The sequence below is a fragment of the Schistocerca nitens genome, chromosome 11, assembly GCF_023898315.1.
Source record: "Schistocerca nitens isolate TAMUIC-IGC-003100 chromosome 11, iqSchNite1.1, whole genome shotgun sequence".
Classification (NCBI taxonomy): Eukaryota; Metazoa; Arthropoda; class Insecta; order Orthoptera; family Acrididae; genus Schistocerca; species Schistocerca nitens.
Window position 1 is genome coordinate 111,776,498 of NC_064624.1, and position 72,089 is coordinate 111,848,586.

The 72,089-nt window shown below is 43.2% G+C and overlaps 1 protein-coding gene across 1 annotated transcript; it reads left to right on the forward strand.

Annotated features, from left to right (window-relative positions):
- Positions 1 to 26,229: 26,229 nt before the first annotated feature.
- Positions 26,230 to 56,701, forward strand: LOC126212679 (poly [ADP-ribose] polymerase tankyrase-1-like). Its single transcript, XM_049940098.1, has 5 exons — positions 26,230 to 26,251; positions 32,479 to 33,063; positions 38,228 to 38,389; positions 44,447 to 44,668; positions 56,217 to 56,701. Exons 2-5 carry the CDS (start codon positions 32,498 to 32,500, stop codon positions 56,599 to 56,601), a joined length of 1,335 nt encoding a protein of 444 aa, XP_049796055.1. The 5' UTR covers positions 26,230 to 26,251; positions 32,479 to 32,497; the 3' UTR covers positions 56,602 to 56,701.
- Positions 56,702 to 72,089: the final 15,388 nt, after the last annotated feature.

Below are 72,089 nucleotides of genomic sequence, written 5' to 3' on the forward strand. Positions count from 1 at the left end.
CTGATGTATATAAAGTGTAGTAGTTTATGTGGTGTTTTTCGTTGTTACATACTGCTTATAGACTTAAAACAGCTCACGGAAATTTTTATGCTGAGCGAGTGTTTTGTAAGCCACCTTTCTCGTGGGTGAATTATCTTTTCTCCTTATTTTTATCCCACTCAGCCTGGTAACTGTTTTCGCCGCAGACTCTTTTATGTCGTCATTCCATCTGAGATTTATCCGGACGGCGACTCCAGACTACAGATAAGACTTGGGACAGCGTGCTGGACAGCGGTGAGTGCGAGGGGCGCCGTCTGCGTCAGTGTCGTTACTGCCGGCGGGCAACACGTCGCCTCTGCCGCCGACACGTGTCGCTCACAGTCGCGTGAGACTGACTGCTCTGGCCAGTTCACTTAATAGCTGTGCGACAGTTTCAAATAAATTGTGTGTACGATTTTGTTATTTATTCCCCACTCGCAATTCATGTCCTTTGTGCCAGTTGTTAATTCCGTTCATTGGTGTTTGTACGACGTTGAGAAGAAAATTCAGGTGAAAGGGGGAGGGTGTGACTGGTTTGGACGCCAGCAAGTAGCGTAGCGTTGTCCCACTGGGACGTCGTACCTCGGTGACGATGCGGGAACACAATCTGAATGGGCATTGTTCGCGCACTCACTTCAAAATTTTCGCATCTTGCCCGGAACTAAGGGAAACTGGACAGCTCGAAGGCCAGTTCCCGTCAGCATTCTGGTAGCACAAGCTGAATCGGCGTTATTCGTGCAGTCCACTTCAGTTTCTCCTCAGCGCAAGCAGAGCTCTTCTTAGGCGACACTCCTCACAACACAGTGTCAGAGGGCGGTCACGGGTCAAGCCGGAGGGAAGCTGAGACACACAAGAAGTGGCCCACCTGGATAATAACATGAGTAAGGCACGGGGATTTGCCCAGTTGGAAGATAATGACCTAGTGACTTTCTATCAACGGAGTGTGAAGCCTCATCCATCGTGCTCACTTAAATATCTCATGAATAAGGCCAAATATTATTCTAGAGCACTACTCCTCAGATCTGGACGTCTAAAGACAGCTGGCAGACCAGTTCACACTAATGTTTTGCGAACGGAGTCTGAATGGGAATTACTCGAGCTACCCACTTCAGTACTCCCACAACACACCCGGAGGTCATCTTAGGCCATGTCGCGTGCAAGGTGATACCAGAAGGTGGCCTCGCATGTCACTACAGGGGACCTGCGAAAGATAAGGAATGGCTGAACTGAATAACTGCTTAAGGAACGGGCCCCTGTCCAGCTACAAGATTATGACCTAAAAATGTTGTGTACTGTGTGAACGAAACACAAACAAGACTTAATCATGCTACTCACATTAATGTTCCCTTAAAAACCCCGTATGTTATTTTACAGCACTTCCCTCTCAAAATAATACCACAAGGCCACCTTCTATGTGACTCTATGTAGCCTCTGAAAGCTAAGGAATGGCTCTGCTAAATGTGTCCGTAAGTTAGGGAAGTGATTTTGTCTACCTCTTATACTGCGTCTGATAACGTGCAGGAACGGAATCTGAATAAGCGTTATTCAGGCTGCTCACTTCAATGTTACCTCGCAATATCCAAGTAAACATTTTACACTACCATTACTTACAACATGATTCAGAAAGGAGATCCAGTATGTCACCCCTAGAGAACTGAAGAACACAGGGAAATGATCAGGTGGGTAACGTTGTAGGGGAGGAAGAATGTGTTCTGCAGCTGGAAAACCGATTCCCACTGATGTCGTAGGAGCGACATCACTCATGCTGTCCACATCAATATTCTCTCAACACATCCAGTTCATTCTTGGCCACTTTACTTACAACATGATCCCAGAAAGTGACCTTTCATTTTACTGCAGATAAGCAGAAGATAAGCGGAAGGGGATGCGGAATGAGTGAGCTCAATCAATTTTTCTCGACTCCTTGTGTTGCCATTGTCCGGTATCTACGCGGGGTCGGCGCGGTTATTCTTGGGAAGCGGCCTTGTTGATCTGACTGGCCGGATGTCTTTGCTGTCGCCACCTCGTTCTCCCCCCAAAAGGGCATCTGCGTACCCAGCTGCCTGCACGAGGTGCTACCCACGTTAGAAAGTAAAGGAATGTTCCTTACATAGCGTTAACTTGGGTACCGTCCTGGCATTCACCCAGTCGGATGTGGAAAACCGCCTAAAAACTATATCCAGGCTGGCCAGAAAGCCGACCCCCTTCGTTAATCCTCCAGGCTGATTCGAACTGGGGCCAATGCGCACTTCATCCTGGAAGCGGTCACAGCTATTTGGGCAGGCAACGGTTGAGGTGAATAAAACTTACAAAACGCTTTGGGTAAAATCCGGCTGGAAGATCACGTCTCGATAATATTGTAGGAATGGAATCTCAATGGGCCATTCTCCACGCTGCAGTTTTCAACGTTCTCCCAACAACCCCAGAAGTTATTAGGTTGGCGCGTCGGTTCGTAGTGTTTTTGTTTTGCATGCTTGTATTCCACTTGCTATGGGCTTATTTCACGATTTGCAGCTTTTATTTGTAGTTCACTTTTGGTATTCGAATTTACATACTGTCATTTTTTGTAATTTGGAGATAGTGACTGGAGCTGTGGGCGCTACGGAATAGAAAGTCGAGTGGAGAAATCGGAACATATCCGACATATTCTTCAGAGTCCAACAGAAGGGTGAGGGCAGGGGAGGCGACCAGAAACATTTGCGCCGTGTCTGCGGATGACGATACTGGACAGAGCGCGGCAATAAAATGGTTGTCTCGCTCCAAGGAGGATCGTTTCGACATTAGTGACACTCCATATCCAGGAAGATCTTCGGGGTTTCATGAAAATAGTTTAAACGCATTAATCCAAATGATCAACGCCATTCCACTCGAGAACTGGTTGTTTTGACTTTCCTGACTGCTAAACCAGTCATTCCGACAACTGTATTGTTTTCGATTTCTTTGCACATTTTCATAGTCATTTAGTCTTGGTTTCTTTGCGCTTCCTATGTACTGCATTCCAAAACGACTTCTATTGCCGTATTCCTGTCCTTTCCTGAACAGTTTTGTAGTTTCTTCTTTCGTCGCTCATTAGAAATAATTCTTGTATTTCATGCCTTTATACATAAAGAGTCATGATTACGTCTGTCGCCTTTACTTTAGGCACAGAAACTCTCCAGAGACACCACCCATATATCAAGTAACACTTTAGTGTTCTATTTACTAGCATGGTTCTACTATCTGCTTTATTTGCAAATAGTATTTGTTTTTGGTTCAAGTTAGTATCGAAAACCTTGGATTACTGATTTGTTATGTCACCTTGATCTTTTTCCTGGTAATGCGCTATATGCTACTATCCCGTTTTTCTTTTTAGCTACAGAGTACTTTTTCGTTTAATAGTGTTCATTAACGTTTGTGGAGTAGAAATTTTCTCAAGTGTACAGTTAGTTTGGTTTCTGAAATACTCGACGTAAACCTGTGAAGGTGAATAGTTCATGTTTTGAAAAAGTGTAAATACATGGAAAAGAACTAACTACTTTGTTTAAATTTCAGCCTTGTTGGAAACTTAATTCAGTGTTAAAAGCAACTGAACAGAGCAGATATACTGACAAGTGATTTTTTCATTGCAGTCTAAGGGCCGAGTTTATGAACAGCTGCTGCATTGGTTTGTAAAAGTGTTTATATTATTGTACCTCTACTTCAAAGTGTTTTCATTTTATGACCAGGCAGAAGTGTTCAATTCTGACCTGTAATACTGTCTCAACTTTTAGCATAGCGCCGGCCGGGGTGGCTGAACGGTTCTGGGAGCTTCAGTCAGGAACCGCGCGACCGTTACGGTCGTAGGTTCGAATCCTGCCTCGGGCATGGATGTGAGCGATGTCCTTAGGTTAGTTAGGCTTAAGTAGTTCTAAGTTCTAGGGGACTGATGACCTCAGATGTTAAGTCCCATAGTGCTCAGAGCCATTTGAATCTTTTTAGCATAGCGGGCCGGAAACTGTTCAGTCATTATAACATTACATGTACTTATAAAGTGCAACAATCATTTTAATAGCATTTGTTTGTTGAGCGACTACAACTGTTCAAACTGTAACTGATTCAAGGACCTCTTCTTTTATTGTCCTCTATTTGATACAAAGAAATGCTGCCAAAGAAACCGTATAGCAACCATTTCAGTTAAGATAACAGTTAATAGATCTTTGCTACATCAGTGTTTCTAAATAGTTAATTAGTTAAAGCTCCTCATGTGCATATTTGTTGTGCTAATCCATTGGTAAATGATTTTGATCAGTGAACATTAGGTTTCTCACTTTAAACAGAGATGGTAAGAGATAGTGAGAGTCACTTGGCTGCCAAAATATTTTGAGATTCCATATCCGTTATCCAGGGCAAACCTCCGTTCGAAGGCTTGCTACATTGTGCTACTGTTTCGTGTCCTGTTTGCGATACAGGCGTTCGTACCAAGTAAAGTCACATACAGCAGTTAATGATCAGTGAATCACTTGGTTGCACTTTGCCTGGTTAGGCTGGAGACTTTCCTTTTCATTTACTTAGAGATTACTACAGTATTAACCTACCATAACACTGGTTCGATTCCTGCTATTTCAGCTACTGGGCTCTAACAAAATGTTATCTTTCGTTTAGCGACAAATAGCCTGATACGTTTTTAGTTGCGCTCGATCACGGTCAAAACTAAATTCATTCTATAGAAGTAACGGTAATGTGCTCTTATGGTGTGAGAGGGAAGTGCTGTACTTCTGTTTATGCATAAGAGGAGCGTCAGTGACCGACAGTGTTACGCACTTGGGCAGACATTCCTTTGCCACTGTGGAGCGTGACCCGCTGCAGACACAGCCGCCCCGTCCTGGCCTCCGGCTGCCAGCTGGGGGCGTGGGGGGCGTGGGGGGCCTGGGGGGCATGGGTGGCGTGGGGGGCGTGGTGGGCGTGGGGGGCGTGGGGGGCGTGGGGGGCGTGGAGGGCGCCGCCTCTGGGACCGACCCCCATTCTGATGCCTTCTCCCGGATTTTGAAATTAACGAGACTGGCTAAAGAGTCCAGAAACTTACCTGGGTGAGCCCATTCCTGTTCTGAACAAGAAATAAACTTTCTTTTAGGACCTTATAATTGAAAGGCCCCCAAAGAATTCCCACACAGCGTCTATCCTGTCTAGCTCCCTTCTCCATCCGTACTGAATTAACTTCATCTTTATTTTGAAGTAGCACCGTATTACTGCATACGTGCTATTTATTTCGTGTCGTTCGTACATCTTCGTGATATGCTTCTCAGTTTCTTGCCACTGTCCACGATGTTCCTCAGCTTTTATGGTTCTGACGTACAATACTAAGATATGTCTTTACCATGTTATGGTGAAAGTGAGAGCATGCATGATACACTCAAGCGATTTCGGTATTGTTCTGATGACATTATCAGAACATATGTTCCAGCAGGACAACGCTCTGTTACCGCGCCATTAGGCTCCTCTCCTCCTTTTCTTTTACAGTGGCGCACTGGAACAGCTTCAGTAATGGTATGGTGGCGAACTGAATTGTAAAATAAACAGTGTGTGCCGAGTGGGTAGTTATGGCAGACTCGTGGCTGCAGGGAACGCGTTCCCCGTTGTGCAGCCGACCTGTCGTAAGGGCGGGATTTCTTTGAAACGGACATCGCCTCACTCGTCACTACAGCACTGCTTCCTGTGGCGCTCGCGCAGAAACTTTGTGTCTGCTGGACAGGGTAACCGTGCTGAGCTGCCACAGCAGTGTCCAGGGGTCGTCCAACGTGGTCTGCCACCTCGTGTACAGCACGACAGGTGTTGGACCTCAGGGTGGAGGCAGAGTGTCGATACTCACCACGAGTGTTACACAGCGCCATCCCTCCATGAGGAGCCCGGCCTCGTTATCAGCAGCATACTGTACGTTACCCATTTTGTCGTTCATGTTTAGGGGAGTTTTCGTTTGTTGAGGATAAACTGAAATGTTGAGGAACCCAACCCAGTCTTCTATTGCCTCTGCAACTCTGTAATTACGTTACGTATCAGCAAGACCACGTGCATCACGCACTGTCCTATACAGCACCACTACCGCTGACGTACCTCACCTCACCTCACCTGGCCATGACACACAGGGGCACACTGCTATGTCGTCTCAAACTGCAGCCCAAGATACCCCCACCTGTTCCGTAATGGAGCAATAAAACTTGCTAGATAATTCACCTGGAAAGTGCCTGGCAGAGGGTTCATTGAACCACATTCACACTAATCCTCTATTACTCTCGCACAGAGAGCCGAAAGAACTATCACTTATATCTCTCCGTGCGATCTCTGATTTCCCTTATTTTATTGTGATGATCGTTTCTCCCTAAGTAGGTCGGCGTCAACAGAATATTTTCGTATTCGGCGTAGAAAGTTGGTGAATGAAATTAGGTGAGAAGGTCTCGCCGCAACGAGAAACGCCCTTTGCTTTAATGTCACCCACTCCAAATCCTGTATCACACGCACGACACTCTTTGCGCTTTCTCTCGGCAATACAAAACGTGCTTCTCTTCTTTGAACTTTCTCTACGTCCTCCGTTAATCCTACCTGGTAACGGTCCCACACTGTGCAGCAGTACTCCAAAAGAGGACGCACAACCGTAGTGTGGGCAGTCTCTTTAGTAGATCTGTTGCATCTTCCAAGTATTCTGCCAATAAAATACACTCTTTGGTGTGCCTTCCCCGCAACGTTTTTTGTGTGTTCGTAATTGTAAGTCTTACGTATTTAGTTGAATTTACGGGCTTCACATCTTACACTGAAGTCCGTGTTACATTTCGAGCTTCTGCAAAAGATCGCCAATCTTGCCAATTTTGCGTTCGTTTAAATTTGGCCTGGTTTTTTCGTTGTTTCTGCGACAGTATTCCGAAGTGTTTTGCGTACATTGGGCGATCCCAGTTCCATCTTTTCTTAATTTATTTGGTACAAATCTCTCAATTTCTGGCTACACTATTTCTCTGAATTCAAGCCATATCTGATCTACACTTGCAATATTAATTTGGAACAATGGAAATTGTCTCTCAGGAAGGCGTCAAGCAGAATAGATACGTTTTCCGTTTATTTTGGGGGATTTCGGAGCTACGATATTCAGTGTCGCTATGACAACCTTCTGTTACCTAATCCCTGTATCGGTTTTGATGCTCATTAATAGCTCGGGATTATTTGTTGCTAAGAGGCCAACTGTGTCTGCACAACTGTTTACCATTAGAATTGGCGTATGAACTAATTGTTCGAAATGATTTTAAGAGAACGCGTTTAGCACAATATCGGGTGATGCTCTGTGTTTACCTCCAGATTTAAACATGTACTTTCGTCAACATATAGGGGGTAAATTGAAGTCACCACCAACTATAGTCGTGTGAGTCGGGTACGTGTTTTCCGGTGGAACTCTGCTCCTTTATTCACTTTCCTCGTTAGGCATCATGAAGTGCCCAGACGTTCGTCAGCTTGCAGGGCAGTGACAGCACCGACGCACAGTTTTAACCTAAACGTTACTGCCCTCGGGGAACTGTACAGTGAGTAGAACACACCCACTTCTTCTGAGGCCGCCAGCACTTCATGAACTCGGCGTGTTCTCCCAGGTGGACAACGCCCACTCAGTCTCTGGCCGGGTTACACAGCGCCACACTCTTACGCACGCCCCAGTTCTCCTGTGCAGCGACAAGCATCACCAGTTGGATAGCATGTTTCGGCGAAACATAAGCTGTGGAAACATCTAGTGTTTGATGAGGCAACGGTGAACCGTGGAAAATTAATCCTGCTGTTTCTGCAGCACTTCTCAGAAGTTCAGTGGGACATTTTCTTCTGTTCTTCCAGCACGGCAATGCACCTTAATTCATTACTGTGTCACACAGATGCAGAAACCCAGACGCACTTCAGTGGCATAATCTGCCGACATAGGATATCACGTCGTGGGGAACCGTACACTCTGTTTTTCATTGTTAGGGCCCGCATCTCGTGGTCGTGCGGTAGCGTTCTCGCTTCCCACGCCCGGGTTCCCGGGTTCGATTCCCGGCGGGGTCAGGGATTTTCTCTGCCTCGTGATGGCTGGGTGTTGTGTGCTGTCCTTAGGTTAGTTAGGTTTAAGTAGTTCTAAGTTCTAGGGGACTGATGACCATAGATGTTAAGTCCCATAGTGCTCAGAGCCATTTCATTGTTAGCACCCCCTTGGCAGCCCCTCTCAGAGGTCCAAATGTAGAACCAATCCGGAAATATTTGCCGACACACATATCACCATGATGCTTTGTCAATTATTCGTTCCTTGTTCGGAGAGCGCCAGTGTCTTACTCATCTCTGCTGACAGTAAAACCGGTAACCGGTGCGACATTTGCAGTTTAAAGGCTCGCACTGTTTTCTTGCTCACCACTGGACCACCTCCACTGTTCTAGTGCCTCTCGCATGAGGAGTGTTGAGTCGTGTTTTGTACGCAGCATCTTCGTGTTTCAGAAGACTACCTCCGCAAGATCGCATCGGAAGTGGCCACACCCTGAGCTCCCGTCATCGTCCTGCAGTGTGTTTTGTGTTAAGATATCTGCCATATTTCTGCTGTACGTGAACAAGTAAACAAGAGATAAAATCGATCAGTATGAAGATCCATAGCGATTAACACTTTGATCTCTGGCCTGACATGTTATCGTTTAGTACTCGAGGTACAAGATTAAACTGAAACACAGTTGGGTAATCACTTAGGCGTGTCATACCTTACGGCGGAGCGGTGCAGTAGCGAGGGTGCTGTTGACGCAGCCACGTTACAATAGCAGCGTCGATTCATTTATTCTCATTTCGTGTAAAAATTCCCTCGACACCAGAGCGGCAGAGAGTCTTCGTCACTGAGACGTGCTGGATGCTTGTCTGGGCACAGCCACAGGGCAGAGGGGCGCAGCTTAGGTGGACACGTAGTGTGCGTACAGGGAGAAAGAACCACCTGGGACTGAACCACATACACTGTGTTCAGCTCCAACAAAAAGGCGTTCAATCCAGTTTTCTCCGATAACGTTCATCATTAAAATTCTGCAACTAGCATCACTCCATAAACTCCAAAACATGAGCGACTAATTGTTTTCATCTTACTTTAGAACTGAGTGTTGCCATGGGATACCATTTAAAACACAAAAAAATAGTGAAAATCATGTTAATGCTGGAAAATATGGAAAATACTCAGGCCAATGGTACGGTAAGGTCAGTAAGCCCCTGGACACAGTAGTTTGGTTTCTGCAGCTCTCAGAAGATGGTGTCAGCACTAAATGTGAAGGCCTTGTCATACAGAAGACAGTACACTCACGTCACGGGGTGGCAGTCTCACGTCAAGAGTGGCCTTCATGTTCTTCGTGGATGTCACGCTCTCGACAGCGAACTTCTAGAAGCGATTTAGGTCACTTCATGAAGCTGGCGGCGTGGCGACCAGAATGATTCCCGTCAAACCAGTAAGGAGACACTCCTCATTGCTGTATAGGCTGTGCTCTCCGAAACAACTTTATTTAATGCCGAATAGCATTATCATTTGTTAAGCCTCCTTCAAATGTCACAACAAGTGTCATGGCTAAAATCATTTGATGGATATAAACAGTCTTAGAAATAAACCTCGAAAACACAATTTATTCTTTGGGCTAATGAAATCTTCTGTTAGTAAGGATGGCGACGCTTTCGTCTCAAGTTTACATAAATGCTCATATTTCCAGACATATCCTACGACGATTTTTACTGGAGATTTTTGTAGACAAAATAGCAATTTGTATGGCGGTAGCATTTGGTACTGTTTCCTCCTGTTTTCCATTGTCAAAAATGTTTCAAATGGCTCTGAGCACTATGGAACTTAACATCTGAGGTAATCACTCCCCTAGAACTTAGAACTATTTAAACCTAACTAACCTAAGGACATCACACACATCCTTGTCCGAGGCAAGATTCGAACCTGCGACCGTAGCGGTCGCGCGGTTCCAGACTGGCAGCGTGCTCCGTTTGTCGATATCAGTATTTTTGGCTTGGATTAATCCTTGAACTGGGATACAAACAGAGTTGGAGGTCTGGAAACGTCATCAAAATTATCTAATTGGTTTCTTTAAACTGATCTCCAAACATTTGATAAGACCCGAAGCTTTACGATAGTCTACTGTTGCGGTTTGGGGATACTGGCTTACCGGGGTTGGTATGTCAAAAATTTTGTTGAATGTAAAGGTTGTCAGGATGGTTTCCGATTTCAAAAATGAATTCATCAATGCCTGCGCTTGCAACGAAATCTTTAACTCGAACTCCATTCTCGAAGGTGACACTTAAAACTTTTTTTACCAACGCGACGTGTCGAGTTTTCTCCTTAATAGTGGCCAAGGCTCTGTATTGAGCCGACACTCCCGTTTTCCGATGTTCTGTAATCGTCTCAGTTTTTGTTGACCAGTTGTTAATTCCAAAATTTTGTCCACCCATACAGATGTGCGCTTAAATAATTCGTACATAAATACACTGGTAGACTCCAAGGACCCAAACAAACTCTTTGGTTCAGCGCTGCTTGGAGTCACGCCTCCCAGCACTAAATTTAAAACATGCGCCCAACAAGGCGCGAAAATTAATTCTGGTACTTCTTCCTTCAGTGCCGCTGAAGACCAGCATACTTGCTGTCATCTTTCGAGCACCATCAAAAGATACGCTAATTAGACCCGGAAAATTTAAGCCTCACTGGGCTAATTCGTAAGTTACAAGAGGTCGGTAAGCTTCTGCTATCGATTTCCGAACAGGGAACATACTGATCACCCGTTCTTGTGGGATTCCTTTGGTAAGATAGCGCACGGAAATTACAGCCTGATCAACAACGCCAACATCTTGGCAGGAATCCGCATTGAAGCTGAAAGATTTCGCCGTCTGGATATATTTCACGATCTCTTCTTTAACTTGAAGTGCATATATATTTATTAATTTATTTATAATGAGTTTTGACCAAAAGGTAATACTTTTCTTTTTTTCTTTTTACTTTGTATAATTGCCTCGAATAACAGGCTTTCAGCAACTGGATCTTACTTCAATAATAGGACAACTACATTTAGAAACTCACGAATGAACTGCAAGTATTGTCTGCGAGTGGGCATTGATTTAAATCAATGTAGAATGTTCAAAATTTTTGCCGGGCAGATATTCGAACCAAAGTCTCCTGCTTGCCAGGACACGTTTTCCGAAAGAAGAGACACCACATATACGAGGTTAAGGCGAAACGGCCAGTGATGTCTTCAGTTCGAATACACACCAGGCTGGAATTCTTATGGGAACCTGCAATATGTGTAGTCCCTTTCGTTTTCCGTCAGTTGTAGGTGACATATTTTAATGTGCCTTTATTATTTTTTAGGTTCAATATTATTTAAACACAAAGTGATCTCTAAGAGTAGCAAGTAAAGGAATAAAAGAATGTTGTGCTGTAGATTATTTCGGTCTATGTAGTCTACTACACGACATTGTTACATCTCTTTTGCCGTTTGATTTCTGCCGTTTTCACTGAAACTGCAGTTAAAGTTTTATTTATTTGTGCTGTGTAAAGAAAGTATTAAAAATACAACAAAGTTTATTTTAAACAGTGTAAGTCTTTTAACCAGAGATATTCCTGGTCAAGTGGGCGATAATTACATCCTGCGAAATAACTGCTGCTGAAATAATTACTTCTCGAGGCTGAAACTGTTTCTGACCAGCGCTGCCCTGCACAGTCTAACACTGCCCTTCAGCAAGACGGCTGTCGCCCTTTTATAGTCCCGCTTGGTTCCTCCGTGAAAAGTTCAACTTGTACATCACGTAACGAGTTTCGCAGTCTCGCCAGCCTAATTTACATCTTTTGATACTTAAATAACACTGCAGTTCTGACTACATCATTCTCATCCTCTTCGTGCCGTCAAATATTACAACAATTGCAGATACATACGCCTGTGCAGTTAGGAAGAGCGAATGTTCCTTCGAAGATGCAGGTACGTGCAAAAGAACGTTGCACCGTTCTTCTCGAAAACACAGCCGCTGCAGGATCGCATTCACACGCCAACACCAGGCAGCGACTTTCGATTATAACGTGCCGGTCCCCCGCTGTTTGGGAAACTTACGCAATGTGTCTACCAGCACAGGTTGTGGCGCAGGAACGACGACGTATGATACGGAAGTTCGGGTGTGGCCGTGCGCAGCGCACGTGCGGCCAAGGCGGCGGCGCTGGTGTAAAGCTGGGGACCCGGGTTCGAGTCCCGGCGCTGCAGATATCCTCACTGTCGTCAGTCTATTACACAGCTGACGAGTGTTCCGTACCGGCAGCTGCGAGTACACTCCGTGTATCTCATTACGCCTCCGCAGTTGCCGTTCGTCTGGAGTGGCGCGCATCTCCGAAGGAATGTTGCGTCATACGTCTCAACACCACTGTGGTGTCGAACCTTGTGTTTCAGGAAGTGAACGAGGTAATCGAAGCAGCACCGCGAATTAAAACAGATTAACGAATACAGCCACATAGTAATCAGCAAAATATAACAAAATCAAAAGTGTAACATTCTGTGCGCTGGCAGAGTCAGTATATGCGGTGCGTATTTGGCATCCTAAACTAAACGTGCAAAAATATGTCAGAGCAATATCTTAAAACTACGTCGAACAACATATTTACGAATTAAAGACATAGTAAATAGACTAAATTTCGCGTCTCAGATTGAAGTAGACTTTTGCAGTACTCCACAATTCGTACTCGTTCATCGATTCAGTTTAATTCGACGCACATTTCCACAACACACCATGATATCAAGTGCCACCCCCATCTACGGTGAAATAATCCATAGGATTGATTTCAGTAAAATTTCACATAATAAGCACACGTACGAATAAAACCTTCAACAACTTCTGTCCATATACGAACTGGCTACCAGCTTCTCGCCAGTAAGTGAATCTTTCAAACGAATGTGCTTCTTATTTGCGCCAGCATTCAATACCTGTAACGGTCGTTACCCTAATCTTCGTCCTTCCACAAAGGTAGCAGCGGGCCTTGACTTTTCGTGGTGTTTCTTCAACGGACATAACATTGCTTTTGTATCTGAAAAACCTTAAGGATTCCGTTACACTCCTACGTAGGCATCTGATTTAGGCTCTTGAGGGTAGATCGAGCTCCAGTAATGGCAAACTCAGAGGTTTTCAGAATTTTTAGTGACACCTGGACGTGGAATATTGTATGTTATCTGACCACTGATTCCTGCTGTGTTCAATATCTGGAAAAAAAATGAGGGCCATCTTCTGGTTCTTCTGGAAATGGAATAATTACTGGCTTACTGGATAACTGTGTCCACGGCACCTTTGGCGGTATTAAAAAAGTTTATTAAGTCCGACATCTGCGTGTTTCTCGATCCAAAATACATCACTCTACATTGTTGATAGCAGCAAAACCCACTTCCCATTCTTTGGTAAATAGGATGCAACAACAATAACATTTCGAAATCCAAAAGCAGAGAACGGGACATCTTTGCTTGTTCTTATTCATAGATCCTTCGAATGTCAGTTTCTGCTTCAGCAAACAACCAGCACTAGAGTAAAAGTTTTCACAAGCGGAATATCTGTTTTTCGTATTACATTTTCCAACCATGCATGTACAGTTTATGTCGGTGTACCTGGCTTAATGTACTGTCCTGACTGCATACGCTATAACTTCCCACGTTACCTGTGTAAAAGGATTTTGCGTCACAGAAAGCAAACACCTTCAGGGCACACTTGGCAGGCGAGTTCGGCCGGTACTGAATGAACCCACAGTTTCCTCTGAACTTCACTTAGACGATACGATTCTTTGCAGTTCTTCACAAATTGGTGGACAACAAATAGAAGTGCTGCAAGTTCGCCAAAACATTTTCTGCCATTTCTCGTTCCATTGTCATCAAATCTTGTGCTGGTCACAACAAACAGAAAAATCGTGTAACTCATACAAGCTCGAAATATTTCTATTCCAGTGTCATCAGTGGCCCGTAGCTCGACCAAGTGTTGCGTTTTTGCCTGTGTTCAACACTTGGCTCGTTTAAAGTACAAAAAATACGACGCTCTTCCCAGGACTTGCCACGCATTTACCTAGTACACGTCACATCTCTGGAGTGTTTGTACGTGACTTGTGTCAGCTCTCTGTGGGAATCAAAACAAGTCCTCGCTAACTTTATCGAGCCATCGATCAAGTACGTCGAGTACCAGGAAGGTGGAATTTTATCTTAAGGGAGCTTTGCTCGCGCCACAAGGACAGCAGTACGTGGAAAAGTTTGCCGAAGTTTCTGTGCGCTGTAAACTCTTTAGCTGTGTAAGCGTGTTTGATTGTAAATTTATTTGTGTAGCAAATGACGTTGAATGAGAATGAGGCGCGATTTTAAACAAATCAAAATCAAACGAAAAACTAAAATTTTTAAAGTCGTGAATTAAGTCGTTGAAGTGTCAGTACTAGCTCTTTGAAGTTAATATGCCTCCTACGTGTAACTGGAAGAAACGGAAAAAAGAATAACGAGGTAACAAGTGGCCACAGTGGGATTCAAACCGGGGATCGCTCCCTGGCCGTTTGGCGCTTCTGTAACCAGCAGCCGGCAGGTCACTGGCGCAGGTGGTTTTATCGGAACCAAAGGCGGGGTCGGAGGTTGCTTAATAATTCTGATGGAAAGTAGTTTACGTAATTATCGCTTATGATTAACGAAGCCCAGTATATGAAATACTCTGGTTATTTATTTAAATAAAAATTTGGTTTTATTCTAAGCTATTTATGTAACTGATGACTGTAAGGTATAATGCAAAAAAAAAAAAAAAAAACGAATGGCATACTGCAAAGTGATAGCATGGCGTCTTTAATTCTATTAAGCGTTACAAGCCGACATCTTTCGCAAAATTAATGGCAGTCAGTTCAGCAATAAGGTAGTCAATATCTTTTGATTTACGTTCGTCGTATACTGCTGTTCGTTTCTTGCCGAAAAATGTAATCAAATTACCAGTTCTTTCGTTTCCCGTAGCGTAGCTAAGTTGGAGGACGGGGAAGCTTGACTTCATGCTTGAGCTGTCTGGTTCTTCATATCGAGGAGCGTCTACAGATTTTACGTGGCGTGTCAAAGTGGTAGTTGTACTTCCTGTAGCTGGATACATTTTTTGGAGAATTTTACCCTTTTTCAGTATTGCCGTTGTGGTGTCACCGCCAGACACCACACTTGCTAGGTGGTAGTCTTTAAATCGGCCGCGGTCCATTAGTATACGTCGGACCCGCGTGTCGCCACTGTCAGTGATCGCAGACCGAGCGCCACCACACGGCAGGTCTAGAGAGACGTCCTGGCACTCGCCCCAGTTGTACAGCCGACTTTGCCAGAAGGGGATCATTGACAATTACGCTCTCATTTGCCGAGACGATAGTTAGCATAGCCTTCAGCTACATTGGCTACGACCTAGCAAGGCGCCATTACCAGTATATAAAAATGGAGATTATATCTGTAGAAGAGCGATGTACACCGATTATGGATTAAAGTTAAGTATTACAAGATTTTCGTACTTTATTGCAATTCTCAAGACATTGTCCTGTTCCAGACCTCACGCCAATCTGCGTGAGCTTAACGCGTGCCTTTCGGCTACCTCCGAGTGGCGTGGCTGTCTTGCTACGCCACTACAACCGTGGCCTTCACTCAAGTGTCTCCAAATGGCACTCGCCGTATAATTGGTCACTGCGCTTACTTTGCAGACTGGGCAGCGGCTGCCGAGCCGCAGGCAGCCTGGCACAGCGTGCAGCTGAGCGACACTGGGGAGGGGGAGGGGCAGGCTGCCCCCTGCGCGCCCCACGGGGGGACTCTCCTGGCCCACAGCCGCCACCCGTCAGCTCTCAGCTGGGCCGGTCACAGTTCCCACTCGCCGAACGCTCTTCTCCGTTGCAGGCAGTACGCACACACTGTGACTGCTATATATATACAGGGTGTTACAAAAAGGTACGGCCAAACTTTCAGGAAACATTCCTCACACACAAAGAAAGAAAATATGTTATGTGGACATGTGTCCGGAAACGCTTACCTCTCTTCAAATCACATTTATCATGGAATGGAAACACACAGCAACAGAACGTACCAGCGTGACTTCAAACACTTTGTTGCAGGAAATGTTCAAAATGTCCTCCGTTAGCGAGGATATGTGCATCCACCCTCCGTCCCACGGAATCCCTGATGCGCTGATGCTGCCCTGGAGAATGGCGTATTGTATCACAGCCGTCCACAATACGAGCACGAAGAGTCTCTACATTTGGTACCGGGGTTGCGTAGACGAGAGCTTTCAAATGCCCCCAAAAATGAAAGTCTAGAGGGTTGAGGTCAGAAGAGCGTGGAGGTCACGGAATTGGTCCGCCTCTACCAATCCGTCGGTCACCGAATCTGTTGTTGAGAAGCGTACGAACACTTCGATTGAAATGTGCAGGAGCTCCGTCGTGCATGAACCACATGTTGTGTCGTACTTGTAAAGGCACATGTTCTAACAGCACAGGTAGAGTATCCCATATGAAATCATGATAACGTGCTCCATTCAGCGTAGGTCGAAGAAACTAAAATGAGCTCTATAAACATGGAAAGGAAGCGTTTCCGGACACATGTCCACATAACCCCTTTGTTTGTGTGTGAGGAATGTTCCCTGAAAGTTTGGTCGTACCTTTTTGTAACACCCTGTATGCGCAATTTCTGACTGTAATACTCGTCTTAATGTAAGATTATACCTCTTAATGAGCACATGGTAACAGCATTTTAAATTCGGTCGATGACTAGTCCATGTAAGAACATGGGGCCCAATCGAGACATCACCAACAATGCCTGCCCAAACGTTCACAGAAAATCTGTGTTGATGACTTGATTGCACAATTGCGTGCGGATTCTCGTCAGCCCACACATGTTGATTGTAAATTTTCACAATTTGACTACGTCTGAATGATGCCCCATCCGTAAAGAGAACATTTGCACTGAAATGAGGATTGACACATTGTTGGATGAACCATTCGCAAAGTGTACCCGTGGAGGCCAATCAGCTGCTCATAGTGCCTGCACATGCTGTACACGGTACGGAAACAACTGGTTCTCCCATAGCACTCTCCATACAGTGACGTGGTCAACGTTACCTTGTACAGCAGCAACTTCTCTGACGCTGACATTAGGGTTATCGTCAACTGCACGAAGAATTGCCTCGTCCATTGCAGGTGTCCTCGTCGTTCTAGGTCTTCCCCAGTCGCGAGTCATAGGCTGGAATGTTCCGTGCTCCCTAAGACGCCGATCAATTGCTTCGAACGTCTTCCTGTCGGGACACCTTCGTTCTGGAAATCTGTCTCGATACAAAGGTACCGCGCCACGGCTATTGCCCCGTGCTAATCCATACATCAAATGGGCATCTGCCAACTCCGCATTTGTAAACATTGCGCTGACTGCAAAACCACTTTCGTGATGAACACTAACCTGTTGATGCTACGTACTGATGTGCTTGATGCTAGTACTGTAGAGCAATGAGTCGCATGTCAAAACAAGCACCGAAGTCAACATTACCTTCGTTCAATTGGTCCAACTGGCGGTGAACCGAGGAAGTACAGTACATACTGACTAAACTAAAATGAGCTCTAACATGGAAATTAAGCATTTCCGGACACATGTCAACGTAACATCTTTTCTTTATTTGTGTGTGAGGAATGTTTCCTGAAAGTTTGGCCGTAACTTTTTGTAACAATATATATATATATATATATATATATATATATATATATATATATATATATATATATATATATATATAGAGAGAGAGAGAGAGAGAGAGAGAGAGAGAGAGAGAGAGAGAGTGGTTCATTGATAGTGAGTGGGCCAAATACCTCATGAAATAAGCATCAAACGAAAAAGGTACAAAGAACGAAACTCGTCTAGCTTGAATGGGGAAACCAGATGGCGCTATGGTTGGCGCTGCCATAGGTCAAACAGATATCAACTGCGTTTTTTTAAATAGGAACCCCCATTTTTATTACATAGTCGTGTAGTACCTAAAGAAATATGAATGTTTTAGTTGGGCCTCTTTTTTCGCTTTGTGATAGATGGCGCTGTAATAGTCGCAAACGTATAAGTACATGGTATCACGTAACATTCCGCCAGTGCGGACGGTATTTGCTTCGTGATACATTACCCGTGTTAAAATGGACCGTTTACCAATTGCGGAAAAGGTCGATATCGTGTTGATGTATGGCTATTGTGATCAAAATGCCCAACGGGTGTGAGTTGTGTATGCTGCTCGGTAACCTGGACGACATCATCCAAGTGTGGGAACCGTTCGCCGGATAGTTACATTATTTAAGGAAACAGGAAGTTTTCAGCCATATGTGAAACGTCAACCACGACCTACAACAAATGATCGTGACCAGGTAGGTGTTTTAGCTGCTGTCGCGGCTAATCCGGACATCGGTAGCAGACAAATTGCGCGAGAATCGGGAATCTCAAAAACTTCTGTGTTGAGAATGCTATATCAACATCGATTGCACCTGTACCATATTTCTATGCACCAGGAATTGCATGGAGACGACTTTGAACGTCGTGTACAGTTCTGCCACTGGGCACAAGAGAAATTACCGGACGATGACAGTTTTTTTGCACGCGTTCTATTTAGCGACGAAGCGTCATTCACCAACAGCGGTGACGTAAACCGGCATAATATGCACTATTGGGCAACGGAAAATCCACGATGGCTGCGACAAGTGGAACATCAGCGACCTTGGCGGGTTAATGTATGGTGCGGCATTATGGGAGGAAGGATAATTGGCCCCCATTTTATCGATGACAATCTAAGTGGTCCAATGTATGCTGATTTCCTACGTAATGTTCTACCGATGTTACTACAAGATGTTTCACTGCATGACAGAATGGCGATGTAATTCCAATATGATGGATGTCCGGCACATAGCTCGCGTGCAGTTGAAGCGGTTCTGAATAGCGTATTTCGTGACAGGTGGATTGGTCGTCGAAGCAGCATACCTTGGGCCGCACGTTCACCGGATCTGACGTCGCCGGATTTCTTTCGGTGGGGAAAGTCGAAGGATATTTGCTATCGTGATCCACCGACGACGCCTGACAACATGTGTCAGCGCATTGTCAATGCATGTGCGAACATTACGGAAGGCGAACTACTCGCTGTTGAGAGGAATGTCGTTACACGTATTACCAAATGCATTGAGGTTGACGGACATCATTTTGAGAATTTATTGCATTAATGTGGTATTTAAAAGTAATCAAGCTGTAACATCATGCGTTCTCAGAAATGATCACAAAGGTACATGTATCACATTGGAACAACCGAAATAAAATGTTCAAACGTACCTAGATTCTGTATTTTAATTTAAAAAACCAACCTCTTACCAACTGTTCGTCCGAAACTGTGAGCCATATGTTTGTGACTATTACAGCGCCATATGTCACAAAGCGAAAAAAGTGCTCCAACTAAAACATTCGTATTTCTTTACGTCCTACACGAATATGTAATAAAAAATGGAGGTTCCTATTTTTAAAAACGCAGTTGATATCCGTTTGACCTATGGCAGCGCCATCTAGCGGGCCAACCATAGCACCAACTGGTTTCCGCCTTCATGCTAGACGAGTTTCCTTCTTTGTAGTTTTTTCGTTTGATGCGTATTTCGTGAAATATTTGGCGCGGTCACTATCATTGGACCACCCTGTATACTTTCGCGAAATTTCTCGAAATGCTCTAATTTGTAATAAATGTACGGCCCGCTGAGGTACGTTTATATTTGACAGTTGTTGCATGATGTATACAAATGTGTCCTGCCGCGCACGGGTGTTTCATTCTGCGTGTCGTGTCGAAAGCATCGAAACCCAGACTCGCGGCCTGTGCAGTTACTGTGAAGACGTCAGAAAGGAAGACAAAAACCCTCTGTCTGGGTTTTCGAGACTGGATTTTGAGATATGTAAACTTCACTGCCTACAGTCAATGTCGCAAACAGGATGCTGGTGCGACCTTCACTTGAGTACTGTTGGAGGGTTTGGGATCCGTACCAGGTCGGACTGAAAGAAGACGACGAAGCAATTCAGAGGCTGGCTGCTAGGTTTGTTACCGCTAGGTTCGAACTACACGTATTACGGAGATGCTCCGGGGACACAAAAGGGAATCCCAGGAGGGAAAGCGACGTTATTTTCGAGAAATACTATTTGGAGAACCGGTATTTGAAGCTGACTGCCTACCGATTCTAGAGCCACCAGTACACTCTGTACGTAAGGACCACAAAGATAAATTACGAGAAGTGAGGGCTCACACGGAGGCATACAGGCAGTCGTGTTTCCCTCGCTCTCTGTGCGAGTGGAACTGGAAAGGAAACGACAAGTAGTGGTACATAGTACCCTCCGCCACGCACCGTATGTTGGCTTGCGGAGTATCTTTGTAGATGTAGGTGTATGCTGTGAGCTACATAGCGGATAGACACTGGAAACCATAGCACTTTCAAGCATTTTTCATTCCGAATTTTGCCTCTCGATCACTTCGAGGAGCGAATTTAAAGTTATTAGAGAAAATGGTTCAAATGGCTGTGAGCACCATGGGACTTAACTTCTGAGGTCACCAGTCCCCTAGAACTTAGAACTACTTAAACCTAACTAACCTAACGACATCACACACGTCCATGCCCGAGGCAGGATTCGAACCTGCAACCGTAGCGGTCTCGCGGTTCCAGACTGTAGCGCCTAGAACCGCTCGGCCAGTACGGCCGGCACGTGTTCAGTCTCGCACCTGCAACGTGGGAACGGCCAGTGAAAGCCTTCCGACATTTCACATTCCTAGAAACGAGAGGTGCTCTAGGGCTGTGATAGGTGGGTGGGATGACATGCGACAATAAATTGGTAAATACTTCAGATTTCGAACTTAGTGAGAAAACGTTCTACGTTGTTTATACATAAAGAGAGAGGCATTCTTTGCAGGTCGCAGAGACCTTTATCTCAAGCTGATAGGCCGGCACTTATCTGGAAACGTGAGTGGGCACCTGGCAGTCAACACTCCAGACCTGTGATAAGCTGATAAGCGAGTCGCCGTTATCGGATGTCGACACTTGCGCAATGGGGCCGGTAATTTGCGATTCTGCGCCGTTCGGAAATAGTGAGGGACCAACTGGAGAGAAACGGCTCCGTTTCGGGCGGTTTGGGAGACGGAGCAGCTGAGAGGTGTGTGCGTGCAGGAGGGCTGCTTTGGGGGACGGCAGGGGGTGGGATACGGGGGGAGGGGGACTGGGGGCGGAGGGGAGGCTCAGCAGGGCGGTCTGCAGTCTGACGTGAAGACCCTCCGGCGGGACTAAATCCCTCTCTGAGACATGGCAAACGTTAACAGAGCAACACGTGAGACATGGTCCCCTTGTACCACACACGACGGGTGGATAATAACACACGCAGGTCAACGTGTACACCTTGCTACACTGCAGAAATGTATTAGCCAGGGTAGCTCATTGTAGGTTGTTTATTATCAGAAAGTAATACGGTGTATCTTCTCAGGCATGGGCCTGGCTCAGAGAATTTTCGACTTGCTGAACACAACACGATGTGTTGAAGGCGAAAACTCTATAGAAACTACAGTGTCCACGTGTCCTCCCCAAGATGGCACAATAGGTCGCTGATATTCTAGACACACTATACACTCTAGCGGAGAACACCGGCTGCATTCTCAGACGATGAAGTGACCTACAGGAAAGAGCAACTTCAGGATGACTGCAAGGAAACCTGGAACAAATCTGACGGTATTTTTTTGCTTCATTTGCAAACAGAAACCTCTCTTTACATAGGTATCAATGCAATAATAATATCTAGTAATTCGATAAAGAGTGTAATGTTAGCCTGTTGCTGAATTCCACGTTTGCATGAGATGCGATAGTATGTGTAGAGATACATTATAAAACTACGCGTACATCACTAGTTCGCAAGCCACGCGACTCTGTGCGCTGGAGAGTGTTTCTGGACGCACGAACTGACCCGCCCCTCCCCTCTTCCAGTCGCGGATGCCGCATGGGAAGAGCGGTCGTGGCTAAGACATGCACTGGCTGTGATTTCCAGAATTTTCGCGCGCGCTGATATCGCGAGATGTATGTGACAGGCAGTGAGGCGTTGTCCGACTCTTCCCAGAAAGCACTCTCTCGACATGTCAGTAGTAAACCTCTGTGAGATAGACAACACCTCTCCTGTAGCGTCTGCCCCTGGAGTCTGTTGATGATATCTGTAGCTCTCTTGCGCCGACTAAACGATCACGTGACCAAACACACCGCTGTTCGTTGCATACTCTCTCTCTCGTCTCTCAGACCTACCTCGTAAGCGTAGCAGACTAACAACACTCAGTAATGGGCCAAACAAGCGCCTTATAAGCCTGGTTCTTCGTGTATGAGTTACACTTCCTTAAGATTATTCCTCTCAATCTGCCGTCTGCTGTTCAAAAAATGTTCAAATGTGTGTGAAATCTTATGTGACTTAACTACTAAAGTCATCAGTCCCTAAGCTTCTGAGATTTAGGTCCTAAGGACAAACACACACACCCATGCCCGAGGGAGGACTCGAACCTCCGCCGGGGCCAGCTGCACAGTCCTTGACTGCAACGCCTCAGACCGCTTGGCTAATCCCGCGCGGCTTGGCGTCTGCTTTTCCTGCTATTTGTTTCGTGAGATCGTTCCACTCAAGATCGTTCTGAATAGTTACGCCTACATGCTGCTCACGGTAGCTGTACAGTAGTGCACTTGTTCTCCTACGTACGCGCGATGTCGTACATTTATTTACGTTCAGGGTCAACCGCCAGAGCCTGCACCACTCATCAATGCTCTGCAGGTCGTTGTGGAAATAGACACTGCGTTGCTACTTCCTTACAGACAACTGCACTACCTGCGAACAGTGTAAAAGAGCTTCCGACGCTTTCTACTAGATCATTTATGTACACTGCAAACGAATCTAACACACTGCAAACGAATCTAACACTCTTCCTCAGTGTATTGCTTACATTACCTATACATCTCAGGATTCTGTTCCATTGAGAGTGACGGCTTGAGCTCTATCTCTGAGAAACTCTTGAATTCACTCGCAAATGTAGTCCGATACTCGATAATCCGGTATTTTTTCCACTAGGCTGCAGTGCGGAACAGTGTCAGATGCCTTCCTTAAGTCGAGGAACGCTGCACCAACCTGAGCCCCGTTGCCTACAGTGCTGTGGAGCTGACAGAAGAACAGGACGAGCTTGGGAGTAACACTGCGCATTGGTTCACATGGCTCTGAGCACTATGGGACTTAACATGTGAGGTCATCAGTCCCCTAGAACTTAGAACTCCTTAAACGTAACTAACCCAAGGACATCACATAGTGTTGTTATTGTTGGAGAATTCTCTTCAGAAATGGAAAACGTTGAGCAAATAACTCGATCAATTATTCTTTGAGTTCTTCTTGTTCTTCCAATACGCATTCATTCTTTCCGAAAAGACCTGTTTACGCATAACCGATACCTTTGGTCTGTACTATTTTTCTTTTGGTTTCTCTGATATAACTTCCTATTTGTCTTCTTTGAGTCTGAAAGTGTCTCTTTCTTGAAGTCAGCTAGTCTTATGTTTGCATTATTTAGGTCCTTTCGAATTTCGTCCAGCCAAGCTGCGGAATACCTTAGTGTGTCTGCATAATCTATTATTCTCCTCGTCAATCGATTTTCTGGTAGTCGGCTGAGATGACCAAAAACTTTCACTCTCCTTTTGCTGATATCATTTTCGAGGTTTGAAAACTTTTCTGTTGTATTAATCGGTTGTAGCATGTAATCGTCTTTGTTATGTCATCCTGCTAGAATTTTCCTGATGATCTTTCTCTTTTCTCTTTTGATGTCTTCAAGTTGTTATTTTCTGTTAAGAGTTAGTGTTTCGCATGCTTTCGATTGCTGGTTGTGTGACAGTATTGCAGTGTCGAATTTTTGCCCCTCTTGACATTGATTTTTAGTTGTAGAGGTTTGGCTTAACCCTAATCCTTTTTTAAATTTTTTGATTCGATGTTGATGTGAGATTCTTTCAATACCTCTTGGCCTGATGAATTCTCTAAGCTATTTAAATTGTCGGGCCGTGTTAATTTTACCAAATTTTGTTTTCAACCCTGCGATTTCTCTTCTTGAACAAAAGAATTCAGTTTTCTCAAATGAAATTTGTAAACCTACTTTTTCTGCACATTCTTTGGGTATTTCAGGCTGTTTGACTGCACTGTGCTCATCCTCTGTTACTATTGCCAGGTCATCTGCAAATGCAAGATGTGGTATGTACAGATTCTTTGGCAATGCCGACTCATATTGGTTTCGAAACCCCATATTTCTTGAGTTCTTTCTCCCATTCTTGCATAACTTTGTCGGGAACTACGTTGAACAGAATAGGAGAGAGTCCATCACCTTGTCTCAGACCTGTCTGAATGTCGAAGGGTTCTGAGATCTCCCCCATATACGTTACTTTAGATTTCGGGCCAATTAGTGTTTGTTTTATGATTTCTCGTGTTTTGGGATCTAATCGCCTCGCTTGTAAAATCTGGAGTAGTGGGGGCGTGTCTCCTGAATTGTATGCTTTTTGAAATGTACAAATGTGCTTCTACACTTTTTGTCTGAGACCTCGCTTTTTGAGTATGGTTTTGAGGTTGAAAATTTGCTCCAGACATGATCTGTTTGATCTAAATCCTGCTTGATATTCTGATAATTTGGGTTGTAATTGCTGTTGTGTTCTGTTCAAGAGACAGAGGAGCGACACTTGCTTGCAGGGAGTGGCCATTGACCTTCAAGATAAGCAGATGTAATTTATTACGCATAAATAGGCATAATGACTGACTACTGCATGATTGTAGGCTTGCAGAACAACCAGTCGAAGCAATTACATCCATAAAATATCTACATGTATGTGTACAGAGCGATCTGAAACTAATGGCAGGTAAAAGCCATACAAGGTAGTTGGAAGGACTGTCTGGAAGTGTAGTCCACCCACAAAGCAGGCAGCTCACAAAACACCCGTTCGACCAATACTTGACTATTGCTCATCAGTCTGGCATCCGGAGCAAATAGTATTGATAGAGGAATTAAGGGAGATCCAAAGAAGAGCAGCGCGTTCCGTTACGCAAGCATCACGGAGACGCTCAGGCAGGTGTGCTGGCAGACGCTGCAAGAGACGCACTCCACAGCACTGTGTGGTTTACTGTCGAAGCCCCTAGAATGTACAAAGAGTCATTTGGCAAAAGACCGTGAGTCGAACACACATGGAGGCTTACGCACAGCTGTTCCTCCTTTGAAGCATTCTCGACTGGAGCAGGAAGAGGGGAATGGTCAGTGATTGACAATGTATCGTCCACCAGGTACCATAAGGTTGCTGTGAGGCTGGGACGCCACCACCTGGCAGCCTCTGCGGTGGCCTCTGGCTCACGGCTGCAGCACCGTGGAGGCAAGTGCTGCACCTGTCGCCTGAGCTGGGTTCAGCTTGCTGGCCAGCCACAGTAGAGCGACTGCTGATGGCAGAGGTGGCAGCTCCGTGTACTGAATGTGGCGACCTGTACACCCCAAATCACCTACAAAATTTAATCGTGTATCCTCGTTATTACGCAGTAGATCCACAAGAAGTGTCCTTAATCGCTATTATTCCAGCAAAGTATTCAATCTTATGTAAAAAAAAACTATAATATATTTGAGGAGTCCGTTTCGTGGCATGATACTCACTGGAATCAGACAGAACTGACTCACAATCATTTGTGATACAACCGCGGCCATTCTACATCTAGTCTCCGGCCGGAATGGCTGAGTGGCTCTAGCCGCTACAGTCAGGAACCGCGCGACTCCTCCGGTCGCAGGTTCGAATCCTGCCTCGGGCATGGATGTGTGTGATGTCCTTAGGTCGGTTAGGTTTAAGTAGTTCTAAGGTCTAGTGGACTGATGACCTCAGAAGTTACGTCCCATAGTGCTCAGAGCCATTTGAACCTTTTTCTACATCGAGTGCCGAAAGGTTCTGTTTGACGTCGTTCAAACTGAAACCGAAACAAAATTTTCAATCTCGAGGGTGTCGAGTTTAATCCAGTTATCGAGTGTATTGCGACATATCACACCCCGTGGGAATGGAACGTGCCTCTGGGATCCGAAGGGCGGATTGCGCAAGCGTGCTCACGCGGCACGGCGCGCGCCAGATAAGCCGGCCGGCGTGACGTCACGCGGCAGGTGTATAAGAGCGGCTGCCGCCACCTGCGCTGCCACGCCTCACGTCGCTCTGCTCGGCTCCACCAGCAGGGTGAGTAGCGGCGCTGCTGCCGCCTGCCAGCCGGTCGCGTGTCTCCAGAAATGTCCAAATGTGTGTCAAATCCTACGGGACTTGACGGCTAAGGTCGTCAGTCCATAAGCTTACACTCTAATTCACACCCAGTCCCGCCGGGACCAGCCGCACAGTCCATGACTGCAGCGTCTTAGACCGCTCGGCTAATCCCGCTCGGCGGTACGCCTGCCAGTGTGCGGACATTTGCCACGATTTTACCTGCTCCGAAGGTTTTGGTCTCTTGTCTCCCCCTCCTCCTCCTCCCCATCGCTTACTGACCCTTTCCGCTGGTTTACTTAACATAGAACCAGAATCTCTTTGGATTTTCCGCCACATTTCTAGAGAGAGTTTCGTTGTGCAAACTATTAAATGCATCTCGCATTGAAATGGACACCAAATTTCGAGCCTCAGTAAAACTTCGCCAATCTTGTAGATTTTCCGTTCATCTAAATTGTACTTGCCTTTTTCGGTGCTCCTGGAGCAGCATTCTGCCGTGTTTTGTGTACCATGTGGGATCAATTCCGTCTCTTATTAATTTATTTGGTATGAATCTTTCGAGTGCTGTTGATACTATTTCTTTCAACTTAAACCACATATGGTCTTCACTTACATAGTTTGGAAGGACTGCAGACTGTCTCTAAGAAGTCAACCGAATGTTTAGTAGCTTTTATAAATAGATATATCTCGCGTTTAGTTTTGGTGAATTTCTTTGTTATGGAATTGAACCTCGCTACGACTGTGTGTTCACTAATTCCTCTACCCATCGTGATACTCAGGATTATTTGTGGCTAAGAGGTGAAGTGTCTTTTCGTAACCATTTACAATTTGAATGGCCTCGTGAACTAATTGTTCAAAATAATTTTATAAAAAGCATTTAGAACAATTACGGAAGTTGTTTTATATCTACAATGTGGTATGGAAATGTATTTTTGTCAACATACGGAAGGTAGCTTGAAGTCACTGCCAACTATAATTGTATGAGTAGCGTACCTGTTTGTGATGAGATTCAAGTTTTCTTTGAACTGTTTAGCAACTGTTTCATCTGAGACGGGCGGTCAGTAAAAGGAGCCAGTTATTAATTTATTCCGGTTGTCGAATATAACCTCTGTCCATACTAAGTCACAGGAACTACCTGCTTCAATGTCGCTTGTGAGCTGGAACACACATTACATTATTTTTCCTTAAGTTGTGCTTCTTGTTTCTGTTGTAGTGGAGATCATTACAAATACGGCTTTTCCCTCCAAAACCTAGGATGCTTTCTCTGTGACCCTGTAAATACCAGAGCTGAAGAATGTAGAACAACAATGTACGTCCTGTATTACTTCATTTCCTTCAAAAATGGTTCAAATGGCTCTGAGCACTATGGGACTTAACATCTGAGGTCATCAGTCCCCTAGAACTTAGAACTACTTAAACCTAACTAACCTAAGGACATCACACACATCCATGCCCGAGGCAGGATTCGTACCTGCGACCGTAGCGGTCTCGCGGTTCTAGACTGACGCGCCTAGAACCGCTCGGCCACACCGGCCGGCTCATTTCCTTATTTCTAACATTTTACAAATGTGCGTCGGCTTTAGATGACATGTCAATCATAGATGTTATTATCTCTATTTAGTGAACGTATTTTCAGTCATGTTTTGAACTTTGTCCCCCTACACTTCATTAAGTAATGTTTCGCCGCAAGGGATATCGCATTTTAGAGAGTAAATTAATATGGAGTATGTCGTTCTTCTTTTCCCACATTCACATACCCATTTCTTCTTCACTTATTGTCTTTTGGGCATGCAGTTGTAGTAATTAAAGTAGGCACAAATGCAGTGATAAAAAAGAAATGATTAGCGTACATTCGCATTCTCTTTACATCGTTCCTTTCTTGTTGCTCCCCTGCCGATCGACTGTTTCTATCGCGATCAGTAAGCGTGAAAGGAAGCTACCGTACAGGCAGAGGAATCTATATTTATACTTGGCAGAACTAATTACGTACTGACATTATCGTCGGTATTGCTTTCGTTTCCCAAAAGTTATAAATATTTCGATTTCGGAAAAGAAGCTGATGTGGAGGCGGCGGTTTGAAAGCGGACAGAAGAAGTACGAGGAAGGGCGTCCCTTACCTGAGGGATCGCTACCTGGCGAAGGGGCAAGTGTGGCAAATGTCCGGCGTGGCAAATGTCAGGCATTCGCGCCTGCCAGCGCCACGGTGGAGCCTTGTACACGGGAGAGTACGGACAACCTGCCGGCCGCCGCCATTTTAGGGCTACTGGGCAATGGCAGCCCTGTGGACGGAACTGTAAAATTCACCTGAATACGACAGTGCGTTATGCGAACAAATAACTATCGTTATTAATCGTTACATCCTTGATAACTCGGCGTCTACTGTGAAAATTAGTGAAAATTTGGTACTCTGTCACTGACAAGGGAACCTCCCCATCGCACCCCACTCAGATTTAGTTATAAGTTGGCACAGTGGATACGCCTTGAAAAACTGAACACACATCAATCGAGAAAACAGGAAGAAGTTTGTGGAACTATGAAAAAATAAGCAAAATATACAAACTGAGTAGTCCATGCGCAAGATAAGCTACATCAAGGAAAGTGTGAGCTCAGGAGCGCCGTGGACGCGTGGTTAGCGTGAGCAGCTGTGGAACGAGAGGCCTTTGGTTCAAGTCTTCCCTTGAGTGAACACTTTAATTTTTATTTTCAGACAATTATCAGAGTTCAGGTACTCACACATAATCAACTTCGCTCTCCAAAATTCCAGGACATGTTCAGATTTGCTTGGACATATGCAGGATTTGACGGTCTACACGCGGAAAAATTTGAAAACGTTAAAAACATATGTTTTGACGGAGCACAAGGAAAACTGTGCGACTGTGAAAGTGTTGCATTCATTTGTTGCAGTTTATGTGACAAACTCTTATGTTTTCATCACTTTTTTGGGAGTGATTATCACATCCACATGAAAACCTAAATCGGGCAAGGTAGAAGATCTTTTTACCCATTCGCCAAGTGTGCAAGTTAGGTAGGTCAACAACATATTCCTGTCATGTGACGCACATGCCGTCACCTGTGTCGTATAGAATATATCAGACGTGTTTTCCTGTGGAGGAATCGGTTGACCTATAACCTTGCGATCAAAAGTTCTCGGTTCCCATTGGATGTGCATGTCCTTCCCTCTACTAATCGCACGGTTTTGCGGTGCGGTCGCAACACACAGACACTAAACTTATTACAGTGAACAGGGACGTCAATGAACGAACGGACAGATCATAACTTTGCAAAAATGAAGAAAGTAAACTTTTCACTCGAGGGAAGACTTGAACTAAGAACCTCTCGTTCCGCTGCTGCTCACGCTAACCACAGGACCACGGCGCTGCTGGGCTCACACTGTAGAACATTCGAAAAGTGACACCAAATCGATAAGACAGCTTACAATCACTCTGTCAGTTTACCCACTTGCTAACATTCCAGTGTTCCAGGTACATATGTGGGTTGTCTTGGTGTAATCACAATCCTAGATCGAAGCATTAACTGTGCAAGTGTGGAAAAAAAAAAGAAAATGTCGAACATAAACAAACCCCTCAAGTAGCATGGCTTTGGCTCTGTGGAGGAAGTCACACGAGATGGACAACAAAGTTATAAACTGGTACAATACCTGCTAGTCATCTCTCAGAACTACTTTCGTTTGTGTGTAATGTCTATGTGACACAATTATCTTCATTGGAAATTAGTGCAACATGGCATTAAACGCCAAGGTCCCGTGCTAATAGAGGTAATGGTACCTGCAGTAAATTAACCACACGTTCTGGGTCCTGCGTTACAGCAGTGGTGTTCCTGAACAGGCATAGCCCGTCACTGGAAACTGTGAGATTGAGATACTGAGTCAGAAAATTATCATCGGTCGCAAGTTTGCGAGTTCCTTATGAGTGTTTTGAAGAGCATGTGATCTGACACTGAGACAGAAACAGTTTCCTATGTTTATAATTTTTTTGCTGTTATGTTAATTACCGACATGGAGAACAAGGAGTAAAATTTTGTAAGATGAAAGCAGCGTCCATTTAATATATATGTGTGTGTGTGCGTGTAATGTGCAGTCCAGAGATTGTTTGACAGTGGATCTCCAGTCTCCATGTCTCTCTCATTCCAACCGCTGTGTTCCTCTGGTTCTTTCCCCATGGACAGATTCGCCAGTTATGGTTTCCAGGAGCCCTTTATGTCTCAACAGATAAGAGAACTAACATTCCTCCAGAGATTCTGTTTTGTCTGCAGCTATAGGAGGTGGTTACGAGGTCGCCGTTTTAAACCAAAGCCACAAAGACATGCGGTTGCGTGGTTAAAATTCACACACTTTTCTTTCCAGTGATCGTGTAGTCAAGTTGGCAGAACTACCGACGTAAGGTATTTATCATCATGCCCTGTCAAGTTGACATTTGTTCATCTACCTGAACAAATCTGCAGATTGACAGCCGCATAGCTTCTTGTACCCTGATGATGTGGTGCCTCTGGGAGGCTTCGACGGCAGTCTTCCTGTATTTGTCGCACCTCCTCTGTCTAGTTTGCCGCGTCCGTCGACGTTTAAACAGTCACGGATGAACACTTTCGGCTGTGTTACGGGCATGGCCGCTTCTGGCGACCCCTGTTTGCGTACGTGGCGGCTGCTGTTCTTGAGTCTGGAGGTACTCGGCTGTCGCTGGAGCAGTGTGATGGCAGTGTGGTGTGTGTGTGTGTGTGTGTGTGTGTGCTCCATGTAACCACCACCAGCCCCGCACTCTTTTATAAATCCAGACTGAGTTTCTCAAAATGTGGCTTGACCTTTTTGAGGAAATAAAGTTAATATTTCCGGTGGACAACTACCTTAAATGTTCATTACTTTCCCTCTTTTTAAGGCATTCTTCTATGGATGGAAATTCAAATGTCTGTTTTAAGATTTGTGGACAGTTTCCCTCGTTCACTTGTACAACACATAAGAGTATAGAGCCAACCTTTCACATTCATTGGTCCCACAGAAGATCAGCAAAAACATTGTCGGTACCTGGCTCACGTTAATTCTCGACTTCTACAGAACTATTTCGAATTGCTGTTTTAAAACGGATTCTTCAGCGACTGTTACTAATGAAACAATGTAAATCCAATAAGTAAATAGTGAATTCCCATTTTTTTCAAAGGTCTAGTCTCGGCATCTAATGCACACAGTCTACACAGTCAGTGTAAGGACGAACTGAGAAATTCTTCAGCGAAAATTAGACCTCGTTGTCCAGAAACTGAATCATCGAGTTGTTATCTACTATTATCCACGCCTGGGTTCCCGGGTTCGATTCCCGGCGGGGTCAGGGATTTTCTCTGCCTCGTGATAACTGGGTGTTGGTGTGCTGTCCTTAGGTTAGTTAGGTTTAAGTAGTTCTAAGTTCTAGGGGACAGATGACCATGGATGTTAAGTCCCATAGTGGTCAGAGCCATTTGAACCATACTATTATCAGTACCATCTGCAATGCGGAGGTTCAGTGACTTCTGCTACAAAATGATAGTATACGTGTTAGTTGAAGGGAAAGAATATGCTCTGCGGCTGGCTCTGACATATCGTGCTGTGTGTGGTTGTCGGATGTTGTCCTGTTGGACTATTTGAGAAGTGTTGAGAATGAGTTGCAGGCTGAGTAGGCCTGGTTCCCAATGTTTCGCAGAAATACCCTCTAGGTTGTAGTAGATGGTGGATTCCATGTGTGAAACAACTCCTGAAAGGCTACATGCACAACTATTGGTTAAATGACGAATAATATAGATTCCTGCCATAAAATAACGTTGTTTTCTTGAAGAGCAGAAGTGAAGAGAATATCTAGTTGAATAATGTACTGCTCACAGTTCTTCGCAATCTTCTTAACATCTGGGTAGATGTCCACTTCGAACGATTGCCGGTTCAAGTAAAATCGCTGTGTAGAAAAAATTATGGAAATGCAGCCTCCCCCCCCCCATTCTAGAGCTTGTCGCGCAAATAAAATGTGCTGAAAGAAAACCGTAACTATTTAAAAACGTATTATTAAAGATGTCCAGGTATTCACCAATGGCATCAGTCTAACACAGCAAAGATGTGACGATACTGCCACTGGCTGGTGATGGACCACTTTTATGAACTGTCACTCGAGACCGGTCTGCCTGTCACTCGCAGAAGTATCGAGTCACCTGTAAGCTGAAAGGGCTGCCCGGTGATGCAGTGTTTCAGAATCGTCCGCAATGGAAGCAGTCAAGGACATCACGGAGACGGCGGCCGTGGACCTGGGGGACCTGCTGGACGCCGGGGACGGCGCTGTGGTGACGCTGACGGCGGGCGACACGCGGCTGTTGGCGCACAGGGCCGTCCTGGCGGACAGGAGCCCCGTGTTCGCCGCCATGTTCGCCCACGACACCCTCGAGGCCAGCAGCGGCGCGGTGAGCATCCCGGACGTGGGGGGCCCGGTGCTGAGGCAGCTGGTCTCCTACCTGTACACCCTGCGGGCCCCCCAGCTGCCCGGCACGGCCCCCCAGCTGCTGGCCGCAGCGGATAAGTATGGGGTGTCGCGGCTGAAGGCGGAGTGCGAGCGGCAGGTGGCCGCTCAGCTGACTGTCGAGACCGCGGCGGCCGCAGCCGTACTCGCAGTCCGCCACTCCTGCAGTGACCTCAGGCGAGCCGCCATCGAATTTATTAAGACCTGTCCCTTCGAGGTGATGGCCACTCAGGGGTGGGCAGATGCCATGCGGAAGCAGCCGGAAGACTTGATCGAAGTGAGCCGGTTGCTGTATGATCCACCACCAAAAAGCAGGTAAGTGTGAGACAACCCACTCATTCGTGTCCCTCAGTTATGGATGTGTGTGTGTGTGTATTTCCATGACTATAATTTTTGTCACTGAGTTTCCTTAGATGTGTCACTGCTGTAAGATACACAATCATAGATCATCATTTCCCGGTAGCTCGTGATGCTATCATTGTCCTATTCTAACAGGTTAGCTGAATCCCTAAGCTGAGTTCACTTCATTAACATATATGTTTCCTAGCAAAAATCATCAGACAACCAATTTGTAGACATTTATCTGTCGAACTACATGTGTATGAAAAGTTGTTCTTTAGGTTTTGGAATCAAGTGTCAGGAGAATAGGATACATTCACTGTGTGAATGCAGCATGACGCATTCTGCTGTGCACACAAAGCTGTATTGCCCAACCCGGCCTCAAACACAGTGATGTGTGTAGTTTGCAGCCGGCAGCCCTTAGGGTCGCTGTAAGGCTGTTCGCATAGAGCAGCGTTTAAAGTTGTTCAGTGCCTCTGTGGCTGATGACAATGAGACACCTCTGAATAGTATCACGCTGCATGAAGACGATGACCAAGTACGTCACTTCTGGCCGACACCTAGAGCAAGGAAGCGTACTGCACAACGGTTTGAGGAGGGTGGCAACATACTTACAGTTTTCGACAGCTGATGTTGATCTGCGGAATTTTCTTCGTGTAGTAAAGGAGAATATGAGAGTAATCGCTGTTCACACCTCAGTACTACAGCCTCGTTCTCTGTCACTTTCTTTCTTCATGCAAGCCATATGCCAGTAACCTCCCCAACATAATTCTTCGTTCTCTCCAAATCCAGGCAGTACATGGAAGATTTTGAATTGCTCTAAAGGAACATTATATGACAGAATAATAGTTCGCTGTCAGGTCTTGTATGGAAGATGATCAGAAAACCTGTTGAAGTAAGCATCGGTGCTCCATTGTATGGCTGCTCACACCTCTCACAGCCGAAGACCACCTCACAGGAACACAAACCAGTCCTCGCAACGGTTCTGGCTGGTCCCATAAAATTGAGACTTCCCACCTCACTTCCTTCTCCTCTCTATTCAGCCGCTATATGAAGCTCACCCAGTACTTGGATACATTTCCTTCTGTGCCATGCTCTACTCTGTCTTTGATGAACCAGTACCCCACGCCTCTCTGCCTGTTTCAATTGCTCTATGGATTTCTATAGGCACCCAGTGAACACCACAGACTTGCATTCCACTGTGGCACTACCTATGATATTATCTACCCCATCTATTAATGTTGCTATTCCACCTCTCATAGTCAGAAAATGAAAGAGTTTCTGAGACCAAAATTCCCTTTTTTCTGAACCATCTTACAGTTACATTTGTCCATACGCACTTAGTAGCCATTAACACTGATAAACCGTCATTTATTTTGCAGCTGTATTCTAATACTTAGCTAATATTTTGTGTGGTATTTGACATACTGGTAATCTTGTGTTTGAGATGACGCTAAATGCATTCCCTCAAACAACTGCAATGAACTTATAGCCTATACTGTAAATCATTCAATGTGTTTCTCTTTTGTTCAAAAGACATCAACATGAAAATTCATGTTTGAAACATCGATCATATTACAATCGTTAGTTATGTTCTTGAAAAAAAAAATTAAAACACCGCACCTAAATATATTTTTCTACATTACACCAAACTCCATTTTCACACTATGGGAAATGACACAAGGTCTTAAGTTTGAGGAAGTTTTTGTTGACAGTAATCTTTTTACTGACAGTAATCCTTGTGTACATTTTACAAATTCTCTTGATGATTTATATTAGATCCTTGTAATTCCTGATCTTCACCTAGTTCACTGCCGCATACTGCACACACTATGGGCATCAGTTGCAGACAGAGATATCCTGTTCCTTTCTGGGGCTACCACGGTCTTTTGCTGTATGATTCCCCTCTTCTCCCCTCACTGCCCCTCAGAAATGATACTTACTCTCACACTCAAATTTTGTACATCACAGATGCCTAGGATTTTAATAGGAATTAAAATAAGATGTATAAAAGTGTTGCATATAAGCAGAATAATTTTTTACTTCAATAATACAATCCTTTTGCATTTTTTGGGGAGGATGTCACATTACCTCATGTTTATCCTCCTCCCCTTGTACTCATGCCAGACCTTGTAGACATAAGATTCTTATAGAATTTACCATTCATGTCTCCTGCATGTGGAGGACAAACTTCATTTTGTTTCAGTAGCGAGTTCACAGCACAACTTACAGACCACAATATCATCAGTCACAAACATTGAGCACCACCCCCACCCCCACCACACCCACCCACCCATGCATGCACGCAGGGACACACACACACACACACACACACACACACACACACACATTAGTCTTTATTTTCCGTCACAGGGAAATGACGCAGCTTACTTTGAGCGCCTCATCATTTCATGTGTGCTTATAAAGTAAGGTGGCTCGTTTGGAAAAGACTACCATTTCTGCTAACTGTATTTCTTGGACGAAATTTAGATTTATGTGCTAACTCTGTAATGCCAAGTAAATTTCGCGTGCCACATCCTCTCACCTTCCCACACTTCCCACTGTACTGAATTTCTTCTCCGGCTCAGGTCGAAACGTGCTGTCGACCTTTTCATTAAATGTACCTCCCAAAACCCAGTCTTTAATATATGCTTTGAAGACTGATGATCGAAGTATCCTGTTGATTAAATTAAGATATCCTTCACAACCAGAAGAGTGCCGTGGCTGTCCAGTTGGTTTGTTTCACCACTAGCGAGATATGCTCGTGCCTGAACTAGAAATTACACGAGGAAAAGTTCTGTGCTGACTGGGATTCTAACCCCGTACATACTATCACCGCTGATGACTACACATGAAGACATGTTGACTGTCAAATAGTTTTTCACCAGTAATTAGAAGTGGAATTTATAAACCTGAAATGAAGTGATAAAAAGTTCTGTGCCCGATTGAGAGTCAAAACCGGCACCAATTGTTATTGTTGACAATGCATGTAGAGATGTAAAAAAATTATTATTGCCTTTCACCTATGATTTGCAATGCAAATGCTACGACTTGAAGTGACCCGATGAAAATTTTTACACCTGCCCATTATTTAAAACCAGACTTGCGCCTTTCTTGGAAAACCTGAAGAATTGGTAATGTTGGGGAAGCAACAAAACGATGGAACTGTATAGTCCAAAAAGGGTCAAAAACAGCGGAAAGGGATATCTGTATTAAACTCCCATCTCCCCAGCTCAGCGGCAACATTTTGAACATTTTAACCTCAAATACTGCGCTGTGACTATACATGACGATTGGTTCAATAGTGAAATGTATAATTTCGACTTGATTTTGTAATCGCTGAAATAAATAACGGTCAGCTGCACTATTGGCATTATGGAATGGTGCAGAAAATTCTGTAGGACGTGTTGGCCCCTAACTGAGCAGCTGTGACTTTGTACGAGTCTATCGTTACACTAACACTCGATCATACAAAATTAACTCGGCGACAAGTATCAATCAAATTTCCAGAAAGTTCTACAGATAGTGTTGTCGCATTTATTGCTGCAGTATTGTGTCATTGTGTCAAGAGCAGTTAATTATTTTGTACTGATTAATTTTTGTGCTAGATGTTTATATTTTTACTAAAAGAAGAGATGTGTTTGGCTTATAAGGACGTCATTCGTAGACAGTCATTATTCAGCTCAGACACTGAGTCCATTGTTATTCTGAAAGTGTTGTGCTTTTATTACAATTTCAAAAGGAATTTATTTTTTACCATGAGGTGGTATTAAGCTACAAAGCAACTTTGTTTATCCAATATAATAGTTTTTGGAAGAGGTCATTCATTATTATTCTGTTATTATTCACATCATTGATCTTGGCAAAGACGAGGCATGTCCGCAGTAAATGTAGCCTATGTAGCGCAGGCCTAAAAAAAGTATCATGCATAGTAAAGTGCATACTCTTCCTCATGAAACATTCAACATTGACGCATATAGCCTTAAAGGGCATAATTAACTGAAACAAGTAGACTCATGCACAAGATGGTAGAGATATTGTTCGATGTGTTGTCATACAGGTTGCTATAAGTTCGCTTATCTATCGTCATTTTTATTTGAAGTTATAAACTGTTTTCGCAGTGATGTATTGAATGTTATACATTTGAAGGTTATAAGGACTATTGTTTAAGCATACGAAAACGGTGTTTAACGAGTATTTATGGCTTGAAAACAATGATAGGTGCTGGATGCAAATCCCAGTGAGGGAAAAAACTTATTTGTCTCACCGTTTCAGTTTATCACCTCGCTAACAACGAAATATTTGGATATATAACGCATTATTGTGCTTCGTTAACAATCCTACTAGGTGCTGGTTTCAAATTGCCATCCAACGCAAAACTTTATAGAACGTCATTTCAAGATTTCAACATTAAAACGTGCACACTAGCTGAAACGATATTTAAATTCTTTGGTATTTTGTTAACAGAGACAATGGTTCTTCTATCTGAGTCCTGGACGTCAGTGTGTACAAAATTTTTCGTCACGTAATTTCAAGCTGAAAGATAGTTTTTGATATGTCATTTATAGCACTAAATTTGAGTTTACAGGTGCTAAAGACTGTCATCTAATAATAACACTTTTTCTGGTATTGACATTATTGAGATATTAGTCTGATTGTGGACTGACAGCCTTACAGATCAGTTTTCTCAAGTGGTCTCTTGCAGTATCCAGTTTGAACAGTGGAATGCCCATACCAGAAAAGAGAGCAGAGGGACGGCAAGACAGTAACACTAAGTGGGTGCATACAAATCAGGTGGAGTGGAATTCAGGCCGTTTGGATAATTTGGTGGGTGATAGTACCTGAGCTGACCTGTCCAGTAATTCTGTATCTATCTTAATCCTGCACTTGATTTTGAACTACCTGTTGTATGGTGTTGTCATCAACTGCTGTAGGGAGCTCAGGCGTGCATCTGAATGTCATTAACTCAACAGCAATTCATTTGTATTAACTGGACCGCTATTGCAGCATTCGGCACCTGTCGTCTGCTAGTTGCCAGTGTGTGCACGGCCCCTCAGCAGGGCTGGCTGTAGTGAGCCACCCCCACATCCTCATGTGGACATGGCAGCCAGCTCACACTCTGCTCTCTCTGTATGTGCAGCACACCAGCCGTCACCGCCACTACCGCCACTGCCACCGCCACCACTGATGCCACCACCGCCACCGCCACCACCACCACTGCCAACGCACCCCGCCGGACACCTGCTGCAGCTGCACTTCCCACATCTCCTCCACCTGGAGAAGCCACTGTCTCTCACATGCGGTGAGTTCCCTCACTACACACACATGCACGCACTGTTTAGCACTACATTGTACAGAAGGTAGAAAAACAGAGAAAGGAAATGTAAAGGATCAGTCTAGATTCAGTGAGGGTCAGGAAAATGAAGTGGAAAGAAAATCATAATATATGGTCAGATGAATAATGGGGCAGTATCCACAGAATGACGAAGTTGTATTATGAGAGAAAGGTCAATTAAAACTGGTTTGGTAGGGAAAACAGTGATCTATTGTGAACATTTCAGTGATATATTCCCATCAGAACCAGTAAACCGATTCAACAATAACTATGGCATGTAAGGCGACGTCACACACGGAAAATCCAGTCAGAGAGAGGGATTATGAGAGCACTTGATGCGTAACACTGTACTTAAAGACACATAAACATCTAAAAATCATGTATTGGAATGCTGTAGCAGGGGACGAGTAAAGACAGATTTATTTATGAGACAATTTAGGGTCGCTGGTAGAAACAAAAGAGGAGAAAGGATCCTAGACCCCTGGATTAAACTTGTGCTATTAACAAGAATTACTCTGTTCAAGAATCAAAACAAAAGCAGTAGTCGGCCGAGGTGGTCTCTTATGCCTAAGCTCCTCAGGTTTTGGACGAACATGTTTGTACCACTGTATTTTGGTGTAACAGGTAGTCAAAGTAACAACAGACATGCAAAACAGAAACTCTGCCAACTGTAGATCCTATTTCTGTGGGTCAACACACTTAGAGGGCTGAGATCCCATCATTTATTTCTGGGAAGAGGGGGTGCAGGGTCGGACTCTTCACCACAGAGCAGCATTTGCATCCAAAGTCTCCAGTTATTTGTTGGATGTAGTACAATATTTGTCTTTGTCTACAGTTTTTACCCTCTGCTGCTTCCACCAGTACGATGGTAGTTATTCCCTAATGTCTTCAGATATATCCCACTTTGCACAGTTCCTTATTCACCTAATTCTCAACATCCTTTTATTGAATCCCAATTTGAATGCTCCAAGTCACTTCTCTTCCTGTATCTCCCATAACCCATTATTCATTTTCATACAATACTGTGCTCCAAATGTACATTTCCAGAAATTCCATCACAAAATTAAGGCCTATCTTTGGCAGCAGTAGCCTTGTTTTGCCTGGAATGATCTGTTTTCCTCTGTTACATTACTTCATATAACAATCTCGCTCTGTCCCTCAGTGTAAATTGGCTTCCCAGGTAGCAGAATCACTTAAATTCATTTACTTTGTGGTCCCTAATTTTGACATTAAGTTTTACACTGACGTTATTTCTGTTACTCCCCAATACTTCTGTCTTTCTTTAGTTTAAACCATAATTCTGTGCTCATCCAACTGTTCATTGTATTCAACCACTCGAGTACTTCTTTCTCACTTTCAGTGAACATGGTAATAACACCAGTGAATTTTATCAGTGAAATACCTTCACCCTCAATTTTAATTAAATTCCTGGAAGTTTATTCATTTCCGCGAACGATTCCTTGATGTTCAAACTGAACCCTTGGCGATACTAATTAGGTCCCTGTTTTGCACCTTTTTAATGACAGTATTCCTTGCTTCAGTTTCTGCTGTTCCGTGTTGATTATTGTACATGTAGAAATTTATATATTCTGCTTGTATTCTATATCTCACTCGTATTTTTTGAGATTTCACACATGTCGCATTACTTTACATTGTCAATTTTTTTAAAGGTGCCCTGATGCAATGAAGGCTGCGTGATTTTCTTTAAACTTTGCTTCCCTTTTGAAGTGTAAGATTAGATTCATCTCTCTCGTGCTTTTACCTTTGTTAAATCCAAACTTACTTTCTTGTACATATTAATCGTGTCAGCAATTACGATTCATAAGCTATTTAGCCCATTGTGCGAAATCGTTCGCATTTAGTGGTCCTTACTCGCATGTGGAGTGTGTAGATGATATTTTTCTGTAAATTTGTTGCTATGTCTATAGTCCCATAGATTCTACAGATGAATTTGAATAGTTGTTTCATTGCAGCCTTCTGCAAGCATCATATATACTGCAAGGGAATGTTATGTAATCATTCGCTTTGTTTTCGCACAAATCGTCCAGATCATTGTTAAACTCTGTGTGTAATGATCAATCCGCTATGTTTTCCAGCTCGACTTTCAGATTTCCTTCCATCCTGTCATCCAATAGTCCCTCACCTCATGGAGGTGCTCAGTGTACTTTTGTCAGCCATCCCTTTCTCTCCCCCCCCTCCCCCCTCTCTCTCTCTCTTTCTCCCCCGCCCCCCCCCCCCAGCACTTAGCAGCGGAATTCTTTTCTAACTCTTACACCCAAACATGCAGATGTCAGACACTCAGATCAGTACCAAAAGTTGCAGGTCGATAGCTTATCAACAAAAACTGCGGTTTAGTTCGTGCTGTCTGCTGTTGTCCAGCAGAGAGTACGTAAACGTTAATTAAAAGTAACACCAGGACTACAGAGCACTCCACAAGCATAACAGTGAGTATGTAACGTATGTTGCTTTCATGTGGAAGATTCCTGTATCAAAGATCATGGATTCACAACCCAACGACCCTAATTTTTTTACCGTATTATGTGTGAAAGTGCTATATGGGATGGCACGCTTTTTTTTTTTTTTTGGTCATCAGTCTTCTAACTGGTTTGATGCGGTCCATCACTAATTCCTCTGTTGTGCCAGCAACCTCTTCATGACAGAGTAGCACTTGTAATCTATGTCCTCAATTATTCACTGTATGTATCCCAATCTCTGTCTTTCTCTGCAGTCCTTGGCCTCTGTAACTCCCTCTGCTACCATGGAAGTCATTCGTCGATTTCTTAGCAGATGTGCTATCATTCAGCCCCTTCACGTTGTCAGTGTATTCCATATTTTCCTTTCCTCTCCGATTCTACACAGAATGACTTCATTCCTTACCTCGTCAGTCCACATAATTTTCAACATTCGCCAGTAGCACCACAGCTCAAATGCTTAGATTCTCTATCCAGTTTTCCCACAGTCCATGTTTCACTACCATACAGTCCTGTACTCCATATGTACATTCTTAGAAATTTCTTCCGCAAATTAAGCCCTATGTTTTATATCAGTAGAATTCTCTTGGTCAGGGCTAGTCTGCTTTTGATGTCCTCCTTCGTCCATCCGTCTGGTTATTCTGCTGCCCAGTTAGCAGAATTCTTTAACTTCATCTGCTTCATGACCATCAATCCTGATACTAATTCAGTTTCACTCAGGATAGTAATGTCAGCAGCATATCATATCCTTGATATCCTTTCATCTTGAATTTTAATTCCACTCCGGATCCTTTCATTTATTTCATACCTTCTTCTTTGTACAGATTGAACAGTAGGGTGGAAGACTACATCCCCACCTTACACTCTTTTTAATCCAAGCACTTTGTTCTTGGTCGTTCACTCTTATTATTCCTTCTTGGCTCTTGTACATGTTGTATACCACACATCTCTAGCTATAGCTTAGCCCTATTTTTCTCTGAATTTCGAACACCTTGCACCACTTTACATTGTCGAACACTTTGTCCAGGTCATCAAATCCTATGAACGTGTCTTGATTTTTCTTTAGTCTTGCTTCCATTATCAACCACAATGTCAAAATTGCCTCTCTAGTGCCTCTACCTTTTCTAAAGCCAAACTAATTGTCATCTAGCACATCCTCAATTTTCTTTTCCATTCTTCTGTATACTATTCTTGTCAGGAACTTGGATGCATGAGCTGCTGAGCTGATTGTGTGGTAATTCTCGCACTTGTCAGCTCTAACTGTCTTTGTATTGGGTTGATGGTATTTTTCCGAAGTCCTAAGACACATACATTCTACGCGCCGACGTGAATAGTCGTTTTGTTGCCATTTCTCCCAATGATTTTAGAAATTATGATGGAATTTTATCTATATGATCTGCCTTATTGGATCTTAAGCCTTCCAAAGCTCTATTATATTCTGCTTCTAATACTGGACGTGCTCATGACATGTAAAATGACTGTTTGGAGTTTACAGCAATGTTCTCTTGGTAGTCCGCTTTCGGTTCATTTCATTGAAAGCAGTAAAGCTGTAGAGTGCTTTAGTAGTTTCACAGAATATACAACCAGAACAGAAAAATAAAGAAACAGTTGCATCACACATGTGGAAATAACAGCAATAACAATAATCAATAATAGACAACATAATAAGATCAATGATAAGTACATGATGTTCAACTAACGAAGCAGAAGAAGCAGACTGTCAAAAGAACATTGCTACAAACTCCGAAAAGTCTTTGTACATGCCAGGAAAATGTTGTCCCATGTAACAGCTTCGCGCCAACACAGTTGTCACTAGTGGTATTTGAACGTTATACCTTCTCATTCACGCGAGATCTAGGATGCAGTTACTCACCGATGCGCTCTTCCCGTGCTCAGCAGCTCGCGTGATACTTTTAACTGCCGTTTACACGTGCCCTGTTTCGGTTCATACTCCATCGACATAGCAGCTTTTGGCACCGATCTGAGAGCCTGACATCTGGAAGGATGGGTTTTAGTGTTTTCATCCTTGCATTTAATTTCACAGAAGGATCTTTAGGCTTTTCTATGTGCTGTATGTGTGCATCCTACGATCACTTTTTGTTTATTTACCTGAAACTTATTGCCGTCATTCTGCTTCATCGTCCCTCGAACTTAGAATTACATTCTTTAGCGACCTGTAATACTTTATTGCTGGCTTTCCCTGACTATTTTAGTACTTCTGTCTTTCATCAATCATTTTATGTATTTTTTCGTTTGCTCAGATTTCTTCAGAGTTGCCTTCCTTGCTCCAACATTTCTCTGTTCAATTTTCGTGTTTCGCGTTGTCAGTGACACCAGCTGCTGAAATTCCAGCTGAGACATTCATTATCGCGTTATCTACAGTCTCACAGAAGTTGAAAAACCCATTCCATTCGCCAGATCTTTAGTATCCCATTTATCTACACATTCATTGCTCCTAACAGTTCTTTTCAGTTTGTTCACCACCATAACTAAGTGACCGTAGGTCTGCTCGTGCGTACCTCTTGCAATTCATCGGATTCTCTATCTGGGAATGATATAATACAGCTGGAACCTTCCAATTCTTCCAGGTCTGTCTTATACACCAAATATACACCACCACCTTCTTCCTTAACCTTCTTGATAGCCAGAGACGCTGAGGCGCTGAAGCAATCATACAAATATCACAGAACAGAGAGTGTAGACTTGCAGTAATTCCACCACACAGAGCAGGGGGTCTCTTACACAGGGAGCGGTGTGGACAGAACCAGCTGCGAGCCGATGAGCGAGTCCCACAGAGGACAGTTCAGTGATGACTGCACATGGTAAGCCAAATGTCTTGAAATTTTTCTCTGGAGCTGCTGTCCTACAGGTCATACATATTTCAAAAGTGGTTGTTAAATAAGGAAATTTACTAGTAGCTCGAAGTGTTAATGATGATACTCTTCAAAGTTTGGAAGTGTCCTTACCATTTGACTGTCACCGTTATAACAGCTATGAGGACAGGCAGACGTATAAATGACTCTACCTGAAGCACATACTTTGGTCTGGACTGTTCTCAGATGCCACACTTCAGGGATTAGTACCCGACCAGTCCTAGGACGTTTATTATGTATAGTAAACCGACAATATCTAAAAGGGTGCACATGAAATGTGAGGTAGTTAAATTATGTGGGTCACGTACAAGGAGGCACAATCCAGTTCAGATCATTCGGATACCTTTGAGAACGATAGTACCAGAGCTGGCCTGTACAGTGGCTCTGTAATTAAGTTTCGTGTAAGTGTCAGGCACTGTATGTACATTTTCTTCATGCTTGATTTTGAACCATCTGTTGTGTGGTATGGTGAGCAACTGCTGTGGGGAACTCAGGTGGTGCAACTGAACTTGATTACCACACTGGTAATTCATTTGTATTTACTGGACCACTACTCCTGGTGTCGGCCTGTGTTCCGCGTGTGTGTGTGAGTGTGTGTGTGCGCTGCAGTGAGCCGTCCCCAGGACACCACAAGGACATGGCTGTTCACACTGTGCCTCTCTCTCTCTGTGTGTGTGCAGCCCACCAGCCGCTACACGGCTGAGGCCCGCCACCACCACCGCCGCCGCCGCCGCCGCCGCCGCCGCCGTCGCCACTGCCGCCACCACCTCCACCACCACCACCACCAACACCGCCACAGCTGCCACCACCACCACTGCCAGCACAACCCACCAGACTCCTACTGCTGCTGCTGCACCGCCCACGACTCCTGCGCCTGATCATGCCACTGTCTCTCACTTGCGGTGAGTTCCCTCAACACACACACACACACACACACACACACACACACACACACACACACACGCGACTATTATGTGGTAGGTAAGATATAAATACCAAAAAGCGAGATGTAAATGCTCAGTATGGATTTAATGAGGTTCAGCAAAGTGAACTGGGAATGAAATCAGAACAATACAGTCAGATGAATAACGGGGATGTATCCACAGGTTTAGGAGGTTGTATCATGAGAGAGAGGTTAATTAAGAATAGGTTGGTAGGGAAAATAGTGAGTTATTGTCAACAGTTCAATGATTTATACTCATCTAACCAATGTCAGCAATAATTCAGGAACATACGCCGACGTCACACACAGAAAATCTAGTGGCAGGGAGCGACTGTGACTGCACTGAATGTGTATCTATGTCAAAAGAGATTAACGTCCAGTACTCTTGGCATATTGGAATGGTCTAGCAGGGGTCAGATAAACACATGTTTGTGAGACCATCTGGGCCGATTGGCAGGAATGAGAGAGGACTAAAAACCCAATAATTTGCCATAAAATTTCCGCTCATAACAACAAATATGCTCGTCAAGCACCAAAGAGAAGCAAATGTCGGCAGAGCTTCAGCTTCTCAGGGTGTGGACCTCTTTGGTCGCCCCACCGCAGTATGGTGCAACAGCCAGTCCCAGTAACAGCATATATGCAAAGCAGACACTCTGCCTGCTGTTGACGATGTTTCTGTCTGTCTGACCAACAAGTTTAGAGTCCTATGACCGCCGGCCGAAGTGGCCGTGCGGTTAAAGGCGCTGCAGTCAGGAACCGCAAGACCGCTACGGTCGCAGGTTCGAATCCTGCCTCGGGCATGGATGTTTGTGATCTCCTTAGGTTAGTTAGGTTTAACTAGTTCTAAGTTCTAGGGGACTAATGACCTCAGCAGTTGAGTCCCATAGTGCTCAGAGCCATTTTAACCAGTGCTATGACCGCCCAGAATCCACAATCACTTGTGTTATGCGTTCCTATCCCTGTCTTGCGCTACAGTTTGTATCCTCTACAGCTACCTCTAGTACCATTGCAGTTGACCTCTGATGACTTCACATGTAACCTGTTACGCTGACCCTTGTACTTGTCACGGTTTTCCACATATCGCTATCCTCACCTATTCTGGAGGGACGTTTCAGGGTTCCTCTGTTATGAGTTCACCTAATTTCGACATTCTCCTATAGCTCCGTATTTAGGTTGCTCCTTCTTTTTTTCCCGTAATCCACCATTCATTTTCATACAGTACTGTGTTACAAACGTACATTCAGGTGTTTCTTCCCCAATTAAAGCCTATCTTTTGTACCAGTAGCCTTGTTTTGTGAGGAATGTCCTGTTTTCGTGTGCTAGATAACTTTTTCTAAGCTCGTTTTGTCCCTCAGTGTAAATTGGCTTTGCAGGTAGCAGAATCCCTGCAATTCGTCTACTTCGTGGTCCTTAATTCTGATGTAAACTTTGCCATCAATGTTGTTTCTGCCACTTCCCAATACTTTCTTCTGTTCATTAATCCTATTTCAGTGCTCATTCGACTGTTTATTACATTCACCAACTCCAGTGATTCTTTCTCACTTTCGGTGAACACAGAAATATCGCCAGGAAAACTTATCAATGAAATACTTTTTACCCTTAGTTTTAATTAAATTCCTGGACGTTTCTTCAGTACCACCAGCGATACCTTTGTGTGCAGTCTGAACATTTGTGGAGACTACCTGCATCCCTGTCTTTCCCCATCTTTAATCAGAGCACCAATCCTTCCTGATTACTGTACATATTCTGTGTTATCTGCTGTTCCCTATGTCTTATACCTATTTTTTTAAAGTTTCGCTCATTTCCACTGTTTCACGTTGTCAAACATCATTTAAAGATATACAAATTCAATAAAGATCTCCATTTTTCTTACACATTCCTTCCATTATCAACTCGAAGGTCTGATAGGTCTCTCTCGATCCTTTACTCCAAATTTAGCGTCCTCGAACATATGCTCAGTTTTGTCTTCCATTCTTCTGCATGTTATAATTATTCTTGTCAGTAATTTGGATTCATGACCTGTTTAGCTCTCTGTGAGAAAGCTGTCGCAATATCGACCCTTGCTCGCCTCTGTAACGTCTCGATGGTGTGTTTCTGGCAGTATGTTGTTATGATCCCTGTTTCATGGATTCTACAGACAAACTTGAATTGTCATTTGAATTTCAACTTCCCTAACGATCATATAAGTTCCGAAGGAATGTTATCTAACCATTCCACCTTCCTTGTATGCAAGTTTTCCAGAGCTTTGTGAAATTATGAGGTTAATTGCCAGTCCCCACGTTCTCCAATTCTGCTTCCATCTCTTCTTCTGCCACGTCATCTGATAGTGCCTCCCACTCATAGAGGTCTTTAACGTACTGTGTTCGTCCATCTGCCCACTCCTGCATGTTTAACACAGGGATTCGTTTCGAACTCTTTGTGTAGTCATACTTGCATTTAATTTCACTGGAGGTTGTTGCCACTTATCTAAGTGCTGAATGCATCCCTCCTATGATCCTTTCCTTTTCTATTTGTTCTAGTTCTTCCTGCAGTCTTCATACTTCTACATCCCTCAAATTTCCAATTGATTTCATTTCAACACTGTGAACTCCAACTTGGTTCCTGGAGTGCCAGGGACTCGTCCTGACAGATCCACTTCATATTTTCCTATCATTTTCATCAAACATTCTGAATAGTTGTTAAATAAGGGATGGTATAGATTAGAAGATTTATGTTTACGAGTCCAGAAAGCTCGCTCCAAGCTGAAACTACAACCACTTTAACTTATTACACCACAAATTATCCAACTTGGCCATGACAGGGTCAAGGAGAGAGCTATATGAGAGCGGTTGTCCGATAGCTCGGGGGTGAAGCGTTAACCCACCAAAGGGGTGACTGTGGTAGATGTAGGCTGAAGTCTCGCTGGAAAGATTTTTTTATTTCTTCTGTGGCAGAGTTACCCTCAGGTAGATCCACAAGCAGTTAAAAAGTCCTTAGAAAACTTCTCCCGCATAAGCTTTTTTCCTGTCTTGATTCAGTGCACTGTAGGTCTAAAAGTGAAAAACTTAAGGATATGAAAACGCAGTTGCTGCTGTTTCGTCATGTACAGAGATAATTTTTATTCTTTTATGCAGAAAAAAGTGTAGAGATTTACTTGGGGCACTGAATAACTTGTTAACTTGATTTCGTTATGTGTCTGCACACACTGCTAGTTTTCCATACATACCTTCGTGGTAGTTCTCCAACGCATCTTCATTATGACTGCGGGCTGCACTTAATCACAGCCTGTTTTTGCGCAGGAAGGGCACAATATCTCGCCAACTCATGATGATTTATAGGCGTTTGTGTTATGGAAACTTTGTTTCATTGTAGAATGTTTTTCTTGTAAGGTTAACATGGTAAGTTGCAATTCATTTGTGTTAGTACAGCGTATGAGTCATTTTCTTTTTTTTTTTTTTTTTTTTTTTTTTGGTTGATTGAACACGACAGCTAAACGAACGTAAGGAATATCATTCGATATGTAGTCTCCCATATTATCTAACGCTTTCGAACTTGCATAGTATTGATTCGATTATTTCATTTTCTTAACACCTTTTTGAATGCGTTTTCTTTGGTCATTGATAAGATTTTCTTGTACCGTTTGCTTTTCTGATTGGAAGCAGTGTGTTATTCGCGACTTATGAAAAATCTTTGTGGGTGTTCATCTTTTCTAATCGGTGTTACGCTGCCTTTTGGTGATGCCAATGTACGTATCTGTAAGGAAAAGCGCTTCAAGCGAATAATATTAAAAATAAAGTTATTGAGTCATAATGTAAATAGTGTCAGGTGGTGCTAAAAAAGCGAATCACTCCTGGTGAATGAGCTTCTTCTCTACAGCACGTGTAAGACATAGATACAATAAGAAATAGATACAATAGCTACTGAAGAGTACGACTATCTGAATAAATACCTCTGCTCTCTATTTAAGATGTTAGATTTGCAGTCGGTGAGTCTGGATATTATTCGTAACAGTGCTTTGGATCAAAACATGTTAGAGAAATGCAAATGAAACTCTGGGAAATGCTTCACGTATTGTGGCCCCTGGTCAGTACTGCAGCAGACAGTGTCTTCGTGTCTTCACGCGGCAAAATCACCAAGTGATCATAGCATCAGCTGAGACAACGTATTCTCCGTCTCACTAATCTAATCCAGAATTGGCAACGTCACAGAATTCATTTGGCAACCACGTGATCATTGATTTACTTCTTGGTGTGGTTGAGATTTGGTCAATTCAGTTGATATTTTGTTGTCACTTCCGATAAATAACATGGCAGATTGTCACTTCAGGTTGAACATAGAGGTGTCAAATTGTTTCCTTGATTCCAGAAAGACCTTTCCGCACAGAACATGTAACTAATCTCATATTTTAACGATACTGAGCCTCTCTATTGACAAAGTATACCGCAGTGGGAACGCACTAGTAGTGGCTGTGACTCGCCAGCAAAATGGTGCTCGGTTGCCCTGTGTGGGGAGCGCTGCATTAGCCATAGGTTCTAGTCGCGCTAACACCCCAGTACTGCACTAGCCGTAGGTTCTAGTTGCGCTAGGAGCCCAGTACTGCATTAGCCATAGGTTCTAGTCGCGCTAGGAGCCAAGTAGCCATTCTGTCTCCTTCCTACACCTTTTCTTACAGGGTTACAGGCTTCCAGATCGAAAACCATCGAGCACGTCGTACCGCCACCACCTTAAGCCTCATCACAATTTCAGTTTACTACCCAGTTGATCCAAAGGTCAATAATTCAAGAAATTGTGAATGTGTACCCTTTTAGAAATTATGTTTTCCTCCTTATACCACACACATCTCAATTTTTTTGAATACATAATTCCATTGATTACGTGTGGCAGTGAGTAATTCCTTAGCTGTATTTCTTTCTCCAATTATGGCGCTTGTTCTTGCCCACAGAGAAAAAAATGATAATGCATGAAGTAACTGGCTCGTATCAAACTAGTGTGTGTAAAGAGACATCAATGATCCAAACTGTCTGTGAATATGCATGGCACGTGTTCCCAGGCTTCAGCTGGCTGTAATGCAGCTCGATTTCGAGAAGACTTTCTACAGGGTGAGCCACCAGTGCCTTCTGAAAACAATGGATTTTCCCCAGTGTTTTGCTGACATCACAGGTAGAATTTCGAACTGCCCTTCGAAAATCATGATTAATGGTCAGCTAACCAGGCAACTTGCGTTCACGGGTTCGGTGCGACAACATGGTCCTGTGTGGAGGGCCTCGTTCGCCACTGCCGCTGAGGCCCTGCTAGCCGCTCTGCAGAAACAGCTACGAGGGCCGCACACACACACACAGGGCCAGAACATCGTGTGTAGGGGACACGCAGGTGACGTGGGTCTCGTGGTCACCGACGAAAGCGACTCTGAGAAGACATTACAGGTACAAAACAAAGTAAACAACTACTACAGTGCGCGTCATTTACGACGGCGGCCGAGTTTAGGTTCGTTCTGCGCATCTGACGTCACAAAACACAGTCAGCCAAGAAACAGAGAACGACGTTGCCAGAGCTCGACTGCAGTGTAGAGCACGGGCGCGTGTCTTCAGTTTTAGAAACGTTCTGTCACAAATAAAGTAACTGAACAAAAGCAATGCCTTGATAGAAGACTTTATTTCATAGCAAGTTTGGAAAAAGCATTCTTTCTACCAATTGCTTTATATTCTATTAATTAATTAAACCAAACAAGCAGTAAGCCTCCTAATTCAGGCGATAGCAAGGAAAAGTGTTTGTATCATTCTCACGAACCGCTTTTTCGCAATAAAGAACAGCGGTAATTGTTTATTTCCTATTGTACTTCGACGAAACGTGAGTAATTCATAGTCATACCAACAATGTGTGGCGATATTTTGCATGTTATTTTAGAGTCCTCCAGTAGTTCTGTTCAAAGATAGGCTGTGTTAGCATAATGGTTAAGATGTTTAGCTGCTAAGCAAAAGGTTCTGAGTTAAAACCTTCTTCGATGCTTATATTTTCTTTATTTAAAAACAATATCTAAGTGTGTTACTTCCTGAATTTTATTCGTTTGAATGTAATTTTTTGAAATTTCTAGTGCTTTGTCTCTTCATTATAATCATAATAAGTTTTCGGGTTTTCTAATTTTGTCTCCAATATTTCTTTTCACAGCAATTAAAAACAATGAAAAGGCACACATACAGCATTCATGTTATCTTCTCTTCCACAGTCACTGTTTTACTATTCATATTGAGATATATTCTTTTGCGAGAGTATAAAAAGTATTATTTAGAGCAGAATTTCGGCTCGTACGTTCCCGAGCTACTTGATTGTCTGACGCAATTCTTTGCTTCGCTGCTTTGGCAACATCATCATATTCAATGTTTTCATCGACTGATCTATGTTTTGGCAAGTATTTGCTGTCCCTTGTGACAATAACAAATTGTTTGCACATTGCGCCTCACAATATTTTAGTTTCTATGTTTCATTACGCCCACAATTCAGTTTTGTGTACTTCGCCAATTTTGTTTTAATCAGAACTTTTTAGAAAAAAGCGAAATGACTCTGGTATAAATAAAACTTTTATTACAGTCGCGAAAGACGGAATATTTCTCAATATTACATACGACACCTATGTGGTACTTAAATTAAATGAGATATTGTTATACAGTAAATTTTATATGAAATTTAGGTATCTTGTCCACATTTCATTCTCTACATTGTGGCAACTAAAATCGACCCTATGGAAAGTATACTCTATGGACTCTTACCTCTGCAAACTCTTCAAAATTTCGTGCAATCGTTTACTACATTTAATGCTCCACAATAACTGCGTTGAACATCGAAACAGAATTAAGTTATTTATGGGGGGAAGGTATCAGTAAAGAAGATGTGTAAAAATCAGATTTTTGGACCAAATAGTTTTTGTGAAATCTAATGATAAGTGTGGCAAAGCAGTCGGAACACCATGTGTCTGCACAGGCGAGCAGTGCAGCGAAGACAAAATCGCGCACAGCGCGGAATGCGGGGAGCACGTCTCTGTAGCAGCGAAAGGCTTAATGCAACCGTGGTGGCTTTACTTCATGAAGTTCGCGCTCCCCCCTAAACTTAGGTTTGTAAACTATACTATACTGGGCGGGCATGCGCGAACCGCCAAGACTTGAACTATAGACACTCTGCAGAAACAGCTACGAGGGCTGCACACATGCAGACACACATATCGACAGAATATCGTGTGTAGGACATACACAGGTGATCTGGGTCTCGTGATCACCGGCGAGAGCGAGTCGCAGAAGGCGTTGCCGGTCACCAGCAAATACGAACTTGCATCAGGTGCGAAGCTAAGCAAGATAAGACCACGCAGCCTCAATGTAGGGTGCCGAATATGCGAAACACGCGAGACCTCAGTCCAAGTTCTGGCTCTGGACTACAGGTCTAATATAAATCGTACTGCTTGCCAGGGAGCTAGCTGGAGTCAAAGAACATAGCGGGAGAAGACATGACATCCAAAGGCCACACTTTGCAGATATGTACATGGTCTGTAAAGTCAACTGCGTAGCACAATTTTTACCCATACCACGTGAAACAGCAGCAAGATTTCTGTCACCTTTGAGTGATTTTCTAACTCGTGGTAATATTTTTAAGATAAAGTTTGACACGTTGACCATCTCAGGCGGAAACGGGGGGGGGGGGATTAAATCTTACCGACTTTGGGAGAAAGTCAGAAACTATATTCGTGTGTTCCACACACGACATGCGGAAGAAGACACACACGACTCTCACGTCGCACTTACCAGACGAAATTACTCCCACTGTCTCGAACCCACCCACAGATGTACGGCACGTCGACAATGGCTTTTATCATTTCGAACAATTTTGATTCCAACTCAGTTATACTCAAACCAGAGTTGGCCGTCCAATATGGTAAAAGTCAAGAACATGTGCGTGGAATCAAATGAGAAGCAAAAGCGGAAACGTGACTGTACACAAGTAGCCACACTACAGCTGGAGGGCCATCTGGACAAACGTCGGCACCCCTCACCTACCAACAAGTGTGAAAACTATTCAGTAGAGGGCAGTAAACAGGAAAGTAGCAACCAAAGTGAAACTTGAGCCAGTCCACCTGGGTGGTCGGCAGCACGTGAGAGAATTACGACCTGATAGCAGGCGAGGTTTGTACGCGCTCAAGTGAAGGACATCTGGTGAGTTATCACATAATTGTTAGCCACAGTAACACGAACTCTACTCCCAATACCTTGCCTTCCAATTTATTTTTAATCGTGGCGACGTGCCGTGTGAATAAAGGAATGCTGTAAACTGGCTAAGAGGACAAACAACGTACCACCTGCCAGCTGAGGGAAACGAGACGGGCGGGCGCTGGGTGGGTCGCCGCACGCACGCCGGGCACAAGCTGGCCACGGGGCGGCGTGTGCGTCGCTGAGGCGGAAAACTGCGAGAGGAACTTCGCAACATGTTTCAGTACATACAGTTACGTGGAACAGTGTGCAAAGTGAATAGAAAAAGGCGTAAACGCAAGAACAACATAATGACTCGCCCTTAAGCTCTTTTCTCTTAAACGGTCATCCTTACTGATTTATTTATTTTTAAAGAAACAGAAATCTAATTTAAAATAGCTCAGAAGCATATTTTGTGTTGAAGGAATCTCGGAGGAAAAGCTGATCCTCACGACAGAACACATGGTACCTTTTAGTACACTTTATTTCACTTCGTTCCGTATGTCGAAACTCCTTTTAACCAGAAGGGACTGCCCTGATTTCTGCTGTTCTGCGTTACATTCATCGTCACCCGCTGTATCAGGAATCGCAGCACGGAGCTTCCAGAGCGTGCAGTATTCGGGGATGGCAGAAGACCAACTTGCCAAACGAGCCTCGGGAACTGAGGCATTGGGCGAGTTACAAGATGTTGAGAAATAAATCGGAAAGCAAACCATCGTGAACACGGAACTTGAAAGGCGTCGCTCTCCGCTGAGTTAGTTTGTGTGCTTACATGGTCTTTCAGATGAAGTGCTAAAAATAAAAAAAAATTATACGCGAAAATAGCGCAGCGACTCGGTGACAGGTATGGGGGAGGTGTCGTGGCCAGACCTCGGAATGGTTAAAAAATTAAATGAAAGAAAAGGGGTTAAGGGCGCGAGTTTCTAGTCTGCATGTACTGGATTCGAATACCGCAACTCGCATGAATTTAAATTCGTGATAAAGGTTGCTAGTTAAAAAAAAGTTGAAATGATTCTAGCTACCTATGCTGAAGGTCTGGGCTCGATTCTCACATCCGGCAATCATTTTCATCCAACAGAAGTAGCAGCTCTGCCACACCTGGTAACCTGGAGGAGAGTCAGTATAGGTTGGCCCCTGACAGAGGAGGAAGTCATGCCGGGTCAAAACTCTGTCACCACCTTTCTTATGCTTTTTTTTTTTTTTTTGAATGAATGAGCCAATCGCTGTGCAAGGTCACAGGGGACTTGACTCTATCAGAGCCTGATATGTAGAAAATATTGGTGGTGCACTCAAATATCCCTTTTCGTCACGTTTGATCGGTTTGAAATGATGCATTTCCACTGCTTCATTGATTCCACTTGCCTGCAAAGCTATAAAGACGTTCACAAAAGACATGTCTGTGGGGTTCGAATCCTGGTATGGCACTTTAAGTTGCAACACATGGACACCAAAATACATGTGAGATATTATTACGATTTTTAATGCCTTTCTGCGCTTTATCAACAATAATGGTGGGTTCTGGATTCGACTCCCTAGTCAGACACGCAGCTTTTCGTCCTATCATGTCAGTTTCAAACATGCCACTCACAGCTACTCGTGAAAGAGGATAGTACAGTCAACGTGTCTTTCTATGTAGTTTACAACTGTGTGTCCAGGGTTCGATTGCTAGTCAGCAGAAAATTTTCATAATTGTATTTACAATAAAGACATGCGCACATTTCGCTGCTAATGAAGTAAATCATTATATAACGTCTACGCGTGACTAGAGGTCAGTGTCGATAGGTACTGGGTTTGAGTGCGCATAACACAAAACACTTTCGTCTCCTGGTCATCTCGTTGCTGGTTAAAAATAACGATTTCTAACGTTTGATTGCGCTTAGTTAACCATGCGATTAAGTGCTGCGTTCGAATCTCCGGGAAACACAAAACTTTATGGCAGATCATTTCAAGTTTGAACTTGCACACTCTTTGTTACTTGTGACTGAAACCATACGTGAGATGTTTCGTCTTTACTTGCTGGATTGCATTCCCGGATAATAGCGCAGTGATAAAAGTTTCGTCGTGTCACTTAAAGGTGGAAGCTGCTTTCTGAAGTTTCATTTATTGCAATAAATTTGAATTTGGAAGCTTAATGGCTGTGTAATCTCGAATAACACGTTTTCTGGTATTTGCATTATCGAATTATTAATTTGCATCTAAACTGATGGTCGCACAGAGCAGTTGCCCTTGTGGCCTCATGCAGTGAACATTTTGCATAGGCAAAGACTGTACCGAAAGCAGAGCAGAGGAAGAATGTTACGTGGACTGATTACAAATCAGGCGAAACACAATTCAGATCTTTCCATAAAGTTTCTGGCGTGCAGCCGCATAAATTCAGCCTCTTCTCCTAATATTTCGGCCGAACACCGTCCCGCCATCTCCAGAGTGAGCTGTGGTGACTGACGCTGCCGCACTGGGTCCGTCCTTTTAAACCCGAGGACCGAACCACTGAATTTATGCAGCTGCACGCCAGAAACTTTATGGAACAGTCCTTACGCCGCAAAAACATTAAGATGGACGACATCTGAGATCGTTCAGATGATTTTGAGCATGATAGCACATGTTAAATACATGTGCGTATGCTATGAGGCCATAAAATGTCACACACAGACACAGTCACACACACACACACGCACACACACACACACACACACAGTTTTTTTATGGGGGTGGTGTTGCCGATTTGGTGTTTGTTATCTCTCACATGTTTTGAATAAATTGCTGTCTGTGTGTCAGAAAGTTTCGGTGTTTGGTGAGGCTGAATGAAGAAAACTGCCGGTAACTGCAGTGAAATTTTTTTGCCTGCATACCAGGAAAGTGTCTGTTTGAAAACCAGGAGATGGGATTCTTCTTGTGTGTGACGTCTGGCAGTGAAGCTGCAGACGGAGACCAGTATTAGCTGCAAGAAGCCTGTTCTGTAGTGGAGATGAGAGACTGGTTAGGTGTAGCGTGCCGAAAGGAGCTGACTTGCAGGAATGAGTGTGACAAAATGTGGTAATGAAATTCTTTCAGAGGTTGTATAATGCTATTTGTAATGGACGATGAATGAAGATTTTCTTATGAGGGGGATAGAACAGATGTACTGTAATTTAATACTCACACACAATTGCGCACTGTTTTGTACTGTAGGAGGGGGAATACGATATATTTGTTTCAGGACAGATTTGTATTCGCAACAGTTGTTTCCTCGTGTGGCTGTTTTCCCCATTCTGTGTGTTGTGTGTTTGTAGCAGAGAGTGGCAGTTTGTGTGTTTTGTGCAGGAGCCTCTCTGCAGAGGAGCGGGGATGGAGGCTGGTCGAGGCGGTTAAGCAGGGGGCAGTGGGGGAGCTGAGGGCGCTGATCGCCGCAGGGGCCGACGTGGGGGTGAGGGGCGGGTGGAGGGGGTGGACCGGCCTGCACTGGGCAGCACGCAGGGGAGACGTCGAGGCGGTGAGGCTGCTGGTGGTGGCGGGGGCTGCGGTGGACGCCAGGGATGGCGGTGGGTGGACGCCGCTGCATGTTGCGGCAGCCAGGGGCCACGCAGAAGTGGCGGCAGTGCTGCTCGATGCAGGGGCCGACAGGGGGGCCACAACTGGTGGTGGGCGGACAGCGCTGGACATCGCCAGGCAGTGCAACCACAGGCGGCTGGTGGAGATGCTGTCATGAGGCAGACAGTCCAGCGAACTCTGTGCAAAAAAAGCGAACTGAAACAATTTGTAGGAGAGCAATATTCATAACTTTTTAAATAAAGATGCAAAAAACTCAATACTATTATGACTCACTAATTTCAGCCCTCCTCAAGTAACATACAGCACACACATATTCTAAGGAACGTTGTAGCAAAACCCAGACAACACCACATAACAGAAAAATAATTCATGTAACAACGGACAATCCTTCTCTCAATAAAAATGTCTCGAGTACACTTCCAGACTAAACTTGGCAAAAGTCAACAGTTCACTGCTCTATAATATCTGATCGCTGAAAAGTATTTCATACCAGTCTACAAGGTGCTACATCAGACTATTCTAATTTGCAACATACCGAGATTAACGCTATATCAGTTCTATCACCAGAATTTTCGCTCCTGATATCAGACTCAATTTACTTCTCCACAGCCGGCCGCGGTGGTGTAGCGGTTCTGGCGCTGCAGTCCGGAACCGCGGGACTGCTACGGTCGCAGGTTCGAATCCTGCCTCGGGCATGGGTGTGTGTGATGTCCTTAGGTTAGTTAGGTTTAAGTAGTTCTAAGTTCTAGGGGACTTATGACCTAAGATGAGTCCCATAGTGCTCAGAGCCATTTGAACCATTTTGAACTTCTCCACATTCAGCAAACGTTCTACTCTACCGTACCTGTTGTGTTTAATAACAATGAGATATTAGTAGCAGTATTCACACTACATAATGCGACTATCATCTGGAACCATACAGTCAGTCTACATTTAACTAAACACAATCAGACCACAACATGAGACGCATACAAAATGTGAAAGAAATCCTCTCTATCTGCTATTGTTATCTGTACTTGACGTAAAAGATTGCAACAAGCAAAGTAATTCTAGTTGTATTCGAGACAGAACACTGAGCCCTAGTTTCAGCACACGACAGCAATTTCACAACGACGCACACGAGTCTCCACACTCATCGGTCACAACGGCACAGCTGAGACGGTGACGCAAGTCGTGCAACTACAGGTAATAAAATTACACTTACTTTCACTCGCACATCGAGTAAGTAAGTGTAGTGGAGAGTGCACGCCTGTCAACTCGGTTGCTGTCACCTCACTTCATTCCCTGTGGCCGCAGCTGACGCAGCTCGCCGCTCCCTGCCAGTCCGTGGCTCCTGCCACAACTGTCAGCCGCCTCTCTGCTTGTGAGGCGCCAGCAGGCAAACGGCAGAACAGTCCGTGAGGCCGTCACTCACACTTCACTCACAGAGTACTGACAAGGCGCAGAAGAAATGCTCACACACAACATTGCCTTCACAAATCTTTTCAACAGTAAAATGTCTTCTCCGAGACCTTCGTTGTTCACGTCTACACTGTAGCAAGATTCGTCGTTTCCCACAAGCTCTTGGACCGGAGAATCGTTTTCGCTTACGTAGTTCCACGGGAAACGGAATGTCTCCGTGTTGCATGTGGCTGCACGCGGTACAGTCAAGTTCCCTACAGCTGTGTAATAACGTGTCAAACATTTAGTTGAAAACTGTTCCTCGAGCTATAGTTTAAATCGTCCCCTGCTGCTTTATCAACAAAGCGTTTTCTTCTGCCTCCCCGTTTCTCTCAGTCATCAATCATTACATTCAGTTCAGGTGATATTCCAATATTTTCTGCTACTTCGCAACTTCCTGCGTAAATAGGATCCCAACATTTCTCAGCTGATTTAATTCTTCCGCGAGACTCTTGTTAATACTACTTGAAACATATGTTTCTCCGGTTTGAAGTACTACTTTACGTATGTTTATTGCAGCTAATAATTTCAAATACTTCTGAATGCTGCTTAGTTCAATGTGTTGCTCCCGCAGTCCAAGTTATTAGCAATTTCAACCGTCCATTGTAATCCTGGCAAATTCTCGGCAAATTGATGCCGATATTTTCTTTTAAAACTTTCCGTAGCTGCCACTTTAATTTTAAATGAGTTTCTTAGAAACAGCAGTTGTACTGGAGACAGAGGAGAAACGACATGGGGAAGTATTGCAGTTAACTCCAGTGCTTCTTTTTGCCGCGTCTTCCCCACATGTGGCACATGTAAACTGACGTTTCGTTGCTCTCTGTGCAACCATGACTTCCATATGAGACACAATCTTACACACCGCCGTGATATTAAACGCTATTTGTGGAGGTAACAGAGAGCCATGTTATGCATCTCGCCGAAAATTCGGGACGGGCCTGACGCCCTCCACCTGGTGTTGCCTGCTACTGCGGCTCACTGGAACGGCACAGCACGCTACAGCAGAGGGGAAACAGCCCAGAACTCCGTCCCCTTTCCTCGTATCGTCAAACACGCCGGTATTCACTGCTCATATCGCTCAATAACCGGACGCCAAATAGTATGAAACGTGTTCCTGTTTAAACTCGTGTATGTAAATGTCTGGTTGGTACCTGAGAAATTGGTAAAATTTATTTTGATATGTAAATAGGTTAATCTCAGAACAGGGCAGCAGAACTGTTTTAAAATTAAATTTTGATCGGAAGTATGTGAAGCACACACTACACGATGCGAAATCCATACTAGCCAGCACGTCAAAAAATTCGCCTGCGAGAGAGCATGGCGTTTTCAATGAAATTTACAAATGCTATTTGATTGCAAACAAATGACTCAGCTTAAAATGTTGGCCCTGAATGTTGTTAATGTTTATCTTCAGCCTCGCAAAGAATCACTGTACCAGCAGTTTTACGGTAATTACAGAGCAAATGAACACAAAATTTTACGCATCCAACTTTGTGTTAAAACTGTTTCGAAACTCACAAGGTAACACCTGTCTCAGATCATCTACCGATTTGAAACCTCTGAAATGATGTACTTCCACAGATATATCCTGACAATTACACTATCTGACAGTGGGCAATGGTAATTAAATATGTTGGCCTACCTCTGAGAACGGAAGGTTCGTTTCTTCTGCAACCTATTTACTATTAATATAATGACAGAACTGTCAAAAACGAAAAAAGAGGAACTGAAGTTAATGACTGACAAATGAGAAAAAGGTTCCAAATATAACTACGCTTCAGTAAGCCACAACAGCAACACACCCTTTCATGAATTACTCACAACCACACATGTCAGCACACTCACTGGTGCGACGCGCTTACATACTACGTAAAATACTTAAAACGACTCACCACGCAGGAACTGGAGAATTTATTGTGATTTCGCGCGCTGCGTTGATAGCTACAGTGCTGTGCTATAATGCAAAACACATTGTCCACCTTGGCACCGTGATTGTTTACATCGTTTCATATTTGAAATATTTTGTGGTATGTTATTAGTTTTGGGGTAATTTCTACATTTCGTGTTTTTACTGATACGTCTGTGGTCGACAGCCTCCAGCTGTTCCAGCACAATATGTCTCCAGAACAGTCTGAATGCAGTGCTGCACGACCCAGACTGTACATGAGAAAATCATTACGAAATATTATCAGCCCTGTATATGTTTACTTACAGCTGCACAGTAAAGGCTGATATTAGGAAAAATACTTTGTTTTTCTCGCATCTCCAGTTATAGAACAGTTCTTACAGGTAGCGACAATCTATAGGAGACTAGAGAACAATCAGGTGAAGAAAGGTTCAACCGTAATTTCGTAACTGTAATGTAATTCAAATGACGCAACGGATATCTAATTGTGCAAAATATGTCTTAGATCTGAAGTGGAAAAATAAACATAATCGGTGTTGAGCGCACCGCCATCGAAGAAAATGGAAAAATCTACAAAGTAATGGAGCTAAATAACTACAAATATTCCAGAGTTTAGTTTTAGACCTCTTTCCTTTGGCAGATTCTTAAAATACAACGTTGTGTGTATGTCTGTTTCCACCTCTGCAACTGAATGAAGCGCAGAAAACTGGAGGTTGTCCCATAACGAAACTGCGGAACATCATTTCTCAGCGGTTCTATAATTACGTGTTTTGTGATGCTAAATCCAAATTTCGTGTTTGGTGCATTGTAGGAGATCGGCTTCACAACGAAAGATCCAGAAAGCCTCAAAATTTTCACTCTCTTCTCAGATTTTCGTCCGTTTCAAGAAGACTATGCGTTTTTCGAAGTTGAAACCCGGCACAAAATTACAGTAGCCAAACTCTTCTACAAAACGCACCAATCAGGTCTGATTTTCTGACAGCGAGCGGTGACGGCGATAGAGCGCGCTGAAGAACGGCGACTGCCGAAAATTCGGAACGCTCCTTTAACGCCCTTCGTCTGTTGTTCTCTGGTATTACGGCGCACTGCAACGGTACGGCACGCTTCAGCAGAGGGGAAACAGCCCAGAACTCCATTTGCGTTCTTTCCATCACCAAACACAACGGCATTCACCGCATATATGTTGTGATAAAAGTAAAGTGATATCTTTTGAAACGTGTTCGTATTTATTTAAACTCGTCTTTTAAAGTGTGTCTGGTATCTGAGTAATTGTTGAAATTTGATACAGAAATACGTAAATCTCAATACAGTGCAGCAGAACTGTATAAAAATGTATGTGAAGGACACGCTACACGATGCGAAATTCCCTCTAGCCAGTTCATCAAACAATTTGCTTGCGAGAGAGCATGCCGTTTTGAATGTAATTTATATACGCTACTTGTCTGCAAAACTAATGACTCACATTAAAATGTTGGCCCTGGATACTGTTAATCCTTATCTTTAGACATGGAAACAATGACTGTACCAGAACTGCTTTTGTATTTATAATGCAAATGAACATAAAATTTAACGCATCTGAGTTTGTGTCAAACTGCTTAAAAATTGACAAATAACAGCTTTCTGAAACAATTTACCGATCCGAAAAGTCTGAAATGATGTGATATCTTCACAGATGCATTCTGGTGTGTGGCGGAGGATACTCTGAGTACCACAGGTGTTTCAGCCTTTTCCTGTTCCATTCGCCAATGTGTTGTAGTCTCATCAAAAAGTTTGAAATCGAGTGAAAAACTTTACGCCCGCTAGAGTTAACAGCTTTCATATGTTTCATCTCAAAGTATCAGTTCCACTTACGATTATGAGAAGTGTCGAGCGCATCCTTCACGTACTTCCGTTCAAAATTTAGTTTTTATACAGTACTGTTGAACTGTATTGAGATTATGAAATTGCATTGTCCTCCTTTTCCAAAAAGCTCCTTTACAACTGTAGTGGGCAAGGTTCATTCTCACGCTAGGCTTACTGTAACTGAGGAACCAATCGAGAACGGAGCTGAAATTCTGCCGTTTCTATTGACATGCTTTCCAGGTGTGAATGATTTTGGAACGGAGGACTCTAGAATATTCGGTAAGTAAAAGGTCGTGCCAGGTTAGTCCTCAGGGACTACTCGTCTGTTAAGAGCTCTGTCTGGTTTTTCGTCCTTTGGCGACAGACCGACGTTGGGCGGCCCTCCCAGAATCCGCGCAACGCGTGACACGTTTATTGCAACCGATCCAGCGCCGTCACGCATGCAGCACGCTATAATCTGGAGAACTTGGCCTTGAATTGTTCTCACTGTCTCAACATGGTATTAGTTAACTGCATGAGCGTCTACGGAAAGTTCTCAGAAGTAATCTCGCTTAAAAGCGGTAACAATGTCCACACAGTAGTAGGGACAGAAAGCTGAGTGAAACCCAAAGTCAGTAGTAACGAGATTCTAAATTCCGGTCGCAACGTAGGTCGTAAATAGAGGTCGACCGCTGGTGTCTAAAGTAGTGAAAAGTAGGATTACATTAGAGAGATCAGTGGAGATCCCGAAAGTAAAATAATTTGTGTCAAGCCAAGCATTAAAGTTGGATCAAACGTGGTAATGGAACGTTTCTATAGACTCAGCAGCAACAATGGCGGAACAGTTTGAGGGGAACCTGGAGAATATTTCGCGTGAATTTGCTGGCCATGTTACAGTTTTAGGTGGAAACTTTATGTTGTCATGTATACAGGGAGACTCAGGTGGCTAAAACTGGTGGTAGGTCCAGAAAATCATAATAAATTGATCCAAGTGCTTTACCCAAAAAGTACCTCGAGCCATTAATCTGAGAACCGACTGGTGAACGTAACATCTTAGACCTGCCGGTAACAAAGAGACCCGAACTTTTCGAATCTGTTGGGGTAGAACAGGGAATCGTGGATCACAAGGCCGTTAGAGAGTCACTGAAGACGACTGTAAACAGGAATACAAAGAAAGGTGGGAAGATCGTTCTGCCTAGCAAGAGCGACAAGAAACAGGCTTCAGACTACCTGAGCAGTCAGCACCAAAATTTCCTCTGCAGCACAAACAGCGTGGGTGTCAGTGGAAAGAGTTGAAGAGCATCGTACAGTACGCTGTAGGATCACAGCGATGAGTTTAAGGCCACTGATTTCCATACATTTGCGCCTCGGCGCACGCCAGAACACGAGAGAACAGTACAGAAATGGCAGAGATCCGAATGTCAACAATGGAACTCGAGCCAAAGAAAGAGTTCTTTGTGGGAAGCGATCCACACCTGTAACTTGCTGCGTTACTCTCTACGTGACGAAAACCTGCGTTAACATTCGGTCTGGTGGTTTAGGCAAAAGTGCTTACGGCACTTTCATCCACGTACAAGTATAGTCTGTCTGTAAACTCAAGAGCGAGCAGCGCTTTTGGTGGGGGAAGCGGCCTTTCCCGGAAGAACGCTGCCACCGGCCTACAGGGGCACCCAAAATGTATTGCCCGTTACCTGTCTAGCGGTGTACATCGGCGTGCAGTGATTTACGTCGTTTCTGTTCGTGGGATCTTAGTTGCCAGTGTCTGTCAGTTAACTCTGTATACTTAATGATATACTTCGATATCCGGGAGTGATGGATAATCGTCTAGCATTGCAAGAAAATGTGCAGAATATGAGGAAGAGGAGGTATTTGCGGAGTAACGAGCGTTCGATCGTCTCTAATGTTATTACATCGTGTATTAAAGAGGCGGCCAAAGAAGAACTGTTGTCTAATATTACCAGTCCCAACCAAAGGGCTGCAATTTATGCAAACGTCAGCCTCATCCAATAGGACGCATAAGGAACGCACGCGAAAATAAGCCGCATAGTTTAATGGAATCGCCATGAAGGAAAACTAATAATCTTGGGTGGAAACCGATCGTTATAAACCGTTTCAAAATCACGTAACACCTTTGATGCTTATGGGACACTAAATCTCTATCTCGGTCACTATTCACCTGATTCTGAGACATATTGCTTCAAATACGTGCTCAATAGCTTTTCTAAAAACTGTTGAAATTTTCTTCAAAACATGTACATCGATTCTGGATTTCTAAGCAAAAAGCTTGACATACGAGGTGCGTTCACAGATTTATTTTTTGCTAAGAACTTTATTTGTTAATCTACAGCAATGTTATCATCTTCAAAATATTCCCCATTACATACTATACACTTGCGCCAGTGCTTTTTCCACTTCCCGAAGTTATTTAGGAACTGTTTCTTCGGGTTAGCTTATAAGTCTCTTAACTGTGCATTTTTAATCTCATCCATGCTTGTAAAACTGCTGTCCTTTAAGGCCTGCTTTGAAATGTTTACACCGCTTGTGTGCCCTTGGTTCACTCATATACAGACTCATCAAAAGCAATATTTAACATTTCTAAAAATTTCATACACTTCATTCCATTCCTATAACAAATAATCCTTGATGCTACCAAAACACATGTAACCTTTTTGACAGCTGACAAAAGAGTAAATACCCAATATGCATAACATTGTGTACATACTTTTGAGACATGTTTACGAAGACAGTGACAAGAAAGTAGTGCAAATAGGACTAGTACAATACTCAAAATTATAAATTTCTGCTTACCTATTAAACACTCTTTGTGTTGCAAGTCCTTCAAAAAAAACTTCTACCTTTTAGTAGAAACACAAAGTAAGAACAAGCCTTAAATTTTACAGATTGATTGCATTATATGGGGTTCGTTTTACGAATAACAATAGAGGAACATACAATATATTCACATGAACAGGCATTCGGTTCTATGTTTGTAGTGCAACCCTGACTTCCATTTTTAATATTATTTACTCTATAATGTTGTGTTTCGGAAGAAGCTATCGTTTTTTTGTATTCCTTATGGTCTTCATGCATTTGTCTAAAAATGAACGCAGCCCAGACGTATCTGTACAAGGCGTCGCCACAGATTTAAAGCACGCGCCGCGGCAGGGCCGGTACTACGTTGTGAAACAGCCTGTAGAAGAGCCTCGTGACGTAGCTGGGTTGGCAGAGTGGGGACTCGCTCGCTCGCTCTTCAGTTTACCGACAGACTAACATGAGCTTAAAACCTGCGAAGATCCCGAACATAGTCCCCGCCCACCCCACTTAAGCTCCACCCCTGATCAGCAAGATGCTCCGCCCAACCGGAGCAAAACGATACACATCGTCGCAGATATGTTACTCCTTGAACGAGAACTAGAAAATGAACAATTTCCAACGTATAATGCAAAGACTTTAAGTTTCAGGTATTAATGTGAACGTTTACAGACACGACTACGAATATAACTGTATGTTATTGACGAAGTAGAAGTGTCTATAACTTAAAATGGATTTCCGGTACCTAATGGTATTTACAACAAGCGGAACAAAAAATCACGAATGATTTAAAATAATAAATGAAAGCGAAATACAAACGTGCTGTCTGTTAATTATAATGTGAGCCAATTATCATCAAATTAATCGCTTAATATAACGTGATCTTTCGGGAAAACTACACTTCGCAAATAATGTGATTGGAAATGTTACGTATGTCGGTAATAAAAGCTTACGATGTCGCAGATGGCAACAGAGTTTATTTCTTTTATTCATCCAAAAAAATCTTTCCAGATTATAAGACACAGAACAAACACAAACCAAAACAGCACAGTAAAAATACTGTATTATGTCAGTAGAGACATAAATGTAAGCTTTATCCACCAAACAGCTTGCACTATTTGCATTAGCTTCACTATCTTGTTTCTAGTCCCTGTATCTCAAACATCCAAAATATTCTGCTACGGAATAGAAGCAATAATCTAATAAGAATAGACAGGCCTACTTGTTTACAATGTCCTCACTTGACTCAATATTTTTATGTTTATAAAATGTAGCTTGACTCATTAGACCTAAAGAAATGAAGAATATAAAAATCATACTGATAACAAAAACGTTATGAAGACAGTCGTATTTTCCATACATGACACATGAGGTATTTCATTAATATAGTATTTGCGTCTGTATGTAAAGTTAGAAGTAGGTATATTGCAACCTATGAATTATTGTTATAATTACCAAACACTTCTATGGAACGACTAATTCACTTCAAAATTACGTACTATTTATTGATCTGCTTTCAGTTTATCTGTAGTGACTTAAATGTTGTGTGGGTGCAGGAGTGCCTTAAGAAGTAGGAGCTCTTATTTTGTATACTTGCTGTAGTGTCCGTTCTTGTTGCGAAAATGAATATTTAGCGTTTTCAGTAATGCTTTTTCTTAAAAGCAGTTCGTTTAATAGAAATCCCAATACTCGCGACGTAGGCCGAAATTTTGTGTTACATAAACATTAAAATATCTGCTTAAGTTTTCTTAATAATTTAAATTTCGTTAAAAACAAGGCAGCAGTTAGTTCCAGTAGTGTCTATTCTGTCTGTTCTTACCAGAAAAGAGTAATTAAACGTTTTAATTCATTTTTATCAACACAGTTCGTATTTGTTACTGGTTAGACAGACGTGATGTAGGCATACAATTTCTGAGTTGCTAACGTTTAAAAACATATCTAAACATTCTTTATAACGTGATTCTCCAAAACCAAAGCAATTAGTAATTAATTCTTCTGCCGCTGTACCTCTAAAACAGAACGTAAACAGCGGCAACAAGACAAAAGAATTTATCTACGTGTGTGTGTGTGTGTACTTACAGCCAATCTCACGTCCTTGACAAATTTGAACTAATTCTTCTATGGAATTCAATCATGAGTGAGAGATACAGGAGCTGTTATAGAATAGCGAGTAGGGTGATTTGTTGCCAGTCTTGTAGAAAATATTCTCACTAAGGTGGGAGGGGCGGGGGGTGGGCGGGGGGGGGGGGAGATGCTGTGGGGAGAACACTGGGAAAACTCCTGGAAATGCAGAGTATGCAGTAGGAACATTTTGTCTGAAGAACAGAAAAGGAAGCAAGTAGGAATTGATCAGGATCAAGAGAGATAAAGGGGAGGACAGTGGTTAAGAACTGGCAGTGGGCAAGAAGAAAAAACGCAAAAAAACAGGTATTTACTTCTGCCAGAGTTCAGTGGAGCAGAGCCTTGGGTAGGACTAGCAACATGAAATGTACAATGCATTTCAAACAATGTCAGGAAACCTAGGAGTATACAACGAGTTGGAAAGAAAAAATGTGGTGCTGCTAGGTAGTAGTCATGGGCAAGATGTAGGCCTCAGTTACAGAAAAAATTAGGGTAGCATACAAGGTCACGAGTATATTCAAAGTAAATTCAGGGCTTTGTCAAATGATGGAGGACTTAGGGTCTTTAGTTACGGATTTCACAGAAGATGACCATGTGGTGATGGTGGGTAGGGGTCGGAAACAGTTTGGACAGGAATGGGGCATAAGACATAGGTGGTGACCTGGAGAAGACAGTTTCCCTGACACATGGCACAAATGCACACTTTGATGAGTTGTCCCAGTGTCATGATCAGCCACATCTATATGGAACTTCGAGGCAGATTAATGTGGGGTTACAGAAGGCAGTGATGGCAGCCAGGTTCACACATGTTGCTGTCATGCCAGTCAATACCATCATGGTGTCTCACTAGACATGGCCTAGTCCTAAGCAGGAAGAGGAAGAGAAGATTGGTACAGTAGATTCACCATAGTATATGGGGTGTACCTTGGGCCAAGCATGATGAAATATTTGCTGTCATACACAGGAGAAGCAGATCCTTTTTATAATAAATCCAGATAACAGATTTCCCCAACTAAAGAGTATCTGCAGCAGATAAAAAAATCTGATACAATAGTTTACAATATGGATATTTTTACATGTCATAAGAAAACAAAAACCCATCGGAAGAAGTATCATGGGACATTCCAGAGACTTAACAACTCTTCATCAAATCATACAATCAATAAAACATAAAATACAACAGTCTGAAGGTGAGATCCAGTCCTTGTACTGCACAGTAGTTTCTGTCACTGAGCACTGGTGTAAAGACACAGAAATCAAACATGTATTATTAGCATTGTTTGTAAGGACAGACCCTTACCGCAGAGCTACTTCGAAAGGGTTGAGGATTGTGAATTTATACAAAAAAAGAAATGTGGCTCAAGTCAAGGTGTGTCCTTACTACAATAAGTGAAGACAAACACTTTGAAATATCAGCTACTGAATTAACAGGGCTTGATACAAACAGAAAATTAATCATATTGTGTGTGTATCAAATTCGTAGTAGTAGTGTGGGAACTTTTTTCAATAAATTAACAGAAGTTCTAAAAGCCTCAGACACTAAAGTAAACAAACCTCTCTGTGGAGACATAAACACAAATATGAAAACAAAACCCTCATCAATATTCTTCAGAGTTTTCGCATGTCCCTGTTGGTCAATGGTATAATAAATATTACTGCAGTGACTCCATTGGTGATTGACACTGTGGCCACAAACATGGACAGGGAAAAGTGTGATGTAGCTGAAAAATATCTTTGGCTGTCAGACCATTTCTGGCAAATAACAACAGTAAAATCTGGCATCGGAAAATCCCCAAAACTGCAAGTTTGTGAAAGACATCTATCAGAAATAAAAATAGAAGATATTTCAAAATAACAAGCAAACCAAAGTTGAGATGAATTATATGGAAAAACTGATGTAAATGTGAAAATCTCTAAATTCTCAACATTTTTAAATTGAATTTTGAAAAGACATTTCCAGAGGTACCTACATCATATCAATGTCTCACAAAACAAGTGGATAACGGCAGATATTAAAAAGTCCTCGTGAGCTATTAAATACCTCAGTTCCATGAAAAACAGTTATAATGATTCAGAGTTCTTAAATAATTATTTGAAAGCTATGGTAAAACTGTCAGGGCTCCAGTATCTAGGGATATGGTTTTGATGATGGGAGAAGGGAGGGATCTTCTGAGAAGGTTTCCCCAACTCCCCCATTTTGGCTGAGCTGCTGTAGGTGGCGGTCATGTGTGCGTGAGATGTGCTTGCTTGTGTGAATGAATGATATGTTTCTCTTTATCTGATGAAGGCTGTGGCCGAAAGCTTGTGTTTAAGTGTGTTTTAATTGTGTCTGTCTGCAACTTAACATATAAACTTTATGGTAAGCAGCAATGTGTCTTTTCCTACACTGTTGATATCCTTCCCTGGAGTTTCTGTTGTTTGAATTTTGACAATATACTTTAATAACGGGCCTGTTTAGTGGCATACTACTTATAGAAAAGGAAACAGTGAGGCTTGCTTCTATGCTCCAAATAGTAGAAAGGGTAATATGTAGAGACCTCATGGACATGATTTTAAAATATGAAGCAGCTTATCAATGGATCATGGATGCAGTACAAGTCACTAGTAGGAACAATAAAGACCTGGAAAAACTGTTACATTTATTATGATTTAGCATTCCTACTTACCACAGTATGTAAACACAGGTAGTAATGTGTGCAGTGGTTAGGGCATTAATCATCAGCACCATGTGATGTTTTAAATTTCACTAGTTGGGTCTTATGGTAATGACCTGCAAGGGTAAGACATCTTACAGCAAATATGTTGAGGCACACATGAAGCAGGCAGCATGTACCTCATTGGTGCACATTGACTACTTTAGATACCTCTCAGATTTGAGAAGTGATTACCCTATTTTCCAAGCAGAGAAAGATTGTAATAAGTAAGAATAATGAAAGGAATCACATTCAGTGGACTCTGAGATTAATTGTAGGTCACCAAATCCCAGCATTTCTGGCCTATGCTGTTACAGTGGTGAAGACAGTGTGGGGATGTCAAACCGCTGGCTCTAACCCCCAATAATATTGCTGCCCTATACGGCAGCAAGAAGAACTGTCTCTTTGCCAGATCAATTCTCTAAAGAGAAGAGAACTGACCTTAGCAGTTAAGTCCCATAAGATTTCACACACATTTGAACCTTTTTTCTTTTTTTTTTTTTTTCTTTTTGACAGTGGGCAACTGATCTGTGGGTTAGGAAAAGCAGGATTTACAGACGCGAATGTGGAAGCATCGGTGTTGTGTGGGTTGGGGAGCATTTGGTTTTTGGGTAGCAAGCCTACCACTAGAGTTTGACACTGAAACATTTTCTTCCATAATCTTCCAGTTGCCATGACCACTACTCTCATTTCCTTATGACAAGATCACCTGAAGGTGGAGGATTTTGATTGTTTTTGGAGAGTTGGCTCGTGCATATGTTTCTGTTGATGTTGCAGGCAGTGAGGAACTGGTAATTATGATGATAAATAATCACTCAGCACTTGCTACAAATACTTTTATTCTTGCAGCATATACACAATGGATGTAGCATAGAATAAAACTATTTGTAGCAAGTGCTGAGTGATTATTTATCATCATAATTACCAGTTCCTCACTGCCTGCAACATCAACAGAAACATATGCACGAGCCAACTCTCCAAAAACAATCAAAATCCTCCACCTTCAGGTTATCTTGTCATAAGGAAATAAGAGTAGTGGTCATGGCAACTGGAAGATTATGGAAGAAAATGTTTCAGTGTCAAACTCTAGTGGTAGGCTTGCTACCCAAAAACCAAATGCTCCCCAACCCACACAACACCGATGCTTCCACATTCGCGTCTGTAAATCCTGCTTTTCCTAACCCACAGATCAGTTGCCCATCGTAAAAAAAAGGGGGGGCGTTCAAATGTGTGTGAAATCTTATGGGACTTAACTGCTAAGGTCATCAGTCCCTAAGCTTACACACCACTTAACCTAAATTATCCTAAGGACAAACACACACACTCATGCCCGAGGGAGGACTCGAACCTCCACTGGGATCAGCCATGCAGTCCATGACTACAGTGCCTTAGACCACTTGGCTAATCCTGTGCGGCCCCACTGTCACAATAGAAGGGTAGAAGAAGCAAAGTAGATAGAATTGCACCCATGTAATGGGTTACAGAATTCACATACAGGAAATGAAGCTCATAGTGCTGGAAAGACAATTGTGTCTCTGTTTGCAAGGAACATTTTTGAACCTATTGACACTCCTGTGAAGGTAGACAATAGCCTCCACTGAAGAGAAGACAGTACCAATCACAGAGCAAAATGTGGGCTGGCTGTTTTTGTCAATGACATATATCAGCCTTTACAGCACCCTGAATCACATCAGCATAGGCAGTTGCTGTGATGGTACATGCCTATTTAATGTCAGTGTCTTCCACCACATGATCCTTGACAGTGAGACCCTCTAAGAGGTTATGGTTCAGTTTTCACTGATAATTCTCCTGCATACAGTGTAATATGAGGGGAGTGGCACCTGGTTGAGGGTTTGAGAAACTGAGGGTCTCACACAGACTGAAGATATCATTCTATGCTATGCAATGCATGCTACCTGCTTCAGCACTGCTACACGGTCACCTATACCATAGATCTATTCTCACCCTGCTTGCTCATCTTGACAGAAACTGCACATTGGGACGTGGCTGTCAACCTTTGTATATGTGACTTCTTCCCCATATGAACCCACGCACCAGATAAAGTAGACCTGACAGAGGGAGTGCCCAAAATGGCTAACTGGGCAGTAGCCAGCCAGTTGGCTGTCTTTAAGCATTTCATTACTTCCATGTTCCACCAAGCTACTCACACATTCATCCTAACGAACTTTGATTAGCAAAGAAACGTCTGCTGACTTGAAGGAAAATAATTAGAGATTAAGTAGAATTTTTGAGTTCCTTCAACAAGTCAACTTTTGCAAATATTTGTTACTAACTTTTGATTGTTACTTGAAAATGATTAACAGAATTGTTTTTCTAAAGATGATGGATAATACACATCAGTCTGGTGATTAATCAGTGACACTACTCTTGTTTGTCTCTGATTATCTCATTAAATTTGTCTTAAAGACCCTCTGTCGTTTTTTTTCATGGGAGATTTTAGTGTGTCCAGAGGGTGGCTGCAGTTGGCCAAATATGTTCCACATTTACTAAGCAGCAAAATTATTCTGTTATATTTTTAATTATTTTCCCCTTCTTGACAAGAGTTTATCTAATGACTCAATGTTGTTGTTTAAATTTTGTTTCTCTGAACTTTTTTTTTAAAACCAAATCCCCCAACCACATATTGGGGTGGGTGAAAACTAACGATACATAAGTATTACATATTACTGTTTTATTTTGTATAATAGTATTATTGTACCATCTCTATTTTACATACATACATAAATACTTGTTCCATAGATTATGAATATGATATTTCGTAATGATGTGGAACATGTCACTTTAATGTAAGTTTCCTTTATACATAATTATTTTTTATTGAGTATTATTTTG

Excerpts from the sequence above, each read along its gene's own strand:
- LOC126212679 (XM_049940098.1), top strand. The coding sequence starts at position 32,498 with ATGGAAGCAGTCAAGGACATCACGGAGACGGCGGCCGTGGACCTGGGG. Across the intron at positions 33,064-38,227 it reads GATCCACCACCAAAAAGCAG|CACACCAGCCGTCACCGCCA; the intron begins GTAAGTGTGAGA and ends CTGTATGTGCAG. Across the intron at positions 44,669-56,216 it reads GCCACTGTCTCTCACTTGCG|GAGCCTCTCTGCAGAGGAGC; the intron begins GTGAGTTCCCTC and ends TGTTTTGTGCAG.